Genomic DNA, 72,089 nt, shown 5'->3' on the forward strand with positions numbered 1-72,089 from the left:
AACATAATAAAGAACAGTCAGAATGGGGGCTTTGGTATATGTTTAAAAAATATGCAATAATTGTGAATGTGAAAGGAATTACTGTGCACCTTTTAATTGTCAGGCTAGGCATTGGGTAGAACCCACAGTCCGCATCTCTGCTCAGGATTCTCTGGCTGAAGACAGTGTACTTTAAAAGAAAAATTATTTACTCTTTACTGTTGATTAGGATATTTTACATTTCTGTAATTGTACCTGGTAGCTAGTAAAAAGACCAAAAACAAAACTAATAATGATGCATATATGCTGTGAATGACAGAGTTGCAATTAAGATCTGTTCATAAGAAAACCCTGAAATTTAAAGTTTTATTGTCCTATAGAATTTAATTTTGTAGCTGAATTAGTAATCTTATTCAAGCATTCTTTCTTTCAACCACTGTAAATACTTTACACTCTCACTTTCTCTTCGAATCAGCCTTATTATCATGCTAGTGTTCCCATTAATGAGTTAATTAAATATTTGACTATCTCTCTCTTTCTCTCATCATATTTTCAGTTAAAAAAAGTCAAATTATTGAAAATAATTTGTTGCTGCTATAACATTCCCAGAAATGAATTTATTATTTTATTTTTTTTCTGAGAAAGATTCACGCTAAGCTAACACCTGTTACCAATCTTCCTCTTTTTGCTTGAGGAAGAGTCACCCTGAGATAAAATCTGTGCCAATCTTCCTCTATTTTGTACGTGAGCCACCACCACAGCATGGCTGCTGATGAGTGGTATAGGGCCGCACCTGGGAACAAAACCCAGGCTGCTAAAGCAGAGTGCACCAAACTTAACCACTAGGTCACCAGGGCTGGCCCATGAATTTTTAACATTGCGTGAATTGCCCAGCTAAATTAGTAGTTTGTTTTGTTGGTGATAACGTTATTATTTTTATAAACTATTCCAAAAAAGAAATACTATGGTGCATCTGAGTGGTAAATGCTGAGAGACTTTGGAAATTATCGTGTAAATTATTTTACCAACAAAAATAAAACAAATATAATTATTTCATCCAACTCACCCAAGCCAAATGTTGTTATCCTGAGCACAGGCTCCAGCCCTTCCCCGACTGCTTTCTTATAATTTTCTGGAATTTGTTCCTAAATTCCAGCATATTCCCTGGAATGGAAGGTAGGTCAAATAACGAAGTCCATACTGGAAGCCACAAGGCACCAACATTTTCAGGTGATTTGAGATTACTCTTCTAAAATGACCATTATCTGATATACATTGCAGAAAATTTTGAAAAGCATAAGGGCTTTGTGCCCAAGATTTTCTAAAGCCTAAATAATTTGAAAATCTGTGAAAATGACAAGATGCCAAATGAGTGTGTGGAAAGGCAAAACAGATTATAATTCTGCTTGTTAAACTCCTAAACACTCATCTAAAGGCAGAAGAAACTACCGTGTTGAACTAGAAAAAAAAAAATATTGCAGAAGGCAATGATGGAAGAAAAAAATCAAGCTCATTTTTATCAAGTAATAGTAAAATCTATTCTTAAATAATTCCACATGGGAAACTTGAGTATCCTCTTCTCAAAATGCTGTCTGAAGTTAGTTTAAGAGAAGACCTAATTTCCATTAAAATAGTGATACTTCTTTTGTTTTTGTTACACATATATCCATACACAATCTCACAGGCTCACAAATACACACTGCAACTCACCACCAAATTGAAATTAATTTTAGGACAACTGCATATCTGCAGAATCCTTCTCATTGAACCCACATCACAAAATTCTTACTTTAGATATTGATGTCAAACAAAATTGAAAGTAGATTTAGTACAATTTAAGCATTAGCCGTCAGAAGTAACAGAGATATGATCTAGTAGGGTACAGTCACGATTACAAAAACAAAATATTCTAAACATGAAGGTTTGTTATCTGCTTAACACGATTATGAAGAATGAAGGCTTATTAATTTCCAGTACCTATGGTAGATAAATGTGGAATACCTCAAGCACAGCATGATATAAAACATATAGTAGGTATACAATAACTAACGTGAAAAAAAGAACTAATCCAAGATATTTTTGAATATCTTTATCAAGATGTCATTATGGGAGTGGTGATATTAATTGAAACGAAATTTAGCCTCCCTTAAAGTCTGTCGTATTACTGATCCATCATAATTTGGATGAAGACGTACAAAAATAGATAAGTGAAGAGCATATTACTGTTTTATAAAATTGCATAGTGTGAATCTAGTCTTTCATATAGAGAGTTTTCAATACTGAAGGAGGTAAGGAGTGGTTAAGATATATTCCAAGGTCTATTTTACGTAGACGGGAAAAGAAAGATCTGTGCGTGCATAACATGAATCAGTTATTTGGGAAATTATTGTAAAATGATTGCTTTAATAAAGATTTATACCCAATCATATCATGTTAAACAAGTTTTTATGTAATCTGATGTTAATAATAGTCTCCAAATGAGAGGTAAGTCAAGACAGGGTTAAATATTCAGATTCTTATTCTGGACCTACTGGTACATAAGGTGTACGTTAACAAACCTATATGATGGATAAAAATCAGTTATGAGAAATGGGTGTGAAGATTAAGAAAGCTGCATACAGCTAAGTCAATAAGAAAATCACAGAAAATGTTATTGCTAGGTGGCTAACAGAGCACAGAGAAATGTTGGAACATACAAACATCCAGAGTGTAGGGTGTGGTAGAAGATGCTGCATGAAGGGACGAATATGTACTTTATAGTATGTGGACATCTTGGCAAGCAGGAAACAGAATGAGGATCACTAATGATGAGAGATGCTATGGCACCCGTGCTTCAGGCAGAAACACTGAGGTCACTTTTCCTTTAAATCAAGTAGCTACTTCTCCATGCAGGCTATGGGGCACTTGACCGGGCCGTTGAGGATCGTAGCATAAACAGTGAATTAGAGGATAATATAGAATAAGTCACTTAATCTCTCTGCATATTTTGATAATGATTAAAGTGTCAATGGCTGTACATTTTTCACTTCACTACAGTACTGAGGAAATTTTAAGTGGAAGAAGAGAAAAACAAAAATCCTGAAGAGACAAGAAAAAGCTAGCGAGAAAATGAATAGCAACTTCAGCCCACTAATCCTGCCTCTACTCTCACCCTGCTTTTGAGTAAATGCCACAGTCATGTGAGATACGAGGAGTGTCAGTGTCCAGGGACGTAGTGTCAAATAATAAGTCAGGAATTTCATTTAGGGAGTGACAGAGAGAGCTCTAGGTCAGGGACTCCAGGTTTTATTCTGCCTCTTCTGGGGCTAGAAAGCCTATTTGTAGAATGACCCTAATTTACCACATTGCCTGGGATAGTCTCCATTTCAAGGTCATATTCTAAAACAGTTAATAATCACGCTCACTTTAACTCTTGCAAGTATCTTGTTTGGAATATAAATTATCAAGTCAGCCTAGCTATGGGGCTTATAGTGGCTCATGTGGACACAATGACTTGGAGGAAGGAGTACAATAGCGTGGCAGGTGGATAAATTGATAGAAGTTTTAGGCACTGGCTTCACACTCCCATTGAGTACATGTGTATGTGTGTGTTTAAGGAAAGAAAAATGGTCAGCTTGGTGGTTTGGTTTGGAGGCAGGGTGAAAGAAGGAAATTCTCATTGGGAGTAAAAATGTAGCAGGGAGATAAGAGAGAGTTTGAAGCTGTGACAATCAAGAAATAATTACAATATCCTGTTATTCTTCATAGAATAAAGATAACTATTATTTTATTTCTACAATAGCAGTTTTATATCACATAAGTACACCTGGCACTTTCCTGAGCACTTTATTTGCATTACACTCTTTAGCCTTCATGTGACCCTTAGGTGATTGGTACTAGGGTTAGTAGGGTTATTTTATAGAGGAGGAAACTGGGACAGAGAAATTTAACTGATTGTCCAAGGTCACACAGTAGCCATTGGACAGGTGACGATGTTAATGAAGGCTCTTTGGAGTCTCAACATGAACTTTCAAAAATTATGTTTCAAACAGTGTTGCTTAATAAACATTCAGCAATGATGGAAATGTTCCACCATGTTGTCCAATATGATAGTCACTAGTCACATTCAGTGACTGAGCACTTGAAATGCAGATACATTGATTGAAGAATTGAAATTTAATTCTATTTCATTTAATTAATTTTAGTTCAAATAGTCGAATGTGCTAGTGGTTCCATATTGTACAGATTCCTTAGAATTCTCTACAAAAATGACATGTTAATAAGAAAATAACGCATTTTGTGGCCTCTAGTCTTTTTCTCTCAACATGTACACATTATTAACTAAAAAATATTAATTATCTGCATGTCAAACCAGTTAAGTCTTTTTTTGGGGAACAGAATATGATTCATAGATTATGATAATGGACATATCAGAAATACCTTTCTTTAAACTTCTGTATTAAAAGTAACTTTGTTAAGCACAGAATTAATAAAAAATTTAAATACAATGGCCAGAATCATATGCCTTACTTTGGAATATTTGTTTCAAAAATGCACATAATTTTAAAGCCTACTTTTAAAATTATGTAACTTTTTGCCCATTAAATATAATAATTTACACTGTATGGGAGCATTTTTTTCTGCCTATCTCAATAAAACCACAAACTACAAAATCATGATTTTGCCTATAGATATTTTTAAGATATCATTGATAATTAAAAATTAAGCATCTTTATTCATTTGGAGTATATTGAATAATCATTTTAATTAGTGCCTTTTAAAATATTCGAGATCTGCAAGGTTAGTGTTGGTTTTTTCTAACCAACCAGGAGGGAGATTTTATATGTGAGGAGATTTTACACATACTGACGAGCGACAGAAAGCTCTCATAACCAGATGCATCTGAAAGCTATTTGCTATTTGCACAACTCTTGCATATGGTTATTACCATTGTTGCTTTTGTAATTGTAATGTTTTTTGTCAGTGCTGGGTTTTGTTTTGCTTTGTTTTTTTAGCAGATAGAAATCAGGAATTCTAAGATACAAATGTTTTGGCGTCAAGTATTTTAATCTTTTTTTAATTAATAAAAAGTGTGCTCTTTTGGCACAGCCAAAGGAGAAAACAAGTGAAAAGTTGTTTCTATAAAAATATGTGCTTCTCATATCTTTGCAAACTGTATACATATTTATTAGATATTTACCATGGCTTTTCTACTATTTGGGGGAAAATTATATGTATATTAAGTATATATAAGTAAACCTTTGTAAAATGAATGAATGGCAGAATAAATAACAAGTTATTACTCAATGTTTGTGTGGAATAATTTTTATGTGAATGATGAGGAAGAATTTGTTTTCTGTTCTGTGAACTTTAAAATGAATAGCAAACATGTAGCTGTCATTTTTGAAAGAACTATCCAAATATGAAAAAAATGCACAGCTCTATTTTGCATACTTAACACTGTAGACATGAATATGGGGAGAATGTTTAACACAATATACCATAACAGTGGTATTGTCATATAATAGAATATTACACAGTAATAAAAATGAAATTACTGATGCACTCAACAAACCAAGAACACATATTTGGGGGTTACGATTGGGAGGGGGTGCTAACACCATTTAGTAAGTAGAGGTAAGCTACCTACTGGACAATGAATAGGAAGCCCCCATGACAAAGCATTATCCAGCCCAAATATTAATGGTGCTGAAGTTGATAGCCACTGGCCTAGATGTAAGAAAGTCAATTATGAAACTTCTAGAGAAAAAGTCTTAAGAAAAAAATCTCCTTTATCCTGTGTTAGGCAACAATATCTTAATAGGATGATAGGCATGAACAATGAAAGAAAAAAAGCAACTCGCACTTCATAAAACATAAAAAGTTTTGATCTTGAATATTCATTATTCATTAACAAAATGGAAAGGAAGACCCAACTACAGATTAGGAGAAAAGATTTTTTAAAAGTATTTCGCATGGGGCTGGCCTGGTGACATAGTGGTTAAGTTCGTGCACTCTGCTTTGGAGGCCTGGGGTTCACAGGTTCCGATCCCGGGTGCGGACCTACTGACCACTTGTCAAGCGATGCTCTGGCAGGTGTCCCACATAAAGTGGAGGAAAATGGGCACAGATGGTAGCTCAGTTCCAGTCTTCCTGAGCAAAAAGAGGAGGATTGGCAACAGCTCAGAGCTAATCTTCCTCACCAAAAAATAAATAAATAAAAATAAAGGTATTTGGCAAAGTACTTGCATTGAGAATATATTAAGAACACTTAGCTCACAAATGAGACACTCAACACAATTAAAATAGAAGTAAACGATCTGAGCAAATAGCTGGCCCAGGGATATATGCATGGACTATATACTCATGAAAGATTTGCAAAATCAGTATTAATTAGAAAAATGCAAATTAAAATAACAAAGAAATATCACTATATATCTGACAAAGTAACAAAAGTTAAAGATTAAACATACCACGTGTTAGCGAAGATGTCATGTGAAATAACTGGGACTCTTAACACTGCTGTTGGGAATTTAAAATGAGTGCAAACATTTTGGATAAGAACTTGGAAGTTTCTTGAAATGTTAAGAATATATCCACCATATCTATTCCAGTCCTAGAGGTATGACCAAAAGTAATAAAGACATATTTCCACACAAAGACATAAGCACAAATGTTTGCTGTAGCTTGATTTTAATGCCATAAACTAGGAACAACTCAAATATCTGATGGGTGACTACACAAATGAATAACAGTATAACCTAACATGGAATACCACTCATCTCTCAAAAGAACAAAGTATTGTTGCATCTAACAGCATAAATGAATTTCAAAATAACTGTGCTAAGTAAAAAGAGAGAAAAAATATGCATACTTTTTATTAAATTATTAAACTAAATATGAGTCCATTTTTATTTAAGTGAGAGAAATCAGACCAGTGGTTGTCCAAGGACTATTTTAGCTAAAAGCAATAGAAACTGAAGAACACAATTTGACAAATAGCAACACCTTTATAATATCTTTCCAACATGTCTACCTTAACTATAATTAAATAAATGTATATTATCAAGATTTTGCAATCACTAAATTTGTAAGAATACACACACATATACAATAAATCTTTTCTCTATATTATAAATAAGCAATTACATCATATCACTAAATTCTTGGGAAATGTATATTAAAGAGACTGATGAATGTAATGTGCAGAAAATTAAAATGGCTGTTCAAATAATGAAAATAAGTATTTTCTGCTGAAAACATGGCTTCAGCTTAATCCAGTATACATTAATGGTGCCTCTTAAAATCAAATTTATTTCTTATTATGAAGCAATGAGCTATGAAAAGATTTCCAGTAAGAAGTGTAATCTGGAGATGGGATGGACACAAATAAATAATTGATAGGTAAATAATGAAAGTACCAAGACACAATTACATGATAGACTTTCAGAACTTATGAAATTATACAAATGGAAATTCTAGATGTGGGAATTCTATTACACTGCTTTCTCTTCTGTCAATGTTCAGTATCCTAGTTGTTTGAGAAAGGCCAATACACATAAAATATTTTGATAATGTAAATCATATACAAATATGAAGAAATTATCATAATTCCCTTTAAATACTCAGTCCTACCTCTAATGAGATTGGGTGCAACTGCTGAAAAGCCTGAAATTTTTCCTCTGAGAAAGAAATGTTGTCTAATGAAAGGAATTAGTAATGTGCAGAATAAATTTCACGCAAAGATCTTCAAATGAATAGTGGGAGAGTTTGGGGAGTGTCCATGATCAGCGTTGTGAGTATATGTAAGACTCACTTGAATATTACTTGAAATTATGAGAAGCAGACTACCCAGTTATTTTTGACACAGTATTAAGAAAGAAAATTATAACTGAAGAAGGAAGGCTTGAAGAAGGCAAGGGGATAGAAAATTTAGAGTTGTACTGTGCAAAAATACATCCATGGTTGTATCAGTGTAACGGATTCAATTATCATGGATAACAGACAATGTTATTATGTGAGTGTACCAGGTGTACAACAACAGCTTATGATGATAATTTTAGCATATGCAAAAGTGCATACACTTCACGATCTTATAAAAGTTTTATAGCATGGTGCAATTGAAAGAAAACATTTCTTCGAGAAAATGCAGGCTCTTATGGCTGCCAATTTGCAGCCCTGATGATTCACAGACCTGGTATCATTTCTGACTTTCTGCATTCCAGTGCATAAGATTTTCTTACTTACCTTCTTCTGGTGAGTTGGAACTGTATGACTAGCTCTGGACTAAGAGCTATTAGCAGAAGCTGTATGTGTAAATTCCTGCTGACTTGGGTATTTGATTGAGGTAGCAAGAAGGAAAACTGGGTAAGGAGTATACAGAAATTCCATATTCTTTCCAACTTTCTGTAAATCTAAAACTATTCTGTAATAAATTTTTACTAATTTTTTAAATGTAGCAATCCAAATTCAACAGTATACAAAAATATTATTTATCATGACCAAGTGAGTTTACCACAGAAGCTTGAGTGTGTTTAACATTGAACAGTAATGAATACAATTCATACTACTATAATGAAAAAAAAATATGGTTATCTCAAAAGATGCATAAAAAACATTTGACAAAAAATTCAAAAATCCATTCTTGCTAAAAACTCTTAGCAACTTATGAGTAAAAGGGAATTTTCTCTATCTCATAAAAGGCACCTATGTAAAACCTACAGCAAACATCATCGTTAATGGTTAAAGGCTGAATGCTTTTCCCCTAATATGAGGAACAAGCCAAGGATGTTGACTCTCACTGCTTCTATAGTGGGTGGAACCAGTGTGATAAGATAAGAAAAATAAATAAAAGTCATTCAGGAAAATGTAAAATTATTTTTATTTTCTATTTAGAAAATTGTAGTAAGTCTACATAAAAGCTACTAGAACTTGTGAGTGTAACAAATGTGGTATACAGAAATATTTTAATATTTTTTGTTATGTCAGTCAAACCAAGCCTGACACATTATGTACACATTTTCTAATTTGCAAAGTAGATCACTATCTCTATGCTATTACTTGTCCCAATTTAACATTTTCTCCCAATCCCTGTGACTTCTGTCTCATTCTCTCTCTTTCTCTGATTTTCCCGTTTTTCATATATTCTTCATATTGAGCTTATTAATACAGTCATGCATCACTTAACGACGGGGATATGTTCTGAGAAATGTGTCACTAGGTGATTTCATCCTTGTGCAACATTGTAGGGTATACTTACACAAACTTTGATAGTATAGCCTATGATACACCTAGGCTATATGGTCTAGCCTATTGCTCCCAGGCTACAAATCTGCACAACATGTTACTATACTGAATACTGCAGGCAGTTGTCACACAATGGTATTTGTGTATCCAAACATATCTAGACATAGAAAAGGTACAGTAAAAATATGATATAAAAGATGTTAAAAAATGGTTCACATGTATAGGGCACTTACCATTAATGGAGTTTACAGGGCTAGAAGTTGCTCTGGGTGAGTCAGTGAGTGAGTGGTGAGTGAAGGTGAAAGCCTGGGACATTACTGTACACTACTGTAGACTTTATAAATGCTGTACACTTAGGCTACGCTAAATTTATAAGACAAAGAATTTTCTCTCTTCAATAATGAACTAACTTTAGCTTACTGTAACTTTTTTACTTTAAGAACTTCTTAATTTTTTTAACTTTTTGACTCTTTTGTAACAGTACTTAGCTTACAACACATTGTATAGCTGTACAAAAATATTGTCTTTCTTTATGTCCTTATTCTATATGCATTTTTCTATTTTTAAACATTTCTATTTAATTTTTTACTTTTTAAACTTGTTTTGTTAAAAACTAAGACACGAACACACACATTAGCCCAGGCCTACACAGGATCAGGATCATTGAAATCAGTCTTTCACAGCCAGATCTTGTCCCACTGGATGGTCTTCAGGGCCATAACACACATGGAGCTGTTATCTTCTGTGATAACAGTGCCTTCTTCTGGAATACCTTCTGAAGGACCTGAAGGTTTGTTTACACCAACATCACCACAAACACGTGAGTAATGCATTGTGCTAAGACATTACAACAACAACATCACTAAGTGATAGGAATTTTTCAGCTCCATTGCAATCTTAGGAGACTACTGCCATATATGTGGTCCCTTGTTGACCAAAACGTCATTATGAGACGCATGACGTATACTTTATTTTGTTACGTATAAAGTGAAAACAAAGTTCAGTTAACAGAGACCAAGTTCAAGTGAATGACAAATCAAGCTTTTGAGTCTTTATTACAAAGTGTCTAAAAAGTTTCAACTGTGAGGTTTTTTTTTAACCTTTTCTTTGTATTTTTTTTATTTTTTTTTTTTTTTAATTTTTTTGTTTATTGCAGTAACATTGGTTTATAACATTGTAAAAATTTCAGGTGTACATCATTGTACTTCTATTTCTGCATGGACTACATCATGTTCACTACCAAAATACTAATTACAACCCATCACCACACACATGTACCGAATTATCCCTTTCACCCTCCTCCTCCCCCTTCCTCTGGTAACCACCAATCCAATCTCTGTCCCTATGTGTTTGTTTATTGTTGTTATTATCTACTACTTAATGAAGGAAATCATACGGTATTTGACCTTCTCCCTCTGACTTATTTCACTTTGCATTATACCCTCAATGTCCATCCATGTTGTCACAAATTTGTAACCTTTTCTTATATAGGCATACCTCAGAGATTTTTCGGGTTCAGTTCCAGACCACTGCAATAAAGAAAATATCACAATAAAGCAAGTCACACAGATTTTTTTGGTTTCCCAGTGCATATAAAAGGCATGTTTACACCATACTATGGTCTATTAAGAGTGAAATAAAGCAAAGTGCAATAAAACGAGGTATGTCTGTACCGTTCAAATGACTTTTAAATTACAAAGGTTTACAATCTTTAAACTTTTTTTAAATTTGTTTCAACCTACTTTGAGATCAATTTTCATTTTTTTCAAATATAAATGTATATAACAATTTGAGAGTTTTAATTGTGAGGGTTTAATGTTAATGTATTTTGTATAAGCTTTGCAATATTATGTTTGCCTATATGGAAAAACTACCATGTGTTGTTCAAGTTCAAGAATGGTTAGAAGGCAATACTTTCCATTGTATTAGTTTAAAATGAGGGGTGATACCTTGCAGGCTTAGGAGACAATTGAGCTTTGTTTCATTTGGAGGTTTTTTATTATTTTAAAGGGGGTATTGACCAAGTGTATTAATTAATATAAGTGCAGTGTGGGGGTAGCACTTAATAGAAGCTTTACAGGTTCTCAAAAATGTAGTATCCAGAGAAATGTGGACAGAATATTAATGGATTTAGTGTTGTCTTTATTATAAGAAAAAGCAAAATAAAGAGGGAATGTCACGAATGTCAAAACTGATTGTAATAGAAAAACATAAACATAAATAAAAGTGCATGCTTTCTGGTAGTTTGCATAATTTATGAAGTTGTTTCAGCCATAGTCCTCTCATGTAGTGTGTTCTGTATAGATTGATTTTTAGTTGGTAGAATTGGAGCACAAGGTCTATGACTTCATAGTATTTAAGACGTATTAAAAGAATGTTTGAGCCAGACCAAGGTCAATAAAAATAATAGTATGGGCCCAGCCTAGTGGCATAGCGGTTAAGTTCACATGCTCCACTTCGGCGGCCCAGGGTTCACAGGTTCGGATCCCTAGCACAGACCTATGCACCGCTCATCAAGCCATGCTGTGTCAGCATCCCATATACAAAATAGAGGAAGATGGACACAGATTTTAGCTCAGGGCTAATCTTCCTCAGCAAAAACAGGAAGATTGGCAATGGATGTTAGCTTAGGGCCAATCTTCCTCACCAATAAATAAATAAAAAATAATAATAGTATGGTTAATTTAGATAATGTTATGCAGTTTGTTATGTTAAAATTTATTTTTAAAAATGTCTATTCTTTAAAAGAGTAATTTGTACAAAACACAATGAGTTATTTCTGCTTCTAAATATATTGTTGTCATGCTTTTAATTGATGGATACTCTTTAATCGTATAAAACAATCTTTGTATTGATTCCTTGAACAGATAACAAATAAGTTGTGAGTATTCTGGAGATCATTATTTCCAAATTGCAAAGAATCAGGCAATGATTATCAAGGTACAAGAGTGCTTGATAACACAATCAAGAATTTACAAAATTCATTATGATCTCTTTATCCAGGAAGATGTAATGATAGCATGCAGTAGGGAGATAAATTACAGAAAATTGTCTACTTACAGCTTCATACATATTAAAAAGAAAGATTATTTTTCTGATAAACCAGCCTCTGCATTTTCACAGCTGTTTTGTGCAAAGTTATTATGCTCCTGTTGTTACAGGCCTTAATGTTCACCTTGATCCTCTCCTCAGTGCCCATATATAAAAGCATCTTTATGAATGTCATTATTTATAATGCATGTATATGTGTATATATATATGTGTGTGTGTGTATACATATACATATATAATAGTTTTTAAAGTTTAAAATAATCATTGGTCATTTTTTGAAACTAATACAAGTGAAATGTTTTCTTTTTATAATTTTTTCCTGTCTTCTTTAATTACTGCTATTCGTTCTAAAATTCCTTTAAAAGCCTCAATGGAAAATATAGTGATAAGTTTAATAAGATAGTCGAAGTTTAAACAATGGCATATAGGAAAAATCATTTGCATTTAATTCCAGCTATGCCATTAGAAACCTTTGTTATTTTAAGCTAGCTAGCTATTTCTTCTCTATCTCACTTTGAAATATGAAATAAAAACTAAATATATATCTTCAAATTTGATTAATATCATCTCGGGGCTGGCCCCGTGGCTTAGCGGTTAAGTGCGCATGCTCTGCTGCTGGCAGCCTGGGTTTGGATCCTGGGCACACACCGATGCACCACTTTTCCGGCCATGCTCAGGCAGCGTCCCACATACAGCAGCTAGAGGGATGTGCAACTATGACGTACAACTATCTACTGGGGCTTTGGGGAGAAAAGGAGAAAAAAAAGGGGAAAAAAAAAAGGAGGAGGATTGGCAATAGATGTTAGCTCAGGGCCGGTCTTCCTCAGCAAAAACAGAGGATTGGTATGGATGTTAGCTCAGGGCTGATCTTCCTCACACACACACAAAAAATAATATATATATATTATTATATAAGCTCATATTTTAATATAATTAATGTTTTGCTAAAATGAAGACAATATTATTTCTAATGGATGTATATCAAATGCCAAATAGTAAAAATGGATAAAACATTTTCCAATTAGTTAATCATATTATAAAGCCTTGGTTACTAAATAGTTTCTTATAATTATGTATATTTGATATTTGATCTATTCTTTTACACATCTGATATCTTGCAAAATAGCATATACGCTAACCTGGATATAAATCAGGCTGGGATACAGAACTAAAACAACAATAATGCCATTTTTCTTAATTAATTATGTCCTTGAGTATGGTATATCTTTCTATTTATTTGTGTCATCTTCAATATCTTTCATCAGTGTCTTATAGTTTCAGCATACAGGTCTTTCACCTTTTGTGTGTGTGTGTGTGAGGAGGATCAGCCCTGAGCTAACATCCATGCCAATCCTCCTCTTTTTGCTGAGGAAGACTGGCCCTGAGCTAACATCCGTGCTCATCTTCCTCCACTTTATGTGGGACGCTGCCACAGCATGACCTGACAAGCAGTGCGTCGGTGCACACCCAGGATCCAAACCCCAGGCCGCCAGCAGCGGAGCGCGCGCACTTAACCTCTACGCCACGGGGCTGGCCCCTTTAGCCTTCTTGATTAAAGTTATCTCTAGGTATTTTATTCATTTTATGTAATTGTAAATGGGATTGTTTTCTTTCTTTTTCTGATAGTTTGTTGTTAGTGTATAGAAACACAATTGATTTCTGTATGTTTATTTTGTATGCTGAAATCATTTATTAGTTCTAATAGTTTTTTGGTGGAGTCTAGGGTTTTCTATCTATAGTACCGTGTCATTTGCAGATAGTGATAGTTTCATTCTTCTTTTCCAATTTTGATGCCTTTTATTTTTTTCTCTTGCCTGATTGCTGTAGCTGGGACTTCCAACACTATGTTGAATAAGAGAGGCAAAAGTGACATCTTTCTTTTTTCTTATCTTAGAGGTAAAGCTTTCAACTTTTCATCATTGACTATGATGTTAGCTGTGGGTTTGTCATATATGGCATTTATTATGTAGAGATACATTCCATGTATACTCACTTTGTAGAGGATTTTTATCATAAATGGATGTTGAATTTTGCCAAATGTTTTTTCTGCATCTGTTGAGATGATCATGTGATTTTTATCTTTCATTTTGTTAATGTGGTGTATCACATCAATTGATTGGAGGATACTGAAGTATCCCTGAAATAAATCCCACTTGTTCATGGTGTATGATCGTTTTAATGTGTTGTTGAATTTGATTTGCTAGTATTTTTGTTGATTATTTTTGCATCTACCTTCATCAGGGATATTGGCCTGCAATTTTCTTTGTTTGTAATGCCTTTGTCTGGTATTTGGTATCAGGGTAATGCTGGCCTTTTAGAATAAGTTTGGGAGCTATCCTTTCTCTTCAATTTTTTGAAATAGTTTGAGAAAGATATGTATTAACTCTTCTTTAAATGTTTGGTAAAATTCACCTAGGAAGCCATCTGGTCCTGGACTTCTGTTTGTTGGGAGTTTTTTTATTACTAATCAACTTCACTACTAGTAATTAGTCTGTTCAGATTTTCTATTTCTACATAATTCAGTCTTGGAAGATTATATGTGTCTAGGAATTTATCCATTTGTTGGCCTATAATTGTTCATAGTAATCTCTTATGATCCTTTGTATGTCTGTGGTGTTGATTGTATCTTCTCCTCTTTCATTTCTGATTTTATTTTTCTGAGCCTTCTCTCTTTTTTTCTTGATGAGTCTGGCTAAAGATTTATCACTTTTGTTTATCTTTTTAAAGAACCAGATCTTAGTTTTATTGATATTTTCTATTGTTTTTTAGTCTCTTTTTTATTTATTTTTGTTCTGATCTTTATTATTTCCTTGCTTCTACTAACTTTGGGTTTGTTCTTTTTATGTTTCCTTTATGGGTAAAGTTAGACTGCTGATTTGAGTTCTTCCTTTGTTTGTTTTTGAGATAAGCCTGTATTTCTATAAACTTCCCTCTTAGAACTGCTTTTAGACTGTTTTGTTTCCGTCTTCCTTTATCTCAAGGTATTTTTTAATTTCCTTTTTGATTTCCTTGCTGACCCATTGGTTATTTAGTAGCATGTTGTTTAGCCTCCAAGTATAGGTGTTTTTTCAGGTTTTATTCTTGTAATTAATTTCTAATTTTATACCATTGTGGTTGGAAAAGAAGCTTGATATGATTTCAATCTTCTTAAATGTATTAAGACTTGTTTTGTTGTCTATCATGTGATCTATTCTGGGGAATGTTCCATGTGCATTTGAAAAGAATGTGTATTCTGCTGTTTTTGGATAAGTTGTTCTGTATATATCTCTTAAGCCCATCTGATCTAATGTGTCACTTAAAGCCAACACTTTCTTACTGATTATCTGTCTGGATGATCTATCCACTGATGTAAGTGGGTTGTTAAAGTTTCCTACCATTATTGTGTTAAGGTCAATTTTTCCCTTTATGTCTGTTAATATTTGCTTTACGTATTTAAGTGGTCCTATGCTGGGCACATAGATATTTACAAGTACCATATCCTCTTGTTGAATTGTTCCCTTTATCATTATGCAATGCCCTTCTTTGTCTTTTGTTACAGTTTTCGTTTTAAAGTCTATTTTGTCTGATATAAGTTTTGCTACTCCAGCTTTCTTTTTGTTTCCATTTGTATAGAATATTTTTCTTCATTTTTTCACTTTCAGTCTGTGAGTGTTTCTAGATCTGAAGTGTGTCTCCTGTAGACAATATATATGGGTCTTGTTTTTTAATCCATTCAGCTACCTGTGTCTTTTGATTGGAGCATTTAGTCCATTTACATTTAAAGTAATTATTGATAAGTATGTGCTTATTGCTATTTTGTTAATTGCTTTCTGGAAGAATTAATATTGTTAAAATGTCCGTACTGCCCAAAGCAATTTACAGATTCAATGCAATCCCCATTAAAATAACAATGTCATTTTTCACAGAACTAGAACAAATAATCCTAAAATTTGTATGGAACCACCAATGACCCCAAATGGCCAAAGCAATCTTGAGACAGAAGAACAAATCTGGAGGTATCACATTCCCTGATTTCAAACAATACTACAAAGCTATATTAATCAAAACAATATAGTACTGGCATAAAAACAGACACATAGACCAATGAAACAAAATAAAGAGCCCAGAAATAAACCTATGCCTTATGGTCAATTAATTTGTGACAAAGGAGCCAAAAATATACAGTGGGGAAATGAAAGTCTCTTAAATAAATGATGTTGGAAAAATTGGACAGCCACATGCAAAACAATAAAACTGGACCACTTTCTTATACTAAGTAGAAAAATAAACTCAAAATGGATTAAAGACTTAAGTGTAAGACTTGAAACCATAAAACTCCTAGAAGAAAGCATAGGTAATAAACTCTTTGATATTGGTCTCAGCAATATTTTTTGGATCTGTCTCCTCAGGCAAGGGCAACAAAAGCAAAAATAAACAAAGGAGACTACATCAAACTAAAAAGCTTTTGCATAGCAAAAGAAACCATCAACAAAACAAAAAGGCAACCTACTGAATGGGAGAATATCTTTGCAAATGATATATCAGATAAGGGATTAATATCCAAAATATATAAAGAACTCATATAACTCAATATCAAAAAAACAAACAATTCAATTAAAAAATAGGCAGAGGACCTGAATAGATATTTGTCCAAAGAAGATATACAGATGGCTGACAAACACATGAAAAGATGTTCCACATCATTAATTATCAGGGAAATGCAAATCAAAACCACAGTGAGATATCTCCTCACACCTGTTACAATGGCTATTATCAAAAAGACAAGAAGTAACAAGTGTTGGAGAGGATGTGGAGAAAAGGGAATCCTTGTGCACTGTTGGTGGGAATGTAATTTGGTGCAACCACTATGGAAAACAGTATGGAGGATTCTCAAAAAATTAAAAAAAAAACTATCATAGAATCTAGCAATTCCATTTCTGGGTATATATCCAAAGAAAACAAAAACATTAATTTGAAAATATATATGCACCCCTTTATTCATGGCGGCATTTTTTTTTTATGGAAGCATTATTTACAATATCCAAGATATGGAAGCAATCTAAGTTTCCATTGGTAGAAGAATGGATAAAGAAGTTGTGGTGTATATATATATATATATATATATATATATATATATATATATAGGAATGTTACTCAGCCGTAAACAAATGAAATCCTACCATTTGCAACAATGTGGAGAGTATTATGCCAAGTGAAATAAGTCAGACAGAGAAAGAAGAATACTATGAGATGTTACATATATACGGAATCTAAAAAAACGAAACAAATGAGCAAACAAAACAAAATAGAAACAGACTCATAGATACACAGAATAAATAGGTGGTTGCAAGAAGGAACAGAAGTAAGGGGAAGGGTGAAATGGATGAAGGGAATTAAGAGGTACAAACTTCCAATCATACAACAAATAAGTCATGGAAATGTACAGCATAGGGGATATAGTCAACAATATTTTAGTAACTTTGTATGGTGACAGATGGTTACTAGTGTTATCAGGGTGATAGTTTCGTAACGTACCGAAATGTGGAACTACTATGTTGTACACCTGAAACTAATACAATATTGTATGTCAACAATACTTTAATAAAAAAAATTGTCCTTGAAGCAGATTTAAACAAGGGGTTGTTCTCTATGCGGTGACTTCGAAAATATCTAAACCATCCTCAAATTTCTCCCTAGTGATATCAGCTCCTCCTTCTGTTTTACTTCTTTTGGTAAATTAACACAATATCTAGAAATTTTTGTCAACCAGAAATCTGTTGGATAGCCTCAGGTCATCTCATTTTTCTCATTACTGCTTGGGATCAATCACGTGGCCCAAACTATCCTGCTTACTTAGTATCTCTTGACATCATCTACTAAATTCATCAACTTTTATTACTTTTGTCAGTTCTCCATGTTGCTGGCATCCTCAACTCTTATGACATTGCAACTAGTGACATATTTCTAAAGAAATATTTTTACAAAACTCCCATGCTTAAATACTTCAACCATGCTTCTTTGTTCTCAAAATAAATTTTAATCTACTTAATGTAACATTTACTGCTAAAATGCATGTTTCCAAAATGAAAGGAAAATTCTTTTCCATCTGTGATCCATATTCCAATGGTGTTTACTATGCCAGCCTAACTAGTAAGCATATTGGACAGCCTATATTGAGAGGCCAAGACCAAGAAACCTTGTTTTATTAGCATATGAACAAAAAAGAAGAAAATGAATGAGATGCAGGAACAGAGAGTGGAGTTGTGAGATCTAAATAAAAAGTGTATGCTTATACTTGAAGAAGAGTCTTAATATTTCTTCTGATTGTGGCAAATTTCCAGAAATGAGATAATCTCTGGCCATCCAAGATGTAAAATCAGTATTTTAAACCTGTTCTACACTCCTCAGTCTTTTTAATCATTTTTGCAAGTTAAAGAATGAATATTGACAGGGAACACTTTAGTAGGGTGGTGAAAAACAGTCACTATAAAATTTTTTTCCCCCCAAAGCCCCAGTAGATAGTTGTATGTCATAGCTGCACATCCTTCTAGTTGCTGTGTGTGGGACGCGGCCTCAGCATGGCTGGAGAAGCGGTACATCGGTGTGCGCCTGGGATCCGAACCCGGGCCACCAGCAGCGAAGCGCGTGCACTTAACCGCTAAGCCATGGGGCCGGCCCAAAACAGTCACTATATAAGTGAAGTAACCTACTGGGTAGTCAGATCAGCTGTCTCCAAAGAAACATATTGAAAGAGTAAATGTTTTTCAATGAGAGAAATAATTATGAAAATGTATCTCATTCAATCGTATTGCAAAAATAGCTACTGAATTTTATTTTTTCCCTCTCCTCATTTCTCTTTCTACATCTTGTTCTTGTAAAAACATAAGTAGTTTCAACGTTTCCATTTCCCCCACGTTGTATGAAAAAAATATTGAAAAGAAAGTAAGAGACAAGTCATAAAAATAGAAAGAGGAGGTTGTAGCAGTAAAAAAAATAGGGAGAAGAGAGATAGAAGATCAAAAAAGTAAAAGCAGGGCTTGTCCGGTGGTGTAGTGGTTAAGTTCGCACACTCTGCTTCAGTGGCCAGGGGTTCACAGGTTCAGATCCCGGGTCTGGACCTGTGCACTGCTCATCAAGCCAGGCTGTGGCAGCATCCCATATACAAAATAGAGGAAGATGGGCACAGATGTTAGCTCAGGGCCAATCTCTCTCACCAAAAAAAAAAAAAGGAAAAGGAAAAGAAAAAGAGACTCAGAAAAAGGGGTAGAAATTAAGATGATGTGAAAGTGGTGCTGCTAAATCATTATATTCTATTTGATTTTAATATTTTAAAAATAAATATTTTTTCATATATGCTTCCTCAAAAATAAGAGTTTAAGAACTGAATGATTATAAAATAATATAACAGTATTCAAAATATTTACACAATTCACCATTTTTTCCTGTAAGTGTTGTTCATTCAACTTCAGAAAGTAGAAAAATGGGATAAATATATACTGAGCGAAGCTGCTATCTTCTCTGAATTAACATTATTTCCATGCTCCCTGTGGCGTATGAACACAGGTGAATTGGGGTGAAACTGAGGGTGTTCTGCTTGGCTTTAGAGCCACTCCTCCATTAGCTTGTGAAAACCCACGGGCAAAGTGTATCATAGCTACTTGGTGTCTAAAAGAATGCAATTAGACCTGATAAACCCATCTCAACTCTAAACTTCCATAATTTCTTTTCTTTTCTTTCTTTTTTTTGTTTTTTTTTTAGCGTTTAGAAAGATAAGTCACTGCTCTAAGTCAGAGAATGTGGAAAAAGTCTGGAAGTTAAAATTAAGTTATTTCTGAGGCTGGCCGGATGGTGTAGTGGTTACGTTTGCGTGTTCCACTTCTGTGGCCCAGGGTTCACTGGTTCGGATCCTGGGTGTGGACCTACTCACCACTCATCAAGCCATGCTGAGGCAGTGCCCCACATAGAGGAGCTACAACTCTACAACTATGATACACAACTATGTACTGGGTCCTTGGGGAGAAAAAAGAAAAAGAGGAAGATTGGCAACAGATGTTAGCACAGGGCCAATCTGCCTCAAAAAAAAATAAATAAAAGACCATGAGAGATAGGAACCAACATTAAAAAAAAAATTAAGTTATTTCTAATGTCTCTCAAACCTGTTACTGCACTTCTAGTGGTTTTACTTCATAAGAGTCTAGCATAGATTATTTTTTCTACTGTTGCAAACTACCTTGAAGCTAAGAAGTTCTATCAAAGTATATAAATACTTATCCTATTTATATTTTTAGATTTATTTTCTCAATATTGTCAAATCAACATGATGCCAGTCATCTATTTAACTTAGGAAAGGTCAGTACCAGTTGGAAAGCGTTTTAGTAAATTCTTTCAGTGATGATAATGAATATCTGAATATTATCTAGTGCAGAAATTGTCCCAAAGCATATGTGTCATCTAAATATGACTTTTTAAATAAAGATGACATTTTTCCAGATACTATACACTTCAGGGAAGAAATTTTGATAAGTTAAAATGATTTTATTTACTGGAAATTAGGACAACACCTAAACCCACATGATTAAATTAATCTTTGATCATTTCAGTATATATTTGTGTTTTTAAAAAAATATGCATTAAAAATAAACAATCAGATAAATCCTGTTGCATGTGAATATTGCAATATATCATACATTAAAAAAAAAACTAAAACCCAACCCTGATAGCCTAGTGGTTAAAGTTTGGCACACTCCGCTTCAGTGGCCTGGTTTCGGTTCTCGGGTGTGGAACCACACCACTCATCTGTCAGTAGCCATGATGTGGCTGTGGCTCACATAGAAGAACCAGAAGAACTTACAACTATACACAACTATGTACCGGAGCTTTGGGGGAGGGAAGGGAAGAAAACGGAATTGGCAACATATATTAGCTTAGGGCAAATCTTTCCCTCAAAAAAAAAAAAAAGAAAAACCTGAGTGGAATAGGAAGTTATTGTTCAGTAAATATACTACTGTCCATTACTAGAATGACAAAGAAAGACTTCCTGGTTAAACAATTGATTGACTTCTAAAGATATTTCATAAAAATTATCACTACAGCAGTAACAGTATAATGGTACTAACTGTTACATTCATAATTATAAAGGAATTGAAGAGTAATATCTTTTTATATTCTACCATTTGGTTAGTTCCTTTAAAACAAAACAGAGGTCTCTGGACTTTATAAATGAACTTTATACAACATTTTTTACTTTAACTGCTATTTTTTTTTTTTTTTGTGAAGAAGATCAGCCCTGAGCTAACATCCTGCTGAATCCTCCTCTTTTTTGCTGAGGAAGGCTGGCTCTGAGCTAACATCTATTGCCAATCCTCCTCCTTTTTTTTTTCCCCAAAGCCTCAGTAGATAGTTGTATGTGATAGTTGCACATCCTTCTAGTTGCTGTATGTGGGACGCGGCCTCAGCATGGCAGGACAAGCAGTGCGTCGGTGTGCACCCGGGATCCGAACCCCAGCCGCCAGTAGCAGAGCACGCGCACTTAACCGCTAAACCACGGGGCTGGCTCTTTAACTGCTATTTTTGTAATGCAATTGTTTTAATTAACTATAAACTTCTGGTTAATTTTGAACACATTTTATTTTTTCTATTTTTTGTGTTTCTAATACACTGGAAAGAAAGACAGAAAGAGAGAGAGAGAGAAGGAGGGGGTGAGGGGGGAAGGAAAGGATGAAGGAAAGTTTGAAACAAATATAAAGTGAGTCTCTTTAAAAAATATATAAGCTTTAAATGGAAGTTCATATGATTGATAATACCTTTCTTGAAAAAGAATTTAGTTGTTTGAAATGAAATTTAATAAATAATTAGACATTTGGAGATTTGTTTTATTGCTCTTTTAAAATGAGCTATTAACATATAATGATCACAAAATAGAGACAATAGAAGAGTTACAGGTGATTAACAGATTAAAAAAGAAGAGTTACAGGTGATTAACAGTTAAAAAAATAGCATGAAGACCATTTTAAGTGTAATGTTGATTGTTATACTTAATAATATTTTAACCACTGTTGATTGAGTGAAATCTGTGGAAGAAAATTTCAATATGATTGACATAACATTATCTCCAATTAATTCTAATGAAGTGTTGCATTAGCAAATAAATCTATGCTGACTTACCTTTAGTATGAATAATAGCCATAGCACTGTAGTTTAAAAATGATTCTATGTTAATAGGTATCAGATTTTTATTTAACGTAAATCAACATTAGGTTAGAATATGAGAGTGACATTCTGTGGTATTTTGGGTGAGATGTGAGGAAGCCAAACCTCTTTTCTTCCCTTTCTTATTCATTTAAGAGCTCTATTGATGTCTAATGGACTTACAATGAAGTGCACACTTTTAAAGTATACAATTTGATGTATCTTGACATATAGATACAAGTTTGAAACCATTACAAAATCAAGATAATAAACATCTCCATTACTCCTAAAAGTTTTCTCATGTTCCTTTGCAATCCCTTCCTGCAGACCATTCTCCCTCTCCTCCCTGTCCCATACAACTAACACCCACTGATCTACTATGTTCACTGTAGATTAGTTTTCATTTTGTAAACTGTGTACAGATTAAACTAGGCAGTATGTTTCCTTTTTGCATGACTTCTTTTGTTCTGTGTAATTATTTTGAAAAACATCAGTGTTATATGAATCAATCGCTTGCATAATTATTGAATAGTATTTCTTTGCATGGATGTACCAAAATTTGTTTGAGAAGTATTTGGGTTGTGTTCACATGTGGCTATTACAAATAAACATTGGCATTCAAGTCTTATTATGGCAGTATGTTTTCATTTCTCTTGGGTACACATCAATAAGCGGAATATGGTAAGTGTATTTTTAACCGTTGTGAAACTGCGCAATGTTTTCAAAAGTGATTGTATCATTTTATATTCCTATCAGTGGTATGGGAGAGATCAAGTTGCTCCACATCCTTGCCAACACTTGATACGGGTAGTTTTTTCAATTTAGCCATTCTATTATGAGTGTCATTGTTTTAAAATGTACCTGAGATTTTATTTTTATTCAGGTATGGTGATGTCAAGAGATCAGATGATTGCTGTCAAAAAGTTAGCTTGTTAGTGTTTCTAAGAGTATGGAGCACACCACTGCCATGCTGTGCCAAACAGAAAAGCATCAGTGTCAGTAGGGACACAAAAGGAATGAGGGAAAAGCACGGGCAAAAGCTTTTGTTGTGGTTTTCATGGGAAGGAATAGCAAGGCAGGGTAAGCAGCTGAACTGGTTTAGGGTTGGATAGTTTGAATAATTTCAGCAGGCTCTGGGGTACAGGGTGGTCTCTAGTTGTCCTGTACCTGACCTTGGCTGGTGTGGCATGAGGATACTGTCCCGGACTGCAGAATACTGAGAAAAGGAAGTGGGTGGGGATATGAAGTCCAGATTGATTTGCAAATCTAAGGTGTGCTTACAGGCGAGTTGTTCTCTATCTCTAAGAATTAGCTAAACCTGTATTTAAAATTCATACGAGAACATCACGCACAACTTTATGCCAATCATTTTGAAAATTTAGATGCAGTGGATTAGTGTATCAGGAAAAGACATGTTTCTCAACACTGTGGTTTAGTTAAACTACTCTATAATATTGCTGCCTCAGCATCCATTTTGTGTGACTAAGTGGCCTGCAGGGGCCTTGAACTGACAGTAGACCTCTCTGTCAGCGCGTGCTCTAGAAGACACTCTGCAGAGTCACAAGTAAGTGTAAGTCCCTGATATGACTTCCTCAAAGCCTCTGGTGATAAATAGTCCCTCCTGCTTCCCAGCTCCTTCCCCTGTCCACTCCTTAGATAAGACCCGCCCCCCCACCACCAAAGGAGCTTACCAAACAAAACTCCACTCTTTTTGATTGGTTTGAATTGACCAGTCTGGGCTTAGCTGGGGAACCCCAGACATGCCACCCACGGACCTAATAAAGGCACGTGCCCCAGATCCTGCTGCTAGAACTCCGCCTGCACCCTATGGCCCCTAGGGTCTTTGTTGAACTGTGGTTCACCATCCCATACCCCATTCCGGGGGCTCTACTTAACGAATGTCAATTTAACAAAATCACAACGTGTAAAATGTAAAATTGGATCAAGAAGAAATAGGAAACTTGAATATCAATAACTAGCTATGAAATTAGATGGTAAGCATAACCCACAATTACATCCCCTCCTAAAACAAATGAAATGTGTCCAATTTATGTTTTTATTAGTTAAAATATGTTAAATCTCTATTTCAATCTACAAAATAATAACATAATAAAGATGCCCGCGTCATGTAATGGACCTTTGGTACCAACTGGATAATGACTTTTGAAGAGGTTAATAGTTGAGTCAATGTCACTTATGAAAGTCAGTAAAAATAAATAAGTACTTAGGAGAAATATTGGCTAATTGTTATAAACTGTTTATTCAAAACATATGGCAACATGACCAACTTGGTTTTATCCTAGAAAAGAACAATAGTTTAACATCAGAAAACCTCTCAATACAATCAAAAGCCTTAGTGCTGCCATGTGAGTACCTCCTTTGATTAAGGAGCACAATTAACAGAGGCAGCAAGTAAATCCTTCTGATCTTTGCCACTCATCCGTACCATTATTATCCTGTATGTACTCTTGTTTTGATATAAGAAACCAATGCTTATGTTATAAAGTAATATCATTTCCTAAGAATTCTTCAGCAAAGAATTTGGCTCGTACAGTAAATGTGGAGATCATGCTATGAACTATTATTTGGTTCAAGGGGAATGATCAATATGCTGATTTTAGAGATTAAGATATTTTGTGGTATCTTGGGGCACCCAGGGCACCTCTCCACTATATCTTTAATCTGTAAATAGGAAAGCTTCTTTCCTTTAGAATTGCCTGCTTCAGTACTAAAACGGGGGAGAAAAGCTAAGGATTAAAAGCCCATCAATATCTGAGGAAAACCCTCTTTGTTCATTTGGAGACTGATGACTGGTGTTCATAGGGTATCATCATACAAAAAAATAGACATAACCATCCTTTCTCATGGAACCTAGTGATAGCTAATTTGCATAAAGTAGTATGACGTGCAAAGCAAATGAGTAAGTACATATTTTGAATCCATAAACTGAACAATCTGGCCAGTTAGAATTCTAGAATACCCCTCAACAAAGTGGTAAGTGAGTAACAGAGAGGGCATTAATGTCAAGAAGCCACAGGGAATCTAGAAGTGTGACTTTTAGTACTGATCGGTGGCAAATTGACATTGGCAGACATTGCAAAGCATGGTCAGGCTGTCCAAAACACTGAATTTTCCCTTCTTCTATATTTCATTAGATTTTAATAAATTTCAACAAAAGCATCACATAACTTTCTGGATGTTTAATATTGTTCTGGGACATTATTTTATTCATATAATTTTATGTATCTAAATCACTTTTTTGATACTCTTTGCTTCCATCTGCTCTGTTAGTCCTAATTAAGTCTCCTTTCCAACAGTTATTCTTATTAGATACCTTTCCTCATGCTCAAAATACACTCAACTGTTTTTTGTTTTCAATCATATCTGCATTCCTATCAGATTACTAGAAAAATAAAAAATAAAGAACAACAAAAAAACTCAATTTCTTTAGCTATTTTAACAAATCTTTTCATGTATTAGGCAAGTTTTGGCAAAGAAAGCAATCTGTTATGCTTGCAGAAGCAACAAAATGTGTCAAAAAGATGCAATAAAAATTCTGCATGATTTAACACATAATAGAATGGAGAAAAGGAAATGATAATTATTTTACATATCAAATGAGAACCATCATGCTGAAATCTGAAGGAAATATTTGCTGAGAACATTCAGTTCAATAATATTTTTCAATTCAGTGGTTTAAGTTGAATTATCTTTCTTGGGTGAGCAGAACCTCCTTGGACTGAATACTTATATTTAGTTTAGTGTGAAAATTGGATATTCAATTAACTTGCATTTGTTTTCACCTTTAAGATACTTATGAGATTCTACAAACATTAATTTTATATTTTCCATAAGTATTTTTAATCTCATACGTTCTATAGATAAACTGGGTAAATTAAAATTGATTATTGATTACTCTTCCCCCTTCATTTTTTGATAATATAATATTAAGATTCTCTGATTTCCTCTTAACACTCACATCTGACCTGGAAGAGAGGCTGAAATTTCCTAAAATAACTTTCAAATTATTTCTGTCCTAATGTAATTGCTCCTGTAAACTTAATGCCCTGCTAGTTTATTGATCACAATTATAATGTGCTTTTTATACTCCTGCACTGTTGACTACCCTTCATTGGTACATTAACTCACACCATTTAAAACTCATTTTCTTTTCCCTTAACTCTGTACTAATATAATCTGACAAAGTTATGAGTTCTCCTTTAATATTCTTTCCTACCAAACACGATTACTGATATTGCATAGTAGTTAAGTACATGGCCCTTGGGATTAGACAAATCTAGGTTTACACTTAAATGCTACCATTTTTAAATTTGGAAAGTTGAGTAATTGAAATTTATTTAAATTTCACAGCAACTGATCACTTCATTTCAAAAATGACAATTAGAGTATATTACCATACATTTTAAGTATTATATGGGTAATGTGTGAAAGTTATCTAGGACAGTTCTGGCCATTGTGAGTCTAAATGTCTTCTGGCTGATGTCATAAGCATTACTATTTGTGCATTTGGTTGTCTGAGGAATGTGATAGTTCTTGAATATTTTAATGAATAGAGAATTAAAATTATCTACGTATGATATCAAATTTTTTCTTATTTCTTTCTATCATGCAATTTTGTATCATAGTTATCATTTAAGCTGTTTGTTCCTGGTGATATGACAAGACAAAACAAAGTTTATCAAATAGTTTACTAAACAGAAAACACAGTATAAATTCCTGCTAATGTAAACTTCACTTCCAAATTATCATTTTGTATAATATATATGAAAGAAACATTACACAATTCCTATTTCTATGAATTCCAAAACATTGAATGTCTTTTAGTTTTCTTATGAAGATAGGTAATTGGAAATCGTTGCAAAATGTTTAAGAATGAACAAACTGATCCATGGTGATAATGACTTCATATGAACTGAAAAACAATCTGAAAACAATATTGTCTTCAATGACAGTTCAGCCATCAATTATTGAGTATGCATCAAATAAATGATAAGCAATTATTAATAATTAATTTGTGTAAAACCCACAACCCACTTGTCGTCTCATAGGCTCTCAAAATTAGAGCATGTGCCATGGCATATAACAGTTTCTGTATTGCTCTTGCTGAAATCTGTCATCACTATCTAAACACAAAAACACATTTAGGAAATTATTTAAATTAGAAATGGAAATGACTATTTTCATCATTTTCAGTTTCTGTCCCTTTTCATTTTTCTTTTTCATTTTTCTATTATGTTCTGCCCTTTGTTTAATTTCTGGGGAAGAACGAACTTGGCCGTGACTCATCTGAAATTTTTAGAAGTAATATGTTTGAAGACCCTCAGAATTTGAGCAGTCAGAACTTGCTTTGAGTTAACTTCAATGGGCTTTAAACCTCTGAATATCCTAAAATATCTTTTAACCGTGTATTTCTGTATAGTCAGAAGTATCTATGACTATTGTTAGCCTCTTTTTGTGAATTTCAGCCTCTCAATAATCACAGGTTACTGTCAGGCACTTTTAACATGATTACACAAAGGATAAACTCGTCAGTTGGTTCAATAGGCGTTAATGAGATGTTATTAGATATGTAGTGCTCTGTTATTTGATCTTTGTTTTAAAGTATTTTGATTCTAAAAATTATTGGATAGAGGAAGAAATCTCAGGCACATATTTATAAGGAAGAAGCACAATTTTGAAAGATTATCAGCTAAATAGCTATGTGGATAGTCTTCAAGAGAAGTGAAAATAGTGAGCATAGAGTTATCTGTTAATGAAGAAAAATGCCAAAAATATTGTTTTACTTTCTCATTCTATTTGTTTACCTCTTGTAGATCCACATGTGTCCACCTTAATGTAAAACATTAATTTGTTAATTTAACTTTATAATAATTTTCATACATTATATTCAGTATTCGTATCATAAAATCTGCATAAATATGGTTTCTAATGTCAAAAAAAGCCTCTAGATTTATAAAAAGACAAAATAACTTGATTTTCTCTCTAATAATATGGATAATATTAAGAAAATTACTACCTTTAATTAATTTTTATAATCTGTATTTCAATCAGCTTTTGTTGTATAATAACATTTCAGTGACATAAAACAATAATCATATATTTCTCAATCACATTTCTGTAAATTGGCCGATGTGAAGCTCATCTAGCTTGGACTCAGTTGGCTTTGGTTCCAAGAAGAGGGGTGGATACAAGTCAGCTCTAAACATCCCTTGTTCTCCTTCATCCAAAGGCTACCTTGAAGAAGGTTAACCACATGACCAAAGGCAGGAGAAAAGAAGGAAAAGCCTAACCACACAAGGGCATTTCAAGCCTTTCCTTGTATCACATTCATAACATCTCATTGGCCAAAGCAAGCTACATGCCTGAGTCTAGCATCAATGAGGTGGGATAGTACACTCCTCCATGGAGACTAAGGATGAGGAAAGGGAGTGCTTATTTGCTGAACAATGATCAAGTCTACCACAACCGATACAGAAGTGATGATAACAACTTCATAGTGTTGTGCAGAGGACAAGACTTGTAGAAGTGCTATGAAAATTTAAAGTACTAAAACATGAGGATGTATCTATTAATACTTACTAGTAATAGAATACTAAATGGGAGCCAATATGATCTCTTAGTTGGTTCAGAACAAAAGATAATTTGTTCAGTAATTTTGTAAATTGTCTTTAGTTCAAACTAAAAAGCTGGGACCTGGAAATATATAAAGCTTGGTGAAATGATTATTTTCTTAATGAAAGTAGAGAAGTGATCTATTGTTTAACTCTATAAACAGTAGTTCAATGACAGTAATTACTCTCAAGTTGAATAGAATTCTGATAAAACCAAAGAACTTAGATAGAAATGATAGGTGATAAATAGAAAGATAGATAGATGTCATTGCTATCAATCAGAGTGATACTGTCAAGTCAGACTCAAAAACATGCTTGAGAGTATTTTGCCATGTTTAATTTTATATAATATTAATTTTTAACAGTGAATTTTACAAAAAAATAGTGTAAAGTTGTGAATTATTGATGACAATGCCATAAATACTTAAACCATAAATCTGTTGAAGTCATTTATGAGCTACTTAATTAATTTAATTTAATTTAATTTAATTTAATTTAATTTAAATCAATACATTTGTAGGAGGTAAGTGTTGATATGAATATTTCACAAGTGAAGAAACTAAACTCAAGATTTTGTATATTGCCCCAAATCACCCATCTTGTCAAAAAAAGAAAAGCAATCCTTCACATATTTACAGTCTTGGTGAATTTTATTAGGATCTACATTGTCTACAATTCCAGATATTGCAGATTCATTGTAACACAATTATTTTTTATCATCATTTTTCCCACAATCCAATATATCACCAATCTTTTAATTTCAAAATATCTCTCTATGGGGGCCAGCCCTGTGGCCTAGTGGCTAAGTTCAATGTATTCCACTTTGCCAGCCTGGGTTCCGTTCCCGGGTGAGGACCTACACCACTCGTCGGCAGCCATGCTGTGGCAGTGACCCACATACAAAATAAAGGAAGATTGGCACAGATGTTGGCTCAGGGTGAATCTTCCTCAGTAAAAAGAACAAGAAAGAAAGAAATTTCCCTATATACCCCATTTTCAATTAGTTTTACTTCCACTGTAGCTCAGGTCCTCATATTATCTAGCTTAGGCTTTAGGTGTCATTGTGTCTAGCCCATATGTCTCTTTTCAACTTTCAAAATCAATTTCTTTTCAAGTAATTAAATTGTATTATTTGATGGAGAATGTTTTAAATTCGTCATTTTCTTTCAAGTGTAATCTTGAATATACCATTAATGTCATTGCTCATCATAGAATTAAAATTGTACTCATAAAGATGATACCTCTTTTGACAGCTCTGAGAATTCCAGCTTTTCCCTTCTTCTCCATTTAGGTACAGTTGTTATCTATTTGGTGTGTATATTCACCAATTTTTCCCCTTAATGTATATATGTGCACATATTTAAATGTAGATATCCATACTACTAGTTTGTGTGTGTGCTTTCTTTTCCACAATATATATTATATTTTAAATTTAACGTATCCTTTGATTTTTAGTAAATATATTTATAATTTTAATATTTCAATTATATATGTATATTTAACTTATTTCCATAAGAATACAATGCTGTATTGCATTTCATAATATGGGTGTACCCTAAGTTTATTTAATCAGTTTCTAATAATGTATATTTATGCTTTCTTATTGTTTCACTACCAGAAAAAATGCTTTCCCAGGCATTGGTGTACATATTTGTCAGGCATACATAAAGTCAAATCTTTAGAGAATAAACAAAGTAAATTATCACAAAATATAAGATATGCATATTTCTATTGTAATAGTTTTTGTCATACTGCTTTCTATAGAGCAATTCAATTTTTACTCTTAGTAACGGTTGGCTTTATTAAAAGTTGATGGTTAAAGTATGCTAATACTGTTATAATCTGCATTTCTTTTATTATTAATGCGATGATGTACTTTTTTAGTGACCATTTTTATTCTCTTTTCTTTGGCTCCATTTCATAATTGTTTCACAGTTATTTAATTGAGCTGTTTTTATTTTCTTTATTTGCTTTGTAGGAAATATTTATATATCCTAGACGTCAATCCTCTGTGTGTGAAACATGTGGCAAATGTTTCCTTTCAGTCTGTTGCTTGTCTTTTAACAATGTTTATAGTGAATTGGAATTTTAATTTTGATTTAACCAAGTTTATCAAAGTTTACTTTATGACTTTTACTTTTTATGTCTTGTTAAAAATTTTTTTCTCTCCCATAGTCACAAATACTGCATACTAATTTTACCCTAATTCTTTTAAGATTTTTCAAGCATGTACTTCAGAGCCAGAATATTTTGTTATATACTAATGTGCTATTTAGTAGCTTTATGACATTGGGTAAGAAATATCTCTCTCTGTGCTTCAGTTTCCTAAGCTATAAAATTGGAATTATAATAATAAATATCATACATGTTTATTGAGGTAATGAAGTGACTTGTTAGAGGAAATCATGCTCACTTAGCATATTGTCTGGCACGTGATACACAGAATATCATGGAGTATTCATTTTATTTAATTTTCCAAACTTTCACACCTGGTTTGGGATATATTATATAACTGAAATGAAATTGGAATATATGCATAGACCATTTTCCAAGCGTCTATTTGTTCCATTTTTATATTGCATTACTGAATCAATAACCCGCTATGTGATCACAATTAGTTGATAATAGAACTTAGGCTGCTAAGTATAATGGAGTATCTTGTATCCCAATAATCATTCCACTGAGACTAACAAACAAATCTAAATAAAATTGAAAATAAAAAAGATACTATAATCAGAGGAGAAATCAAAGGAGCCAAGTCAGGAAGAGCTAAGAGCTCGGGGCCAATGTGAAGATTGAGGAAGCCCATTTTTCTCTGTGAGGTATTTGCCAATACGTATGTGAAACTGAAATGAAGAATTGGACCTCAGATTCTTCCTTCAAGGTAGAGCCTCACTTAGCAAGCCAACTTTTTAATTTAGAACTAGGTCTATGTCCTAGATATAAAAGCAAAACAAATTAATCAAGCACTTACAAAGACAATCCTAATCTTGAAATATTTCAATACTTGATTTATAATGGTGCTATGCCCCTCTTCTAACTTCCTAGTAGAATAAAAATAAATGTTCTTTGGAGGAGATAATATTATGCAACAGCAGCAGAATACACATCCTTCCCCTGCTCTATTTTAAAAGTAGCAAAAGTAATTGCACTAGTGTAGATTCAGTAGAATGAATAGATACTTTGTGGTGGATTAACAAAGTGGCTTAAATATGGCAATGGAGATAATAAACTGAGGCTACATGGATGAAGCTAAAAAAAAGGCCTAAGTAATATTTAGCTTAATATCACATATATTTCAAAAGCAGACGAAACCAAACAATTTATTTCTCAGTGTGCATACATATATAGTAACATAATAAAGAAAAACAAATAAATTACACAAAATTCAGGATACTGTTACTTGTGAGGGTATGGAAGAGGAAAAATATTGGGGATAGATAAACAGGTTTTGAAAGGCACAGGTAATATTCTATTTGCAAAATTCATTTTGGTAACTTGGCATTTGTTTTATCAATATTTTAACATGTACTTATACATCATAAATACTTTTAGTTATGTGTGATATATTTAATAATATTAACACATTTTAAAAGTTTCCTTGGTGTTTTAGTATATAAATTGTTTTACAACTAATACCCTCATTTTATAATACAATATAAAACATTTATATTTTCACCTATTCAATTACTTTTGAGCTTATGTATTATGTATTATTTGTCCTTACATTAATTATTTAAAATTGGAAGGAATTGGAAATGCTCTTTTAACTTTAAAGATTTCTGTTAAAAACATATAAACACTCTTTGTTTTATTTATATAAACCATAAACATTAAAAATAACTGGTAAAAATTTCAAGGCTATATCTGGAACTCCAAAGAGCTATTGAACTTGGGAGATATTGGTAACTAATGCTTACTTGTTGGTAGTTTAAATAAGTTTTCAGGCTTATTTTACAATAGAGGGAGAAAACAAGAATTGTTTAGCAGTTTAGGAAATTATCTAGTTCTATTCTACCAAGGCTGAATAAAAAGAAATATAATTATCCTTCAACTTCCAGAAGATACTTTCAACCATGTGTTTCTTACATATTTTATCGTGTATTGTTGTTTTCTCAGCTTCCAAGGATATAAATAAATGGAATTAAAACTCTTGTTTTCCTGAGTCTTATCTTTCATACCTAATTTGTTAAGTTCTAGCAAATTAAGAAAATATTTCAGGGCCAACCCCAGTGGCCTAGTGGTTAAGTTCGACGCACTCCACTTCAGCGGCCCAGGTTCAGTTCCTGGGTGCGGACCTAAGCCATTTGTCTATCAATCAGTGGCCACACTGTGGTGGTGGCTCACATATGAAAAACAAAAGAGGAAGAATGGCAGCAGATGTTGGCAGGGTGAATCTTTCTCAGCAAAAAAAAAAAAAAAAAAGAAAAAGAAGAAGATATTTTACTCTGCATGTTGCATATAAGTGTTACACGTATGCTAAAAATGAAATATTTGGGAATGCTTCACAAAAGAATCATTCATATATGATGGTTTAAATTAGATATATGTATATGCCTACATTATTATGAATGCCCAAAGAATACGAATAAAAGGAAAATAAGTTATTTAGTGTAAAAGTTTTGTTTTCATTTTTTTTTGGTTTGGAAGCATGTGTTTCACAACAAATTCATTTGGCAGTAATAAAATAACTATTATATGGATTTTCCAGTCTGTACCTTGTCCTGCATAGCTATTATCTGCCTCATTTCATTCTGCTATGAACGATTAGGAATGCCATGTGCTCTTTCTCAAAAAAAAAAAGAAGGTGACTTGTTTAAAAGGTTAAGTCTAGAGGACACGTATGTTGAGGAAGGATATTTGTTAACATTGTTAACCTGCTTCTGTGGAGTGTTGTGAAAATTTTTTTGTGTATTTCTTCAGAATTGAGGATTTCTGAATAAATTTGGTAAAAACTTAAAATTCTAGGATAACACTAACACTTGAGAAATTAATTTACAAGAGAATAGACAGTGAGAGAACTACGGAAGTATTTACCCAATCTGGAGGTGTGCGTTTACATTTCAAGAGAAAATGAGCTCAGGGAGATTGAAGACGTCTCTAGGTCATAAAAACTGGGGAGATATTGAAGTTTATCCTGCCATTGCAGAGAAATATGTACCTTCTAAAATGGCATAGTGAGAACCCAGTATTCCTTTAATCCCATCTCCAGAGAGCAAAGATTTTTCTCCTCCCTTTCAGAAGTAATAGGGAGGAGGCAGAGCTGCCTCTTTCTTACATAGCAGCAGAGAAAATCAATTTTTCTCCATTCTCTCACCTATGGTAGATTAGGTCCCCCATTAGGAGAAATTTTCATTCTGGTTTTCATTACTTTGTCCGAATAGTATACAGTTGGGTGGGTGACAGAGAAATGCAGTTATTATTTTGTAAATAATAATTAATTTGTCACTAATTAAGAACACCTCATGTGCACATTCTGAATAGAATTCATAAAGATGAACATTAAAAACACAATAACTTTTATGATACCAAGAGTGAACCCTTAGGTAAACTATGGACTTTGGGCCATTATTATTTGTCAATGTAGGTTCATCAGTTGTAACAAATGTACCATTTTTGTGTAGGATGTTGATAATGGAGAAGGCTATGCATGTGTGGGTGTAGGGGCTATATGGGCAATCTCTGAACCTTACCGTCAATTTTGCTGTGAACCTACAACTGCTCTAAAAAATGAAAGTAATTAATAAAAAAAAAATCCAATAGCTTCCAAAGAGGATGAAGTTTTCTGGAAATTAATCCCTAGTATTATAAAAGCCAAGCATGGAAGACCAGTGGAGTAAATATTAACTACATGAAAAGTAGGGTGCAGAGTGCAATACTTTTTAAAATACATATTATTTTGTAATTTTTTGTGCTTGTAATTTAAAAGCTTATGTTTTCATTAACTAAAGACATGCTGCTGAACAGCACCATCAATCACCTGGGTATAATTGACATCTATAGACTCCTTCATCCAACAACCCCAGAATACACATTCTTCTCTTGGTCACACGGAACATTCACCAAGATGGACCACATTCCGGGCCATGCAACACACCTTAACAAATATAAAAAAATAGAAATCACTCAATGTCTGTTCTTAGACCACAACGGAATTAGAAATCAACGACAGAAAGATAAGTAGAAAATCCCCAAATACATGGAGATTAAACAATACAGTTCTGAATAACACATGGGCAAAAGAAGAAATCTCAAGAGAAATTTGAAACATATTTTGAACTAAATGTAAATGAAAACACAACTTAGTAAAATTTGTGGAATGAAACAAAAACAGTGCTTAGAGATAAATTTTTAGCATTGATTGCATATATTAGTAAAGAAAAAATATCTAAAATCAATAATCTAAGCTTCCACCTTAGAAAACTACAAAAAGAATAGCAAATTAAATCCAAAGTAAATAAAAGAAAATAAATAATAAAATTTAGAAAAGAAATCAATGAAATTGAAAACAGGAAATCAATAGAGAAAATAAACTAAACCAAAAGCTAGTTCTTCAAAAAGAACATAAAATCGAAAGCCTCTAGGCAGGCTAAGAAAAAAAGGGAGAGGACAGAAAACAGTAATACTGGAAATGAAAGAGGAGACATCATGTACAGTTTGTTGGATGAATATGTTTTTATTCTCTTCTATAAGTAGCTAAGAGCGGGACTGATGAGTCACTTGTTAAATTGAATGTTTAATTTTTTTGGAAACCACCAAGCATTTTCCAAAGTGACTGTACCACTTTGTGGTTCCACCAGTACTGTATGAGAACTCCAGTTCCTCTATATGGTCACCAGCACTTGACATTTTCAGTCTTTCTAATAAAAGTCCTTATAGGGGGTATGCAACGGTATTTAATTGTGATTTTAATTTGAATTTTCCTCATGACTAATAATGTTGAGCATCTTTTTCTTTTTGTGTTTCCATGTAAAAGGGTATGTTAAAATATTCTGTAAATTTGTTTACTAGATATGTGTCTTCATATATTGTATGAGTCACATATATTCTCGATACCATTGTTTCAATAGATGTGACTTTTGCAAAGGTTTTCTTCAAGTCTTTGGCTTGTCTTTAAATTTTCTTGAGTGTCTTCAAAAAGCAGAATTTTTAAATGTGGATAAGTACAATGTATCATTTTTTTCTTTTATTTTCTGTGCTATTTTTTCTATGTAATAAATATAAGCTGAACACAATGTCACAGAGGTTTTCTCCTATGTTTTATTTTAAGCATTTTAGCTCCTCCATTTCTTTCTAGGATTCATTTAGAGTCAAATGGAAATGATGCAAGGACCAAAGTTTCTTTTCTTTTTTTTTTGTGTATGGATGTCCAATTTTTTCAGCTCTTTTCCTTGGAAAGACTCTCCATTTAAGTGCCTTGGCAACTGAGTTTAAAATCTTTTGAGTAAAACTGTGTGGTTCTATTTCTGAATCTAGTCACTTAATTCTTCCCATTGATCTATGTCTATCTAGGGTGACCAACCATCTGAGTTTTCTCTCAAATTTCATTTCGATTAACAAATTTTAGGTTGCTAGTAAATGGAAATATGATTAATTTTGATGTATTGACCTTGTATGCTTTTTCCTTACTAAACTCAGTAATTAGTTCTAGTAGGTTTTTTGTTTTTTTGTTTTTGTAGATTCTTTGGAATTTTCTATGTAGACAGTAATGCTATCAGTATACAAAGACAGTATTATTCTTCCTTTCTGTTCGTTTTATGCCTGATAGGTCTGTGATTCAGATCAATTACTTCCGTGGCCCAGGAAACTTTGGTCATAACATCATTACCACTGTCCAATATTTGCTTGTACCCATCAGTGTATGGAAAAGAAGCAAAGTCAATCCACCTCTGAAATCATCAGTTTAACCCGCCTTAGTGTGATTCCCAAAGCTAGAGCACTGCTGAACATAAGATCACAATCCAAATCTCTACAAAAATGAGAAAATTCATTTTTACTCAGTACATTATGAAAATATAATTGATTCAAATAGTTAATATTTTCCTCAAAAAGTCTCAGTAGGTAAATATAGCTAAACGAACACATAAATATTTTTCATTTATGTCTTCACTATATCAATATGTACAGTTGTAGATATAATTTTATATATTTTATATTTTGATAACCTGAGCAAAATAATAAACAAATTCATGATTTATTTTAGGCTGAAGAACAATTATACGTATTGGAAATATGTAAGAAATGTCTTATAAAGAACACAAATCTTAACATTTCTATAGACCAGGAATAAATTTTGAGACATTAAAATTATTATTCCATATATGTAAAACATGTTATCTCTTGGTAATTAAGGTAGATATTTGGACTCTTCAAATAAGAGCTTTTCCTTTTCCTTTTCCTTTTTAGTGATAGTAGACTGTTGTTGGATAGCAACTCTGGCATATTTGACCTTGTCACTCCTATAATTCTATAACTTTAAAAACATTGACTACAACTGCACAAAATGCCAAATTTTGACTATGATATAAAAGGAAAGATTGGCTACACTATTCTCACAATCCCCCTCAAAATCATGCTGGGCATTTTCCTCTAATTTTACTGTTGATTTTCAGGGTCTCCAACTCATAAATTAATGTTTTATCCTGTGTCATGTACAGGTGCAGTGTGCAATCATTGTTTTTCAAAATAGCAATAATTATATCTTCAGATTGCTTATGCCTTTATAATTGTAGGATCAAATGAAAAAGAAACTGCCTTAGTTCATGATTTGAAGAAAAATAATATAACTGTTTATTCTAAAATGAATCACTGACCTTGGGATAAAGAGAACTATCTAGACATATATTCTCAAAATGATGCATTATTTTCAGAGTGTTCTGCCATTTTGACTGGTTTAACATCATTTGTAAGCTATAGGGTGGATAAATTACTACTAATGTCAATATCACTGCCCTGTCCATGCAGTTTTATTTTGCATATAATTTTATAAAAAGTAATTCTGTCTTATAAGTAGAATAATAGCAAGGTGTATTAAAAAGTTCACTAAGCCAGGGCTGGCCCAGTGGCACAAACGGTTAAGTGCACACGCTCCGCTGCAGCAGCCTGGGGTTCGCCGGTTCGGATCCTGGGCGCGCACCGACGCACTGCTTGGCAAGCCATGCTGTGGCAGCGTCCCAAATAAAGTGGAGGAAGATGGGCACGGATGTTAGCCCAGGGCCAGTCTTCCTCAGCAAAAAAAGAAAACAAAAAAGAGGAGAATTGGCAGATGTTAGCATGGGGCTGATCTTCCTCACCAAAAAAAAAAAAAAAAATTCACTAAGCCAAAAAATGCATTTCACATATACTATAAAAGCCATGCTTTAAGTTTTTTAATAAAACTGATATATTACATATAACATGTATATAAATGGGATCTTCTAAATGGAGGCATTTTCAAAGAAAAAAATAAGAATGTGGAGCACATGCTTGAGAATAGCAAGCAACATTAACTTTATCATAGTGTCTGCAAAATGATACCAAATTAATTGCTACTTTATTTACAAACATTGATAAAAATATTTAGTATAGTCACTCTATAGAATTCAGGAAAATGCTATTTATAACAAGAGATTTTGTATTGTTTTTTAACTCTTCTTCTTACTGCTTATTTAATTCTGTGGTAATTATGCCCACATTTGGTTAAATATACTAAACTAAGTGTCTGAAAATCCATAAGCAAATAATTTAGATGGCTAACTTACTTATGGACAAAACAAAATGTTGAGTTATTTTTATAGTTTCTATAGAAATGAAGAAAATATTATTCAACAAGTGGTAGTTTTGTTCCTCAACTCTGCTTCTTACTAAACATATTTGTTTGGAATGTATTCACATTTTATTAAATACATTTAATATATATTTATTATAAAACAATAACATTCTTATTTTCTAGAAAAAGGTTTTGTTAAATTCAATATGAATTTAGGTTTTATAAACAAATTTAACAACTCTTTAATCTATTTCTTCATATTCAACAAACCAAAAAATAAAAGAAGGGAAAAAAAAAAGTCTGCTGGTCATTTCCGAATGGCCTACAGATCATTTAGAAGTGAGAAAAATTTGAATAATTAAAAAATAGTTCTAAGTTATCCAATGTACTCATTCGATCTTAAAATAATTTATAGCAATAATGGGTTTTACCTGAATAACTAGAAGAATTCAAGAATATTAAAGAGTTGTAGGTGAAGAGAGAAAATGAATATTCAAATACGTTGTTTAAGAATATGAAGCAAGTAAGAGAAGTTGAAGAGTAGTATTCCATTGTGTATATATACACATCTTCTTCATCCATGGAATACTACTCAGCCATAAGAAATAGATGAAATCCAGCCATTTGTGACAACATGGATGGACATTGAGGGTATTATGCTAAAAAGTGAAATAAGTCAGAGGGAGAAGGTCAAATACCGTACGATCTCACTCATAAGTAGAAGATAAAAACAACAAAAAACAAACACACAGAGACAGAGATTGGATTGGTGGTTACCAGAGGGGAGGTGGGGAGAGAAGGGGTCAAAAGGGATGATTAGACACATGTGTGTGGTGATGGACTGTAATGAGTCTTTCGGTGGTGAACATGATGTAATCTATACAGAAACAGAAGTATAATGATGCACACCTGAAATTTATATAACGTTATAAACCAATGTTACCAATAAATTAATTAATTAATTAAAATAAAAAAACAAGTTGAAGAAAGGGGCTATTATAGAACTTCATCAAAATATTGGGTTTTGAATGGATGACATAAATTGTAAATTATTTTTGGAACTTAATCTGAAATTTTGAGGGCACTTACTGACAGACTTATCCCATATTGAGTTTGAAATAATTGGGTGTAATTATCATAATACTGACTGTTATGTAATGCTATCAGTCACAGTGTTGCATAGAATAAGATAAATGACATCGCAATAATTATAATACAGAATAATATAGTAAAAGTAGAGTCACTTGGGTTTTAGTTTCCTTATATGTACCTCTCTTTGTGTTTCAAAATTTTTAAATTAATCACACGTGATTATATAAAGAATTAGATTATCAAGGATTATCAAATTAGACTTACATGAATCAGAGATCTTACATCTCAGGCTTTCCTAATTATTTAGAAATGTAAATAACTACAAACCACAGGTGAACAGGGAGAGAAATAGGACTGTCAATTCAGTTCCCCAGGTCTATTCCTGTATTAGGATTTACTGTAACTCCAATTAAGATATAAGGTTCCCAGTTGGTATAAAATGTCACTTTTCTGTTAACAAATATCTCTATTTTTTTTTTTTTACTCAGATAGTTCCAGAACTTAAATGAGATTTTTCAGAGAGCCATGCCCCATAAATGATTTCATTCTAAGTTTTTTTAACATAAGTAATCCTCGGCAAATGAGGTACAGTATGCTCGGAACATTTATTCCATAGATTAGGATCCTCCCTATAGGAATCACTATTAGCCTGTTTACCAGGAACTCTGTCATTATATGTTTACAAGGAGATTGACTAAGCTACCTTCTTTTTATTCTAGAAGTGATGCCATAGTAAAGGGAGAAGATAGATGGCAGTTTAACCATTTCCTCCTCATTGTACAATACCAGCACTGCAAAATTTGGGACATTGGGAGTGTGTATAAACGAGGATTCTCCAGAGAAAAACAACTGATTCGATTAGTTGAAAGGCCTTAAGAGCAAAAATTGAATTTTCTGAAAAAGAAATTCTTCCTCAAGACTGCAGAATTCACTCCTCCCAGAGTTCCCAGGCTGCCAGCCTGCTCCACAGATCTTAAACTTAGCAGGTCTCACAATTGCATGACCCCATTTATTAAAATAAATCTCTCCTCCAGGAAGGTCAGTTTTTGCTGTTAAAGCCTTTCAACTAATTGGGTGTGGCCCTCCCACATTATCGAAGATCATTTTACCTAAATTCAACTGATTATAGATATTAACCACTCATACAAAAGTGCCTGCACAACAAAACCTAGATTAGTGTTTGATTAAATAACTGAATACTATGGCCTAGCTAGTTGACAGATATAACTTAACCATCACAGAATGTGGGACCTCTGCAAATGACTCTTGCATTGGAGAATTATTCAAGACTGATTCAAAATACACAAATCTCACTTGATGACACATTTCTGTTGGCAAGCTGATTTTATGATATGATTGGTTAGGAAATATTCTGTACTATGTCTAGGCTTAATCAATTGCCATCTGGCAACTCATAGTCTACTAAGGTCCAAGAGATGTTTCTCAAAGAATATTGCCCATTATAGTCTGGCTTTGCTATATGTGACATATTACATTTTCCAAAGATGGCCACAGTAATATCTCCCATCTCACACATTTTCGACAATGTGATCATGACACTTCTCTCTCTGAGAATAATTTAGAGGAAAAGGCTATTATATAGTTTTATCAAAAATACTGGTTTTGAAGTGAACGATGAAGTGAAAGTTTTAATACTTTGATGTTAAGATATTCGACATTTAAATAACCCAGTATGTTTTTTATTGTGAGTTTTTTCTTTGTGTTTTCTTAGATTTGTATTTTTTCATTATTCTTAAAGTACTTAATCTAAAAATGTTAATATACTTCTCTAACTTAATGGACTCTATTCTAAATTTCACCACCTCTAAGGTATACTGTACTGGCTGTTCTCCGGTGGCCCAAACTCCATTTTTGCTTTATCGCTCCATGTAACCATGAAAAACTCTGAGCTTTTGGCTCCTAATGCCTGCACCTTAAGAACTGACAAATGCCTCAGGGGAAATGATTTCCAGAATGTTTGCTTATCTCAGTGTTTCTTACTTTTCTATAAGATTTTGTTTTCCCCTGCACTTCATGAAACATTTTTTTGCTTCTTATTTGATTTTATTACTGCTTTATATCAAACTGCTGTTTCATAGGCAGAAGCAGAATTTCTTTTTCTCTTTAATGTTAGACATTATTCCCTGAAACCTAATGATATGCCGTTCTCTGCCTACATATACAAAAAAAACCCACTATAAACAGGAGTGAAATTTTTGTGTATTTGTTGTCAATGGCTTTCTCACACAGCTTTTTAATTACTCTCAAATCCATCCTGGCCAGTTTCTTTTCCCGTAGATTTTTTTCAAGTAGGGAATCCTAAATCTTAGTCTAGTGTATAAAACCTGGCTGCTGTATTCTGGGATATGAGAAGAAATGTGGGACTGAGGTCTCACTTTTCATTTGATCTCCTGTTTAATATTTCACCACATATCTCTCTTCCTTAACTGTGCCTTAAAAAAACCTCCAAAATTCTGCTAGGTTTGCATATTTATTTTCACTTGACTTCCTGATTTAGTGGAGGGCATCTAAGAATCTTATTAAAAATATTTATTTAAAAAAATCAACTTGTCTGGGTTCATTCCAAATTTTAATTCAACCTTTATAAATGAAGGGCTTGTACCTCAAAGTTCTGAGCACTGAGGGTAGGGGACACAGCATGCCCATTGGACAAACTGCCTAGCTTCCTATGGTTCCCCACTTCTTGTCAGCTTAGATGGCATCTTTTGCTGATGTCAGATAACTTCATGTATCTATTTTCTAGCTTCTGAAATTCTCATGACACCTTTTCTGCTATCTTCTACTCATCTCTTTGTCCTTGTGAGTTCTTTACCTTTTATTCCAAATGGTTTTTGCAGTAAGTTACTCTGATGGCAAAGATAAATGCCTATATGTAATCCACCATAATTCACTGTTAGTCTGTCTCAGACTTTTCCCAGACTTTTAAAGACCAAAGAAAGCAACAAAAACAACCATTCATTTCCAGTTATACAGCAATATTTATGGCATAGAGCATTTTATAACTGAATCCTTATTGAAAATATGAATCAAAAATATTATAGAGATAAATAAAAGTTGAATCAAAATAAAACACTCACTTATGCAGAAGCAGTGTGTTCTAACTATGTTTTTTCAGATTCTTTATTTGTTTGGCATCTATTAATTACAGGACCAAACTAATGTCCAAAGTTGTTTACATCTCCACTGCCATCCAGAGCCCATAATCTGAACCACATTTTTATCTAATGTTCACACAGCAAGCCAATATTTCTCCTGCTCTAAATCACCCAGGGTCAGATACTAGACAACTAGACAACCCTTAGAGCCCAGAACCCGAGTACATTATTCAAAGTACCCAGTCCTAAGCTGTTTTCCCTGCCCTGCCTAGCCTTTCCAGAAGAAACCCCAATAAAGTTTCCACTCACTTCTCCTTTCTACTTCCTGACCAGACCTGGTGCTGCCACACGTGTCCCTGCATGGCATGCTCCCTCTTCTAGGGAAATGTAAATAATACAAATTTCCTTGCAATAGCATTAGCCTCTTCATGTCATCACTCAGGCACAACTATAAACTAAAATCCTGCAGATAAAATTGCTACACTGTCGTAACAAGATTGTCAGCAAGCACTAAATCCTTTTCAAGCAAAAACCAGTTTTCAAAAACTGGGGAATTTGGTAAAACAAAATTTGTATATACTTGTTCTAATCCACGTGAAAAAAATAATATAATGACATTTGATCTTGGAATCAAATATTGCACTCTAAAATATAATTAGGAGCCATTTGTCTAGTATCTAATATACAATATATAATATACATCTAATATAGAAATATGCATTAAAATAAAGACATTAAAACTCTAAAATATCAATGCTTCCAATAATTTTTATAACTTTAATGAAAATTATTTTAAGGAACTGATACACTATGTAATGAGGCAATATTTGCATAATTTTGGAAATTCCTTCTGTTTATCTCTTCTTAAATACAAGTATATTCAATATATAAACTTTTAAATACATATGTGTCATGATTTCATTCTTTAAAAATGTTTCTTCTCTCCATAAATTTCCCTTTTTTTCTTTCTCTCCTTTTATCTATATGGGTGTCTTTAATGCTACTTGTAGAATGATATCACTGGTGACTTCTAGGGGACTGATTTGACCTGATTTACTTCTTTCTGTTTTTTGATACTTTACTTATTGCTTGGTCATTTTTATAAGCATGCACTTCTTATTAAAAAATAAGTTGATTCTATTAAAACAGAAGAAAAGACAAATATCTTCTTCAAGGCAGCCATTGCATTTGGGAGCAAGACAGTAATGGAAATAACATTGAGTTTTGTACATTTATAAGGTAATACATGAGATGAATAATTAAATGACATTACATCAACCATTAAATGTAGGTGTTTTTCAATAGATAATAAACATCATCAGGATTGATAGTGATGATAGAATAATAGATACATCCTTATCTCCATGCTAACTACTAAATTCCTATCTGGGCTGGAGTTAAGGCTAGAGTCCAAGAAGTTGGCTATACGTCCACAATTAATGTCCAAGGACTTGGAGAAATACATATGGTTGACCCTCATGTGGTAGAAAAGTTACTAAGAAGACAAGCCACATTAAGAACAGCTCCATTAGGGAACACAGAACGAGTTTATCATTATTCCTCTTGACCCCACCCCCTCCTCTCTCTCTCCAGTTCTAGGCTCTACTACTTGGAAACATGACTGTCGTTTTATGTAGGACTTAAATTCTCATGCAGGAAAACCATGCCACTCTACCTCACTGTGACCAACACTCACAATGCCCAGCACACTATGGTTCTAGAAGGAGGCAATTTTCAACACCATTGCAGATGAACAGGTGTGTGAACAAAGACTTACATTTTTGTGAAAAAAAAAAATTTTCTCATTAAAAAGAAGCTATGCCAATTTGAATAACTGCAATCTTACATCATGTCTTTAATTTTCCCCTTTCCCAATGTGGGAAGGGCACTACTTAATGCTGCTGATTATGGGACATTTATTACTAATCCATGGGACCCAGGTATTTGTAGAATTTACTTGCTGGCTATGTGTAATTCTTACATACTATGAAAGCATAAATAATATAGTCTTTTGAAATATCTTCTAATCTTCCACTTTTGGAGAAAATATGTGATTTGCTCATTAAAAGAAAACTACGTGGAATGAGTCCATAATATTTCCTAGAGAATCTAATCAATTATCAGATACTTTGAATAGCCTTCAGTCTCTTATTTCCAACCTGCTCATCTGGCATTATATAAATATCTTAGCTGCCTAAAGGGGAATGCAAAATACACTACATGGAGGAGGAGGAAGTCAAGATGGCGGCGTAGGCAGACTCTGAACTCACCTCCTCCCACGGACACAGCCAATTTACAACTACTCGTGGAAAAATTACCCCTGAGACAGAACTGAAAACTGGATAAGAGGAACTCCTGCAACAACAGACAATCCTAACTGAGGTGGAAGAGGCAGAAGCTCCCTTCTGGAGAGGAAAAACGCCGCCTTCACAAGCGGCACCGCTTCACGGCCGCCCAGGAGCAGCACACAAGTTCGCAGCCCTCCGTGGAGGCGCGGGGCCCTGAGCGAGGAGCGCCCCCGCTGGGGGCATTTTGTGGACCCGGCACAATCGAGACGAGTGGCATAATATCCGACTTTGCCTGCTACTAAAACATTGGGGAGACGCCCAGAAAACCCAGTTCACAAAGAAATTAAAACTGGCTCTTAAAGGGCCCATGTGCAAACTCACCCGTTTCAGAAAGCAACCTAAAATCACCAGAAAGAAAGGTGCACAGTGCTGTGGTGAAACGAGACTCACCTAATAGGCATCTCGGTGAGAGGTGAGACCTCTCTAGGGACTGGGACAGTGGCGGCGGCCATTGTGGCCTGGTGTGTGCGTGTTGACACAGACGCCATTGGAGTTCTCCCTGGGGCCTGCTAGCCCAGGTCTGCCCCACCCACTAGAGCACTGATTTAATCCAGCTCAGCCAGGGCAGGCAGCCCACCCTAGAGACTGGCCCCACCCAACAACAAGCCCTCAGGAAACTTGTGGGCCTGCATAGATTGGTGACTGGATTCTCTGCTGCCTGGCAACTGAGTTGACTTTAGCGGGGCAGAGCGTGCACAAGGAACGGGTGGAGAGTGTGGTGCAGTGGCAGAGTGTGTGGGGCTCCCGCAGTGGAGAGACTGGGTCCGCTTCGGGGGTTGGGGAGCGCACACGGGGCAGGACTGTGTTGACTGTGTGTGTGGACCTGTGGGTGGCAGGGCTTGTCAGCTGCAGAAGACTTGTGCTTCTCAAAGACCCACATAGGGAGTTTGCCCCACCTCCCAAAGCCTGAAACAATTGGGTGCTCCTGTGCCTGAGGCCAGCCCCACCCAGCTGCAATCCTCAGAGAGCTGACAAGAGACCTAAAGGCTGGAGGCTTATAGCAATTGTAAGGCCCTGAGCCTAACAACCAGCCATGCTGGGGGCCTACTCACTTAAAAGAAATACTGCAACACAACTGTGGTATTAGAACTTGCAGCCAACTGTGCTGGGGCTCCCCACACCTGATAAAGAGACTGAAGGGCCCACAACAACTACAAGCAGTTGAGCATTACAACAGCTGGCCAGGAGCATAACTCGGCCTCCCTGGGTGCCTACAGAGAGAGCAAACAGCCCACAACAGAAGGAGACACGTAGCCCACATAGGGATCACCCCTGGAACATTGAGAACTGAGGGAAGCACACTGGAAACCTCCTAAGGCATCACTTACATAAGGTCACCTATCCAAGAGCAGGAGACGTAGCTGAGCTACCTAATACGTAGACACAAGTACAGGGAAAGAGGCAAAATGAGGAGGCAAAGGAATACATTCCAAGTAAGGGAACAGGACAAAACCCCAGAAAAGGAACTAAGTGAAACAGAAATGAGCAACCTACCTGACAGAGAGTTCAAACTAAGAGTGTTAAGGATGTTCACTGATCTGGGGAGAAGAATGGATGAACTCAGTGAGAATGTCAACAAAGAAATGGAAGATATAATAAAGAACCAATCAGAAATGAAGAGTACAATACTGGAAATGAAAAATTCAATAGAGGGACTCAAAAGCAGAGTAGAGGATACAGAAGAACGGATCTGCGAGCTGGACGAAAGAGTAGAAGAAATTACCCAAGGTGAACAGGTAAAAGAGAAAAGAATTAAAAAGACTGAGGACAGTCTAAGGGACCTCTGGGACAACATTAAGCCCACTAACATCCGTGTTATAGGTGTCCTGGAAGAAGAAGAGCAAGACAAAGGGGCAGAGAATCTATTTCAAGAAATAATAGATGAAAACTTCCCTAACCTAAGGAAGGGAACAGACATCCAGGTACAGGAAGCACAGAGAGCCCCAAACAAGATAAGCCCAAAGAGGCCCACACCAAGACACATCATAATCAAAATGTCCAGAATTAAAGATAAAGAGAGAATCCTAAAAGCCGCAAGAGAATGTCAAGTTACATACAAAGGAAACCCCATCAGGCTATCAGCTGACTTCTCAGCAGAAACCTTACAGGCTAGAAGACGGTGGCATGATATATTTAAAGTACTAAAAGGAAAAAACTTACAGCCAAGAATACTCTACCCAGCAAGGTTATCATTCAAAATGGAAGGAGAGATCAAAAATTTCCCTGACAAGCAAAAATTAAAGGAGTTCGTCAACAAGAAACCAGTGCTACAAGAAATGTTAAAGGGACTGATTTAAGGGAAAAAGAGAAGACCACAAATAAGAAAAATTATCTATTTCCATGATAAGAATGTAATGGATACAAATGCACAAAACAGAGGTTAGATATGATATCAAAAACATAAAAGGAGGGAGGAGGGGAGTTAAAGAGTAGAGCTTTCAGACAGAGTTCAAACTAAAGAGACCATCAATTCTGTAGACAAGAAGAAAGGAACAGAGAAGGACTACTAAAACACTGAGAAATAAAAAAGTTAAAAAATGGCAATAAGTACATACTTATCAATAGCTACTTTAAACCTCAATGGACTAAATGCTCCAATTAAAAGGCATAGGGTGGCTGACTGGATAAAAAAACAAGACCCATATATATGCTGCATACAAGAGACACACTTCAGACCTAAACACACTCACAAACTGAAAGTGAAGGGATGAAAAAAGATACTCCATGCAAATGACAATGAAAAGAAAGCTGGGGTAGCAGTACTCATATCAGACAAAATAGACTTTAAAACAAAAACTGTAAAAAGAGACAAAGAAGGACATTACATAATGATCAAGGGAACAATCCAACAAGAGGATATAACACTTGTAAATATCTACGCACCTGATGTAGGTGTACCTAAATATATAAAGCAATTATTAACAGACATAAAAACAGAAATGGACAGTAACACAATAATAGTGGGGGACTTTAACACTCCACTTTCACCAATGGATAGATCATCCAAACAGAAGATTAATAAGGAAACATGGGCCTTAAATGACACACTAGAACAGATGGACCTAGTAGATATATAGAGAGCATTCCATGCAAAAACAGAAGAATACACATTCTTTTCAAAGGCACATGGAACATTCTTCAGGATTGATCACATATTAGGCCACAACACAAGTCTCCATAAATTTAAGAAGATTGAAATAATACCAAGTATCTTTTCTGACCACAATGGTATGAAACTAGAAATCAACTATAGGAAGAAAATCAGAAAAGCCACAAATACGTGGAGATTAAACAAAATGCTACTGAACAATGACTGGGTCAACGAAGAAATCAAAAAATACCTGGAGACAAATGGAAATGAAAATACGACATGCCAGAATTTATGGGATACAGCAAAAGCAGTTCTAAGAGGGAAGTTTTAGCAATACAGGCCTATCTCAATAAACAAGAAAAATCTCAATTAAACAATCTAACAATACACCTAAAGGAACTGGAAAAAGAAGAACAAACAAAGCCCAAAATCAGTAGAAGAAGGGAAATAATAAAAATCAGAGCAGAAATAAATGAAATAGAAGCTAAAAAAACAATAGAAAAAAAATAATAAAACCAAGAGCTGGTTCTTTGAAAAGATCAACAAAATTGACAAACCTTTAGCTAGACTCACCAAAAAAAAAAAGAGAGAAGGCACAAATAAGTAAAATCAGAAATGAAAGAGGAGAAATTACAACAGACACCTCAGAAATACAAAAGATTATAAGAGAATACTATGAAAAGCTATATGCCAACCAATTCAACAATCTGGAAGAAATGGATAGATTCTTAGAATCATACAGCCTTCCAAAACTAGATCAAGAAGAAGTAGAGAATTTGAATAGACCAATCACCAGTGAGGAGATCGAAACAGTAATCAAAAACCTCCCCAAAAATAAAAGTCCAGGACCAGACGGCTTCCCTGGTGAATTATACCAAACATTCAAAGAAGACTTAATACCTATCCTTCTCAAACTCTTCCAAAAAATTAAGGAGGGGGGGAAGCTCCCTAACTTATTCTATGAAGCCGACATTATCCTGGTACCAAAACCAGACAAGGACAACACAAAAAAAGAAAACTACAGGGCAATATCACTGATGAACATCGATGCAAAAATCCTCAACAAAATACTAGCAAATCGCATACAACAATACATTAAAAAGATTATACACCATGATCAAGTGGGATTTATTCCAGGTATGCAGGGATGGTTTAACATTTGCAAATCAGTCAACGTGATACACCACATTAATAAAATGCAGAATAAAAATCACATGATCATCTCAATAGATGCAGAGAAAGCATTTGACAAGATATAGCATCCATTTATGATAAAAACTGTGAATAAAATGGGAATAGAAGGAAAGTACCTCAACATAATAAAGACCATATATGACAAACCCACAGCTAATATCACCCTCAATGGTGAAAAACTGAAAGCTATCCCTCTAAGAACAGGAACCAGACAAGGATGCCCACTGTCACCACTCCTATTTAACATAGTACTGGAAGTCCTAGCCAGAGCAATCAGGCAAGAGAAAGAAATAAAAGGGATCCAAATTGGAAAGGAAGAAGTGAAACTGTCACTATTTGCAGATGACATGAGTTTATATATAGAAAACCCTAAAGAATCCACCAGAAAACTTTTAGAAGTAATAAATGAATACGGTAAAGTTGCAGGATACAAAATCAACATACAAAAATCAGTTGCATTTCTGTACACTAACAATGAAGTAGCAGAAAGAGAAATTAAGAATACCATCCCATTTACAATTGCAACAAAAAGAATAAAATACCTAGGAATAAACTTAACCAAAGAGGTGAAAGATCTGTACACCGAAAACTATAAAACATTGCTGAAAAAAATTGAAGAAGACACAAAGAAATGGAAAGATATTCCGTGCCCTCGGATTGGAAGAATTAACATAGTTAAGATGTCCATACTTCCTAAAGCAATCTATAGATTCAATGCAATCCCTATCAAATTTCCAACAACAGTTTTCACAGAAATAGAACAAAGCATCCTAAAATTTATATGGAACAACAAAAGACTCTGAATAGCTAAAGGAATCCTGAGAAAAAAGAATAAAGCTGGAAGTATCACACTCCCTGATCTCAAAATATACTACAAAGCTATAGTAACCAAAACAGCATGGTACTGGCACAAAAACAGACACACAGATCAATGGAATAGAATCGAAAGCCCAGAAATAAACCCACACATCTATGGACAGCTAATCTTTGACAAAGGAACCAAGAACATACAATGGATAAAAGAACGTCTCTTCAGCAAATGGTGTTGGGAAAACTGGATAGCCACATGCGAAATAATGAAAGTAGACCCTTACCTTACACCATACACAAAAATTAACTCCAAATGGATTAAAGACTTGAATGTAAGACCTGAAACTGTGAAACTTCTAGAAGAAAACATAGGCAGTCCGCTCTTCGACATCGGTCTTAGCAACATATTTTCAAGCACCATGTCTGACCGGGCAAGAGAAACAATAGAAAAAATAAACAAATGGGACTACATCAAACTAAAAAGCTTCTGCACAGCAAAGGAAACCATCAACAAAATGAAAAGACAACCTAACAATTGGGAGAAGATATTTGCAAACCATACATCTGATAAGGGCTTAATCTACAAAATATATAAAGAACTCATGCATCTCTAGAGCAAAAAAACTACCAACCCAATTAAAAAATGGGCAAAAGACCTGAACAGACATTTCTCCAAAGAAGATATACAGATGGCCAGCAGACACATGAAAATATGTTCAAAATCATTAACTATCAGGGAAATGCAAATCAAAACTACAATGAGATATCACCTCACGCCCGTCAGAATAGCTATAATTAACAAGACAGGAAACAACATGTGTTGGAGAGGATGTGGAGAGAAGGGAACTCTCATACACTGCTGGTGGGAGTGCAAACTGGTGCAGCCACTTTGGAAAACAGTATGGAGATTCCTCAAAAAATCAAGGATAGAACTACCATATGATCCAAGCTATTCCACTGCTGGGTATTTATCCAAAGAACTTGAAAACAGCAATGAGTAAAGATACATGCACCCCTGTGTTCATTGCAGCGTTATTCACAATAGCCAAGACTTGGAAGCAACCTAAGTGCCCATCAAGGGACGAATGGATAAAGAAGATGTGGTATATATACACAATGGAATACTGCTCAGCCATAAGAAACGATGAAATCCAGCCATTTGTGACAACATGGATGGACATTGAGGGTATAATGCAAAGTGAAATAAGTCAGAGGGAGACGGTCAAATACCGTATGATTTCCTTCATTAAGTAGTAGATAATAACAACAATAAACAAACACATAGAGACAGAGATTGGATTGGTGGTTACTAGAGGGGAAGGGGGGAGGGCGAAAGGGATAATTCGGCACATGTGTGTGGTGATGGGTTGTGATTGGTATTTGGGTGGTGAACATGATGTAATCTATGCAGAAATAGAAGTATAATGATGTACACCTGAAATTTATACAATATAAACCAATGTTACTGCAATAAATAAAAATTAAAAAAAAATACACTACATAAGCTGCTTCATTCTAATTGGGATATTGGACAGTGACCTAAAACATGTAGTATCTTTCAAATGTTCATATTTAATGTCTCTAGTGTGGATATCTTATTTATTCTGGCTCTTATTCCAAGATTTGAAAAAACAAAGATGACTTTAAAGAAGTATATTTTACTTTAAATTAAAACAGATACTATTCTTGAGTGATTTCACAGAGAAGAAATCTGAGAGAAAGGATATAATAATGAAGTCCCACAAAGTTGGAGAAAAACAAAGTTCTAGGAAAGGGAGTTACGGTGGCAAAAGTGTCTGAGCACCATACAAGTGGAACAAGCTTTCAGATGCAGACGTGGGAGTCTCAGCAGTGGCCTCTAGAGAATTCTCTGTGTCACAGAAACATCAAAGAGAACACTGAGTACAAGTGTCAGGGTAAGCCTTATAAGGAGGCACAAGTTTTTTGGAGGAATGGGCTGAAGGCTTTGAAGATGTTTTATGTCAGTAAAAGAGAAAGAAAGCGAGAATAAACAAGATGCAGAAAATACTACAAAAGAGAGTGAAAGAGAGAAATGGAAAGTTTAAAAGATTTGGTAAGAAAAGAAAATTCAATTTTCCTGTGGGCAGAGGTTCGATGTGACTGCCACATTTGTCGAAAACCATGAGATGGGTATGACATGCTCCCTTATCAATCCCCTTTGTCCTGTTTTTCTTATTACTTCATTTACCTCTCCTCTTTCATAAATTTCTGACATTTGGTCAATATCATTTGGAAATTACTGCTGCTGCTGAATTTCATTTAGAGAAGTGACAACACACATCTGTGACTATGACATTTAACCTACTAAATATAAAAGTAAAAGAGCATATTAACAAATGCCATCACCAACCTAAGAAGCAAGAGAAAATTGGCTCAGAGTATATTGAGAATATTTGAAGACAAAAATGTATTATCAGCCTGCAAATACTGAGGCCCTACAGGAAATTATATATTATTTACATGATAATTTAGCCACTTTAAGTGAATAGTGATAAAAACTGTATGTGTTTTATGAATTATAATTTTGATGGCTAATTCTTTGAGCTTTCATGCCACTATAGCTTCTCTGATTTGTCAAATTATTTCACATTCCATTAGAATCATGCATTACTGGATGGGGACAATGAGTAATTTATTTATATTGATTTATGCCACCGACTAAGTGTTGTTATATGGATATCTGTGTTAAATAAAGTGCTGAGAGTCAACAAAAGTTGATTCTGTTTCTGAGGTCTTAAATAGTTCTTCAATGTGGAGAAAATGTACATGTAATTCAAATATCTCATTCCTATAATGTAGAAGGGAATTGATCATTACCACTGTTTCATCCATTGGGCTACAGAAGCTCTTGCTAGGTAACTTCATTTATCTATAGCCAATTTAAACTTTCTCTAGCCCAGCCTCATTGAACAATGGAATTTAGTGCTTTGTAATAAACTGGGATCTAAAAAGGAAGAGAAAAAGTGTATGTGTACAAAAGAAACACATAGAGGCTGGTAATACTGCCCTGCTTTCTACGTCTTGACACACATCCCTGCAGTGGAAGATTCTTGTAGAGCAGGAATTATCCTTCACAGGAGAGATGTGACCTATGACGAAAGAGTTGTTTATTAAGAGCCCTTTCCGAATATCTCTCATCTGTGCAGAATCCCATAGATCTTAATTAGGATAGAATGTAAGAAGTATATTTGTTTCTGATTCCATATTAATGTGATTAATGTAAAGCCAACTTCAGCAGCCGTACCTGTTTCTAGGCTCAGAACACTGTACTTTCTCTCAAATTTTAGCTATTTAATATTAAAATAGCTTAGGAGGAAAAAGCAGGGATGTGACTAAGACAGCTCTTATTGTCATATTTCCTGCTAATATTCCAAGTAGAAAAAAAATCTTAATAACTATTTACTCAACCATTTCCTATCAATTAGCAACATATAATTAATAAAATACTCTACTAGTCTGATTTAATTCTACTGAAAATTCGGTTAGCCTATTTATTAGTCTTGCCAGGCCTGACAGAAAAGAGATGACACAATCAAAGAGTTTATTTAAGATAATTTAATATATTTACTATTTATAGCAGTAGATGCAGAGCTGAGTGGAACTAAAATAGATGGTGAAATTCCCAGGGATTAGCAATAACTAGAAGTCATTATCATACTTAGCTTTGCAGGGAAGTGACTACTTTTATCAGAACTTAGTAAGTGTTACAGTCATGGGAGTGGGGCCACCCAAATGTTACTGTGGTCATAGAGAATCAGCCTTGGACAAAACAGAGGCCCAGCATGGACAGAGCAGGTGGAATATACACACAGCTGTCTCTCTCCCCCTACACTTTAGCCAAAACTATACCAATGAGAAAGGAATCTAAAGTTTAGCCTCCTAGGGCACAGAGAATTCAAAAAATGGGAGAAAAGTTCCATACAGTAAACCGAGTAAAGTTATCACAGTAATATACTAAAGTTAAAACATAGTCTACATCTAAATACTAAATATTTCAGTTGAGAAAAGCTCACACATGTTGAAACTATCTTAATTCAAATTTATTTTTCAAGGTTAAATGTTTGCATAGAGAATTTTAAGACATATGTAATTCATAGTTCAAACAATTTTAGAATTTATTATATTTATTTTGATTTTAATAAGAGTAGTCTAACAGAAGAATAAAATGAGCAGACTTGTTGCTACTTCACAAGCTCTGTCAGATTTCATTCCTGTAAAGTGGTATATATCTCTAAATTTACCATAAGAACTCTATGTGGTAATTAGGCAAAAGATTTAGTAAAGAAGTGGGATAAAATCTAAAATATGTGCTATATAATGTTGAAATAGCACTACTGGAAATTTACTTCAGGCAATATGTCAGACCAAATGCACTGGGGGACCGATTTACTGCAAAATGATTGGATCCTGATGAAACGCAGTTAGTAATTTCATTAAATTAGATGAATCTGTACCTGAGAAGAGTGAGCAGTAAGCACATGAAGATGATGTGGTGGTCTTGAAGGATGTAGGTGTAGAAACAGGGAACAATTAAGGTAAGCAGGTAAACACACATACACAAACCTAGGATTCTATCCAGAAACAATACCCTTCAAATTAAAGGAGAAATAAAGACTTTCTCAGACAAATAGAAGCTGAGGAATTTCATCATTAGCAAATCTGTCCTTCAAACAATGTTAAAAGAAGTTCCTCAGGGAGAAATAAAATGATGTGGGTTAAAAAGTGGAGGGTCCGTAAAAAAGGTAAAAATATTAAAGAAGGGATATATGAAGGTAAAATAAAATCACTTTTCCTGTTCTTAAGGTAAAAAAAAAAAAGTTTAAATAATAATAGTACCAATGTATTGGGTGCTGATAGCATATGGCTAAGGAAAGTGAATGACGGCTATGCCATCAGAGACAGGAGGTGAGCTGGGCATACTCCGTATGAAGGACCCTGCACTGCACATGCAGCAGTAGAGTGTTAGTGGAAGGTTGACTTGGATTAGTTAAATATGTACATTGCAAATTCTAGAGCAACCACTTAAAAAAAAAAAAGAGGTGAAGTAAAATTGATACACCAAGAGGGTAGATAACAAAGAATCATATAAAAAACTTTATTAAAACCAAGGAAGGCAGAAAAAAGAGGAAGATAACAATAGGGATAGAAGAGGTCAAAACTTAGTTATATACACATACATCTTTTTTTTAAAGTGGACTAAGAACGTCAGTTAGAGAATGGAGATGACCACACTGGTTTTTTAAAAGGATAATATGTAGTTTTCAAGAGAATAGAATGAGGAACAGATGCACATGAAGAATGGAAACATGCTCACTAGTCACAATAAAAAAACAATAAGTTAAGAAAAACAATCTTTAAGCCAATAGGCATTATTTGGGATAGGAAATTTTACCACACAATGATAAATAGTTTAATTAATTAAACATCTTAATAGTTCTAAATGTTTGTTTACCTAATAATCTTAATCCATGTAGTAACAAAATTGTAGCTTGGAATTGACAAATCTCATGTCTTAGAGATTTTAATACATCTCTCACAATTAGGAATATAAATTGTCCAAGAGACAAACATAAGCATAAACTGAAAATATTTTAATCAAAATTAAAGATATTGATTTAAAAGCATTTATAGAAATCAATAATGTGGAAACATATCTACAAGTTAGAAGTCATGGACTACATAAATATAAATGAAAATCACAATACATTTGAAAATGGTAAAAACAATTCTAAACAAATTTAAGTAATTCATTCATTAAAAAATAATATAAATGATAAAACACAGAAAAATAATAGCCAAACTACAACAACAAAGACAAGATCAGTAAGTGTGCCACCCTGAGACACACTGGAGGCTCCCAATAAATGACAAAGCAGTAATACTAATCTGTCTTTATTTATACCTTTGACATTTTGTTCATCGGTGAATTCTGCATTAATTTTGATTTTTGAAAGTTTTCATTTAAATACTATTTATTGTGATTACTATATTTTTTGATGTCTCCTTAAATTTTGCACCCAAGGCAAGTGCTTCAGTCACCTCATTCTAGGAAGTTTGAATAAGAGATGACTGGAAAAGAAGAAAAAATATGACAAAGCATAGACAAGGAAGAAAAATGGTGAGGATTTACTAGAGTATATCCTGGACAATCTTGTTTGAGCATCTTGAGTGGAAACTGACCACTTCGTGATGTTATCTGCTTGTTCCAAATGTCTACTTGGTGTTGTTAGCTGTTTCTAGGGGCTCACAGTTTGGGTGGATTTCCATTTAGAGTAAGTATTGCGTTTTTTTTTAAATTGTGAAATACGAACCAGACGTCATGCTCTTTGTAGTTTTGCAGTGGTATTGGTGATAAGAAGGACAATGTAAGGTCACTTTCACCTGGGTTCAAGATTGATCTTGCAGTGGTATATTTTCCGGAAAATTAGATCTCCTATCTGAAGATTATGTAGGGATGCAATGCAGTGTCTGGGGGAAATAACAGACTTGATCTATTGGCGGTAAGGATGAGTGTATTTAGTAAGATCTTGGGAGTTTTAAAGATATCAGATTGAATCAGATTAGAGTCTTTCAAGATCCGGGAGGTGTAAGGGATCCTTTTTGATCTGCCAGTAATTATTTTATAAGGAGACAATTGATGTTGAATCAGATTGAAGTCTTTCAAGATCCAGAAGGTGTAAGTGATCCTTATAGAACTGCCAGCAATTGTTTTATAGGAAGATAATTGATGTTTTATAAGGAGATAATTGATGCTTATAAGGAGATAATTGATGTTTTATAAGGAGATAATCGATGATAATTGATGTCTTGAATAACGGCAAAGAAGACTTTATTCAAGACTTTTGCAAAATGAGAGAGATATTGAACTCAACTCTGTTGAAACAAGAGGTGGGAGAATTTTTAAGTGCTGGGGTGAATTAGTGAAAAAGTACTGGAGGATGTTGGGGGGAAGTTGGTCAACGCTATTAGGACACCTGTGTTTGCTAAGCAAAGTTAGGCTCCTTCTCTCCTATGGAAACTGGGAGACACGGATGCTATCTTTCTTGATAATTCTTCCTTGATGATTTCATTTCAAAGGGATGGCTCTCAGTTCCTCAAGAAAGACAATCCTGGGTTGTGAAACTGTCAAGAGACTGGGAGAAATTTTATATCTCAAAGGGAGCAGAAAAAAATTTACACTTGCAAGTTTTCTAAAGTAAATGCTCTAAGAAATAGGAAGTCAGAAGCCTAAAGTCAAGAAGAAACTCGTCTATAGTTTAGTCAAGCTGAGGGAAACACATGTTAAGGCCATCTTGGCCAAAACATATTCAGACCCACAAAACTTTGCGAGTTGATTGAAATCTATTTGCCAATGAAACAAGAGACCAGAAGGTTCTGGCACTTTTTCTTGTCTCATTTTTACATTTTAACAGGACTTGATTCTACCAGATGGGGCAGGTTGAGGTCAGCTGCTCAATATAAGGGCTGAAGCATCCCCACTGATATTTGTGAAGACATTTAAGATTCCTTTTGCTTTGATGTGTAATCTTATGGAAGTTGTGGACTTTACTTCGGACAAGGGACTGAGGAGAGACCTAGTGGCTATCTAGGTATCTCAAAAGCCCATCACTGTGGATAAAGCATGAGCGTGTGTCCATTACGTTTCAGCTTCAGGTGCTACCAGTGCTTTTGCCTTAACTTTCTTAAAATCTTTCTTATGTCTGGTCATAGCTGATTAAATAAGCATCATTTCATATATGACACTCCAGGTGTGGCTTTGGTTAAGTGATAAATGATTTCAACTCTAAACTATTTAAAAAGAGGACAGAGTCTTATTAAACTTATGCAAATAACCATGTTGCCATGGAAATAAAACCACGCAATGAGAGACTCCAAATTCTGGAGGAGTCAGGCAGGAAGAAAAAGATACATGTTTCATTTCTATTTACAAAAGCATGGTCTACTACTGTTAGGGATAGTTTAATAGAAAGAAAGGTGTCCCTTGTATCCAGAAACAAGATATTAATATATCGACAATATTTGGAAAAAAACTACAATCATCGCCATCAGTTCATTCATTCCTTTGTAATTAATTCTTGTTCCATTTGATGTTGGGTTACCAATCTCATAGTTCCATCTCAATTAAAGTTCTGAATACCATGATGCTGTTTACTAGTATGATCTCAAAATTATTTAAGTGATGACATAAGAAGCTGTAACCAAAAGTACCTGGCATACGCCATTTCCACAGGACTGTGAGACAGTTCTTCTTTGTTGAAAATGCACTCTGGCGTGTAGCTGATTTACAAGCACTTTCAGGGAAGCACCAGTGTAAAGCAAAACAGAAACAAAGGAAAGAAACAAACAAAAACCTACCTGGAGATAGATAACAAAAGACTTAAAATGGCTATGATTAAATTATGACAGATGATTTTTCGAAAGTGAAAGATCTGATGAAAGGTCATTACAAGAATAATGCAACTGACAAGGAAATTTGCCTCTTTCTGTGGCATGCAAAAAAAAAAATCAATGCAAACTGTCAGGCAAAATATTTATAAATATGATTAACTGTATTTTCAAAGAAGATTGGAAATTATATGTAATTTATGAAAATGGACAAACATAATCCTTACAGAGAAAAAAATCTTAAATGTAAAATGGTGCTGACACATACTGTACCAAACACATAGTTGAATATACCAAACACGGAGTTAGAATACACCAAGAATATATTATCAGTAAGGAGACCCAGTAAGTCTGGAGTAGGTCTTACACAGATGTTTGTATATTAATAGAAGTTCATAGGTAAATGATATAAATCTACAATTGAAAACTACTGGCCTAGAATATATTGGACTCAAATTAACGAAGTAAATTCATGATCAAGTTAATATTTTAAAAATAACTGACTTCATAATCGATGACACTATAATGTTATCCAATACACGGCAAGGCATCATAAGGACTCTGATAAATAGAAAGAGATCATTAAAAATGAGGAAATTGACATATTTCTAGGAACTTCCCATGAACTATACAACTTCTGAAATAGAATTTTATCCCTACACATTTAACCTAAGAAAGGCTGAGCAACATATCTGAATTCATGACACTTCCCAAGAAACCTATCAATAGTAACATATCAAATAAGCCTAATTATTTCTAGCATCTCTCTTTCTTAAAAGTGAAAGAAAAAATCTTTGTGATGTTCCAGGAGCCATCTGGGAAATCTTAAAAACAGTTTTGTTTCAAAAGATATCATTTAGGATGCTATTTTGAAAAGGCAAAATATTAAAATTTGTCGAGAGGTTTGAACACTTGATTAAATAAGATCCTGGTTTATTAAGAAAAAATACGTGGCTACCTGTTCAACCAAAGTGACAACAGAAGATATTAAAAGTAAACATAGGAGGTAACATGATTATAAAGAAACTTAGCTCCTTCAAAAGGGAAAAGTCTTTGCTCTATTAAACAATCAAGAACATGATAAAGTCAGTATAAAACGAAGGAAATTATATTGATAATTTTATGCAGATCACTTAGAAGGTAAAAAAAACACCTTTTGTAACTTTTTATTAAAAGTAGACCAATAGTCCAAGATTTTATTTTAACAGAAAGAAAATCAAATTCTAATTTTGTATTAGTATAATATTTGACGCTAAATTCTTTTTGAAAATCTTATATATAGACCTACCAAATCCTAGCCAGATTTGACCAGGAAAAACAGGATTCCTTTCCCACGAATCTTCTACAACTTTATATATCCACTCAGGTTTTGTCCTGCACTTTCCTCTCATTCTGGGACAACTAACCATTTCTCTTTAAGGCAAAGCTACTCTCTTTTCCTGAACGCCAACATGCCCTGTGTATTTTGTATGCAAAGTTGTTCCTCTCTGTCACTAATTTTCCTATTCATGTATATTGATTATAACTTTAAACCACAGCAACTTCTCTCTCACAGAGAAAACTAAGACATGGATGATTGTGAACTTCATACACTAGCATTTTGTAGCAGACTAGAAGAGCTTATACATTTCAGCTTTTAGAGACATATGCATCCCTTATATTACAACTACTCTAAGTGGCAAAAATGAACAAGGACAATAACAGATTCAAGTATGTAGTTTATAAAAATAAGAGGCAAAAAGTATTCTTTTTTTTTTTTGCTTGAGGATGATTAGCCCTGAGCTAACATCTGTGCCAATCTTCCTCTATTTTATATGTGAGTCACCGCCTCAGCATGGCTAACAAGTGGGGTAGGTCCATACCCAGGAACCAAACCCACAAACTCAGGGCATCGAATCCGAGCTCCCCCGACTTACCCACTACACCACGAATTACAAATGAATTTATAACTTTATGAAAGAATATTCAAAGCGACCACTTTAAATTCTTGTGAATTTAGCCTTATATCTTTAAACTCAGTTAATGCAAGTTTCCAAAGGCATTTTGGGTGTAAAATGTGATTAATGCTTTCTTTCATGTTTTTTTTCCTCTTTTCAAGCAATAATATTTTTGCTAAACTACACATAATTGTCGTGTACTCTAAGTCAAATTTTTGGAAATGGCTTCGGTATGAGAGAGAAAAAAAAACCAAAACAGTTAACCACCAACTGTTTCATGTTACCTTATCTACAGGATTTACAAGTGTTTCTATATTTTAAAATAGTCACATAGAACCCTGGAAAATCTGTAAATATATTATTTATGGTAATTTTATTACTTTTCCAAAAATAAGCCTATGCCTCTGTTTTTTTTTTTTTAAGAGTATTCCATTAATTTACGTTGCCACCAAGATACAAATGAATCTCAAAGGAAATATTAGAATTAATTTTTTCAAGTGTATAGCTGAGATGTTCACAAGCCATATCTAATAGTCTATCTTGGGAATAATTACTGGTAATGGGTAATCCAGGGAAATTATTGCCAGCTGCTGTGAATTAGGAGTGCCACAGGTGGTGTTCATCAGTTGGAATGGGCTGGAGGAGAGTAGCAGTCTGAGCCAAGGCTGCTTAAGCTTGATTTGTGGAACCATTGTTTCTGGATGCTTCAAACATAAATTGGCTACTTATAACAATAACCTACAATTTTTTTCAAGAAAAATAAAATGGTGTGCTTATAAAACAAAACATAGGTTTAGCATCATATCTTTTAAGGTGTGACAATGGGATGCCTTCATGTTGTGGAAGAAACCCACTTTAAGGCAGATTTCTGAGTAAATATAACTATATTAAATTAAGTTTAACATTGTATATTACAAGCTGCTTTGGTTTACTTTTGCATGGAATTGAAATAATTGTTAGCAAATTGCATTAATTAGTTACTTTCTGGTACGTGTTCCTAAAAATTACAGGTGTCCAGTATGTCCAGTGAATAAATAGCACCATTAACTCCATTACTGTTGCTATTTACACACTAAGGAAAATTTATGGTATATCATAGGAAATTGCCTTAGTGTGATCTGTGGCTCAAAATATATAGTTGCATGGATGCTATTTAATTGACTCTTCTTTATATCATTAAAATACCTGAATTTAATCTGCAAAATTTATTTCATTAGACATAGACAATACAGAAATTGAGATTTTGAATAATGTCGACTTATTTGAAGAATATTATTTCAAATATTCCTAAATGAATTTTTTTCTTATAAGTCCGTGATTATGAAAATCTCTGAGACAAAATATTTTAGACAAATATCAGGTGAGTCTGATAAATTAAATAAAATTAAAAATGCCAATCACATTATTCTATGATTGCTAATAATTTTACTTTAAATATAAATTTAAATTAAAGGGAAAAAATGAATGCACACATTTTGTAATATGAGAACTGAAAAATAAATTGGAGTATAAGCAGACTAAAAACCAAACAAAACTAAATGGAAACTGGAATGTCCTCTTGGGATAAGATATTGATTCCCCTGTACCTCTGCCATAATAACCAGTCAAACATGCCAAATTAATGCAGAACTAATTAAATTTTGTTTTGAGGTCTAAGATAATTCTGGAGTGTTTTCCAAAAACAAACCACGTACATTGTGAAAGGCAACTATCTCAAAATACGATGTAAAATAAAAGAAAAATTGAAAATGTTAAAACAAATTCAGAGAGTGAAGGAAAAATTCAAAATAGAGGGAAAAAAACATTAAAATTCCATGAGCACAGTGAACTTGCGTTGCATGCTGTTTGCTAAGCTTTATTCATAAGGAATCATCTATATGGCCCATTTGTATGCTGAAAAAATGAAAATTTACCATTCTTGCCATTCCAATAATTTGCTTTAAAAAAAAAAGCAGATAATTTGATCTTTAACTCAGTGGTATGAAGTCTAATAGATAACAATTGAAACAAAATGCACTGAGATTTTCCTGTAAGAAAAAGAAATCCAACAATTGAGACAATGTTTTCTCATAGGGTGGTTAATGCAGTTTCTTGGAGTACTTAAAGTACTACCATGGTTATAATATGATTTAGTCAACATGAGTGAAGGATCTTGAATTAGGAAGGAGTAGAAACTTCCAAAAAGCTCTTTGATTACTGGAAGTGGAATTTATTCGCAACCCTGGGGTCTAATTGTAGTACTCCCACGAAATAATTATAGTGTTTCGATTATAATAAATTATACAAAGATATTTACTGTAAGACAATTTTAGGTAAATACTAATTCATCAGTTAGAGTTCAGTCAGGAAAGAAATCTCTCTGGATATTTAAAAGAGAGGAAATTGAATGCATTGGTTATTGGTGTGGTAAATTAAGAAGCTAAATCAGTGTCTCTGAAGCAATCCAGAGTCTAGTGATAGGATGTTTCTTCCACTCCAATTTTGGAGGGACAAATGGAAGACGTAGTGTTACAGCAGCCCAGAGGCCAGTCACTTGCGGAAGCTGGATTCGTGACAGACATATCTGGCAGGAACTATGCTATAGACTGAAGGTTTGTTACCCCCCCTCCACTCCAAATTCATATATTAAAGCCTAACCCCAATGTGGTAGTACTTGGAGGTGGGGCCTCTGGGAGATTATTAGATCATAAGAGTGGAGCCATGGTGAATGAGATTAGTGTTTCCGCAAAAGAGCACCCAGAGAGCTCCCTCACCCCTTTTGCCGTGTGAAAACACAGCAAACATAGCCATATATGAACCAGGAAGTGGGCTCTCACCAGACACCAGTCTGCCGGTGCCTTGATCCTGGACTTCCCAGGCTTCAGAACTGTGAGAAATAACTGTTGTTGAAGCCATCCAGTCTATGGGATTTTTGTTATAGGAGACCCAACAAAGACAAACTATAACCACAGAACTTACACAACTACTGCTAGAGATGCAACCAAGGGTAAAGAGGGAGGGGAGAAATCCATGGACTCTTCCATTCCTCAGACCCCCCAAACTTCCCACACTGGCCTCCCATTGACCCGATGCTGCTAGATGCCAACTGACATGGGAGGAGGCTATTCCTCCTGAGATACAAAGCAGAGCAAGAGCACAGGACCGTTACTAAGGGAACAAAGGCGGGGCCCCAGCAGAGGTATAAAGAACACATGATATAGGGAAAGAGTGGAGAGAAATTTCAGATAGGGTAATAGGTATCCTTTCTGTGGAAAAGATAATGAGGTGATTCTTTCAAGGTTTCCTAAATTTTACCTAACCATTTTTCATCGTTGGATTGGTTCAAAGTTCTGTTTTCAGAAACTGTGCTATAGATGAACCAAATTTTTGTTTGTTGTCTTTCCTCAATTCCTTCCTGACATAGAATTACCAGGTCAATTTCCTAAGTATCTCCATAAATATATTATAAAAGTATGTCCAAAAAGTGATTTATCAATTTATACCCCCAACAATAATGTAAGAACGTGTCAAATTTCTACACCTCCAGTGACACTCATATTTTCATCACTGATTTAAACATACTGTATACAATTGAGAGCCAAACCCTACTCTAGGAATACAAAAAACATTATCCCCATAAAGAATTGAAGACACTAGAAAATCCAAGAAATACTGAAAAAAATTGGAATTCTGCCTGTTTCAAGGTTCTGGAATAAGTTGGAGACATGATGTTTATCCAGTTCTGAAGGTAAAATTCTCTGTAAATGAAATGACAAAGGACAGTCGTTTATAAAGTGACATGCCCAAGCTCTAGGTCTGAATTACCTCCTAAATTCAAAATGGTACAGGAGAGCTCTTTGGGATAGGTTACAAAAGAATTCCCCTGAGTCAAAGAAGAATGCCACTCCAACTTTTCCACTATTTCAATATAAGGACATAGAGCATTATTAGTAATTTCTATCCAATCTAACAGTTTTGAGTTCTCACTTATTAGACAGTAGTGAAGGATTTGGTGGGACACACATTTCTTTCCTTCAAGCAGTGACAGCTTTTTGATTTGCTGACTCCTGCAGATTTAACCAATAACCACAGTTGACCTTTATCTCAACTTATAGCTCACTGTACATCCATAGCGAAATGTACCATGTTGGTAATCACTTTCTTTTGAAATCATTTTAGTTTGTCAAAAGGGCAGGTTTTAAAGAGCAGGAACAAACTCCCCTAGGAATACTTAGAAGCTGTATAGACTGCCTTTCATACTATTCAACCTTTTACTTACAAAGGGCTCTTTTAAACTCCAAGTCTCACGCCAACTGCCTCAAAAAGAGTATGAAACAATGCTTTCTGTCAGTCATTCCCTTGCAATGGCTGCAGGGACTCCCCATTATGAGCTGCATGTTTGAAAATAAACCTGCAGAGAGAATGTCACTTACGTGGGTCGCAAAAAGGAGCTTCCTAATAAATTGGAATTTATGTCATTTGGATAATATTTATGCCCAAACTGGTGAAACCATGTGATATATTAAAAGGGACAGAATGCAGTAGAAGTCCAAAGGACATTTATTGCTCCAATTTCCTAATTCAAAAATGTTTTGTCTTAATGTTAAACATTGTACACAAGTTTGTAGCTTCATTTGCACTTCTAGATCACCTATTGTACCTTTTCTATTCCCCTACAATTTTGAGATTTTGATCCTATTTTATGCAAATATAAAGTTTATTCTGTCTGTGAAAATAAAGACAATTACTTGGGGGAAATCTCACTATTAGGAAAGAAATTCATGGGAGATAGAGCTCTCTTTGGGTCAGGGAAGCTATGACATACTCTCTTTTAAATTGATTAAGCACAGTCAAAAAGAAATGGTGAAAATATAAAACCCATCACTCAGATATTGTGTTCCCACTCATGTTCACCAAAACAGCACCAGTTTTACTTGTTTTAATTAACTTACTTGTCAGATTAGAGTTCGAAGTATTTCCAGGCTATGATTGAGGGTTCTGTTTTGCATATAGCATGATCATGACTGAGATGGAATTTCAACTGGCGTCAGAGTAACATGTACAAATCAAGTCATGAAGTCAGAATGACTAAGGCAATTGTGAAAGTGGAGTTATGGGGCAAGTTTAGGATAGAGCACAAAAGGATTATGGACGTGGGCAGAGCAGAAAGTGGTCTGTGTGAGTTTTGCCTTCAACCCAAGGACCAAGGTTGGATTTTAACTGAACAGCTAGTGTAAACTACACTTATTAAATGAGAATTGGCTGCAATTCTAATTGCTAATGATGGACAAATAAATTTTCATTCATTCTGAGAATGTGCTATGCTTTGCAATGACACATACAATGTATTGCTAAGGATCCATAAACATGCCAAATGAAGAGATAAAAATTATTAGACTTGGAATTTTGACTAAAATTTTTCAAAAGGACTTTTGAAGTCAGTATAGATGGAAACACAAAATTGATCTACAATTAATTTATGAAATCACACCATTTTAATGGAAATATAATAGTCAATAATAGCTTTGTTAGAGGGAAGTAGAATAATCCAAGGCTAGAGTTTGTCAATAAAGATCCTATAAGAATAAGGCACTTACTTTATTTCAACAACTCTAAAGTGATATGAGAAAAACCAACCTAGATAGAGAAAAATACAATATAGTTGAACAACCATATATAGGAAGTATATGGTAAAAACATAGTTGCCAAGAAACTAACCCTTTTGATAGGGCATTCTCCAAGAACATTTGAACAGATACTCAGTAGTGTTTACTCCCCTTATATTAATCCAATATAGATCAAATTTCAGCAATACGTTATTTCCTGAGTTTTCTAACTAAACTCAGTTGGATGTGTCACTACGCTAATCCAGACTATATTGAATTTTATCTTTAATCCATCATGCTTAAATGAACCATCAGTGCCATATTTCAAAATATTTAGATAATAATCAGCAAACTTATTTATATGCAGATGTTTTAGTTGTGAATAAATTATCCTAATGGAAAAAATATAAATCCTGTGTATGTGATAGTAATTATATTTTTGCATAGTAATTTATTCATTTATTTTTTCATTCATATATTTATACATTCATTCCAAAATGTTCATTAAGTGACTACAATATTACAAGCACTTTCTAGAAGCTCGGTACAAAGGAGAAATTGCCCCTAACTCTGATATTTAGGTGTAAAGGTTAAAGTACCTAAAATAAACACAAATAGATGTGTACAAAATGCACTTTTTGAAATAGCTGTATTGAAAAATGCACTTTCATGCAAGTGGTGATAGAAATTTTCTTTCAAAAATATCCATCCCTTGTTTCTACAATGTCTTGGCTTTGAGTGAATTATCCACGGGTATGCTATTCTGAGTAATCTGTCCAAAGACTGAGATCAAATCCATTCAATTGCTCATGCAGTCTTAAATTAAGGCAAATATCAACAGGACTTCAAGAAAAAGGATGAGGCCATCCTGCAATATTGACTTCGACTGTACCCCTCACGTAGAGTTGCTAACTTTAGAGAAAAAAATACAGAATATCTAGCTAATTTGACTTTCACGTAAACAGTTGTTTAATCTAAGGACATCTCACATGTTACACAGGGCAAACGTATGTGTGAAATTATTTGTGATTTATCTGATATTCAAATTTAAATGAGTATTTTATTGAGCAAGCTTCCCCTCCAAGGTCTCCAAACCAAACTACATGAACAAGTCACACACTATCTGGTCCTACCTTAGAAATCCAAGTGGCTTTCTTTTTAAGTTTGTGTAGCGATCTTTCTCTTGGCCCAAGGCATTAATCCAGATACAGAAGGATATATTAGTAATGCATAGACTTTTCCTTGGCCCTCAAAGAAATCTAGGGAAAGTCTATCATCTATTACAACCATGAACAGAGAATTGAGATTAACCTGAATGACTTCCATGGCCAAGGTGAGATCATTAATTACTTCAGCCAAAGAAAGGGACAAACTTCTCACCACATTTTTTGTAACAGACATGATTCTTATGGTAGGGATAACTGCCAGCAGGGTGCACATAATAAAACGAGTCAGTTATCACTCTAAAAAGCTTCCTAGAGTAAATAAAGATAGCATCTTTTTAGAGAGACCTCCATATTCATCAGTGATTCTACAGCGATATTTCTTTAAACACTTAAATTCTCTTATGACCACTCCTATGGTGCAAGTTACCAAGTTTTCAGGAAGGAGGGAAGTTAATGTCTGGTTTCCATAAAAGAAATACAGCCCTAGGAGTACTCGTGCTACCCCTGGAATGAGAGAGCCAGTCACAATTTTGAGAACCCACAAGGTGAACCTAATTATTCAGGGGGCACAGATTTATAATACATCCAATGTGACCTTCTAGACAGGTGGTAAGCCTTAGGATTCCCAGATCCGTTTTAATAATTGAGTCTAGTCCTTGGTCTTAGAGGGAATGTATAACCCATATTGTCTGTCCACATATTCAGCCACGTGATATTTGTTTGCCCCGTGGAATTACATCCAAAGGATTGAAGTGACAGGTGTTTGGGTAGAGGTACAGAAACTGGGGCCATCATTTCCTGTTTCTGAAAGTCTTTTGGAGAAAGTTAGGGAAATGGTGATCAAATAAATATCAGAGCTGTCTGGCATGGGATGGAAAACTTAGTGGTCCTTTAAATTTGGGGTGCATGAAATATATTGGAAGAATTTCTCCAGGATGTTCTCCTTAAAGAGGAAGGGGCAGTACTGAAATACAAAAATCTCTAGTGCCCCTCCCTCCCCTGCATCTCCCAGGGTCTGAGGTATTGCTTCCCTACTGACAAGGTTGTTGTTCTCACTCTACGATCACAAAATTGATTTGTCTCATTGAAGTAGCTAAAACTTTGCCTTTTTCTCAGTAATGCCTACTTGCATCTAGACCTTTGGTCTGGATGGAACAGTTGCACTTATTTGGAAGGACATCTTTATAAAACTTTACAAAGATCCATTATGATTAGTGTTGGAGGAGGACAACATGGTGAGCAGTGAACTCAAACAAGATGTTATCCTTATGACCTAAGACCATGACAATCCAACAAGAGAATCAAGGGGCAGAACCACAATTATGTTTGAATCCCCTAGGTCCCCTTCTGGCCAGGCCGCCACCAGTAAGATGTAGCAACCAGGCCAGTTTGGGCTTAGTATTGAGGGAAAGATAGAAGCCTCATGCCCTGGGCTGGACTTGGTGGAATCCCAAATTTTCAAAATTGGCTTAGATAACTCATCACCACTTTTGTTCTGATCATTACTTAGGAAGAAGCCAGGAAATTATTTCTTTCTGTGGACACCCGAATTAAATGACTATACTGCTTTACTTAGATATGTGGACCAGAAAGAGATAATGGAGTTCAGGGTAGAAATCATTTTAGTTCATTTGGGATTGTAAAGAGCATGGAAGCTTCCTTGAAAATCTTCACCATCAGTCCATTGTTGAATAGTTTTTGCAATGAAAGGTGTATCTTTGTCAGACTGAAAATGGTACTGATTGCTGAAAACATAGCTTATTAGTTTTGAGGGCTATAATGATATGCTGGAGTTGGCTGGTCAGACTGGAACAGTAACATTGTACTCTAAAAATGGGTCTATAGCAATGAGCTCCAACAGAGGGTCAAAGTTTTGATGAAGTTTATCTGTCATGAATAGACAGGGACCACACTCCATGCAATGTGGCCTCCTAAACTTGTTCATACTTCTGAAAAAAGAGGACCCACAGGAGAATGAGAAACTCACCCAATGTTATCTAAATAATTCTTACAGTCAGCCCTCCACCCTGAAAAACTTCCCTAGCTCTAATGTTAAAACCATATGAGAGCTTAAGAAATATTATAACAATGTGGCAGCAAATGCCCCAGATTAAGATGGAATCATCAAACAAGTCATCTTTTGGCAGGAGTTACAGTTCTTAAATGCAGTGGTAGATCCTTCATCAGAAACATAGGATCTTATGTTTGTGCCCAGTCCATGACAGTGGATCTGTTCCTCTGGCTCCCATAGTCCCATGAGGCTCACACAGGTAAGCCCAGATGTTTGCTTGAACATGGAATGGATTGTTTTACAGGAGAGGGGCCCTGAGTTTAGGAAACCTGAAAATTTTATAATGCCAGTCAACGTGCCTGCTCTTTGTTCAGGAGAAAGACATTTTTCTTTTACCGGAGAGAAAGCATGACTGCACTTTGTGCACAAGGAGACACTGTATCAATTGTCCAAGGTTGTTTGCTATACGATTTTTCTTAAAAATATAGTTTTAAACAAAGGCTTGCAAGTTGTGCAGAACCAAAGGCTTGCAAGGTATAAAGAAACACGGGAGACTCATGGCGAATTATCTCCCAATATATCATTTCTATGTTAATGTGCATACTGTTGAAGCAATATTAAATGACTTGTCAAAAAGCTTAATGCTTCATAAATAGTGTATGTCAGCTTTATATTACTCTGTATATATTCATTATTTTCAGTATGCTTGCATATACCACAGTCTTAACCTGGGTCTCGGGTTGTAAGTATTAAAATGTAAGCTGGTTATAGTAGACTCTTACTGTATGTCTAAATGGTGACAGTTAGAAAATTGAAAAGTGATCAAAGAAATATATACATCAATTTGGACCATGGTATTACCATGTTGGCTACTACTTCAAAATGAATCATCACACACACACACACACACACACACACACACACACACAGCAGATCACTGAGCAGATGTGTCTTATCAGTATTTCTGTGTAACTTCTGTTATGGTTCAATAGAGTTTGCCTGCTATTATTTTATAGTCTTGAACATTATGTAGATATATACAGTTGCCAGGTATCTGAATTTCTACTGTGTGGGATTTCACACTAGCCTTGTAGAGTATTCGTGTTTTGCCTCAGATTTCATAACAAATCAGTTTGATACTTCAAACAAATATAAAAATTTGAAATATAGCTCTGAGAATTGTTTGGAAGTGAAAAGCTAAACTATGCTATAAAAATAATTTGATATGACTTTTGTAGGTAAGAATGGAACATAAGAACGGTAAACTTGTAAAAATTGAAAAATATTTTGATAATACTAATAATAGCTAATACTTACTGATACTGTTTCATGTGCATTACAGTTCACCATGTAATTCCTATATTTTAATTCTTTACCACAACATTATGAATTAGCTGTTACTTCCCTATTTTAAAAATTAGTACACTAAAGCAGAGAGATTATGTGACTTAGCAAATGCAGTTTTGTCTGACTCTAAAATGTATGCCATAATGCTTTTTTGTAGACAGCAATTTTATGAAAAAATTTATGACTTCAGTAAATGTTAAATATGATTACTTATCAATAAAATAATTGCTTAAATATGTTTTATTTCATTCAATAGTTAATAGTCAATTTTTCAAATATATGATTTTCATGCCGTGTTGTCAAAACCTATTTTCATTTTAATAAGCAGAAAACTAATCCTGCAACGTTAAGTTAAATAGAAAAGAAAGAGGTAATTTTGTAGGATAATAGATTACAAGAACAATGTCTATTTCAGTAATACAGGGCTCAGAATGAGTCTTTAATGATCCTAAATCTGTTACCGCCAGTCTCTGTGCTTCTCGATTTAAATGATCAGTTCAGATATTCTGACTTCTAAACATGGATCAAGTGTCCCTCTACTTTTATCAGCTGGGAAAAGAGGAGACGGAGAGGAAACATAGATGCCAGGCAAGCATCTCGTTACTTTGATCAAGCACCTCAAAACTGAACAGATACTCCAGCAGTGTTTATTATGTTATATTAATCTAATGTTGGGCAAATTACGAGAATAAAATAAAAGAGCAAAAATGTATATGATCAGAAGTATTCTATGAAATTTAACAAATAGGTATTTTGAAGTAAGAATTTCAATTTTTATATCTCAGCCATTGCAGGAAGACAGATTATTTTAAAAGTGATCTTGAATTAGCAAAAGAAATATGACTGCAAGCTATACTCAAAAACCAGTATAGGTGATTAAACGACTGTATCCATGATCTTAGGATGCCCTCATGCTGCCACTGAATCAATTGCAATGTCTACGTTTCTATTTCAGAAGAGGATATTCCAAATTTATTTAACAAAGGGCCAATTGACTTCAATTGAATTTTATCTTAATATTTCAGATTTACATAGATATCTGTCTATGACCACATAGACCTGTGGTAAGTGTTCTTTTTACTAAATTTGGACAAAATATTAAAAATTACTATACAAATATGCTGTGATAATTCTTGTAAGAGAAAACCAAATTAAATATTGATTCTAGAACCATACTATCTAAG

General features: G+C 34.3%; 1 long non-coding RNA gene across 1 annotated transcript; it reads right to left on the reverse strand.

The window, feature by feature from the left end:
* Window positions 1-10,252: 10,252 nt before the first annotated feature.
* On the reverse strand, window positions 10,253-45,824 carry LOC147916077 (uncharacterized). The gene is made up of 4 exons (XR_015553331.1): window positions 45,749-45,824; window positions 35,035-35,151; window positions 10,682-10,733; window positions 10,253-10,304 (listed from the first exon to the last, which is right to left on the reverse strand). It is a non-coding gene; the product is annotated as an uncharacterized LOC147916077 (long non-coding RNA).
* Between the last annotated feature and the right edge of the window lie 26,265 nt (window positions 45,825-72,089).

This window comes from Ceratotherium simum, chromosome 10 (genome assembly GCF_057802395.1).
Source record: "Ceratotherium simum simum isolate JZ-2026a chromosome 10, ASM5780239v1, whole genome shotgun sequence".
Lineage (NCBI taxonomy): Eukaryota > Metazoa > Chordata > Mammalia > Perissodactyla > Rhinocerotidae > Ceratotherium > Ceratotherium simum.